Source organism: Mytilus trossulus, chromosome 6 (assembly GCF_036588685.1).
Source record: "Mytilus trossulus isolate FHL-02 chromosome 6, PNRI_Mtr1.1.1.hap1, whole genome shotgun sequence".
NCBI lineage: Eukaryota > Metazoa > Mollusca > Bivalvia > Mytilida > Mytilidae > Mytilus > Mytilus trossulus.
In genome coordinates, this window is record NC_086378.1 from 22,335,490 (window position 1) to 22,407,578 (window position 72,089).

General features: G+C 31.1%; 1 protein-coding gene across 2 annotated transcripts; it reads right to left on the reverse strand.

Annotated features, from left to right (window-relative positions):
• Positions 1 to 4,224: 4,224 nt before the first annotated feature.
• LOC134720930 (centrosomal protein of 164 kDa-like) lies at positions 4,225 to 56,752 on the reverse strand. 2 transcript variants are annotated; one of them, XM_063583510.1, is made up of 35 exons: positions 56,682 to 56,752; positions 47,574 to 47,699; positions 44,513 to 44,624; positions 39,365 to 39,498; positions 37,484 to 37,531; positions 36,487 to 36,551; positions 35,938 to 36,066; positions 34,081 to 34,188; positions 33,607 to 33,669; positions 32,773 to 32,847; positions 31,540 to 31,626; positions 30,838 to 30,974; positions 30,045 to 30,083; positions 29,015 to 29,123; positions 28,028 to 28,125; positions 26,920 to 27,042; positions 25,815 to 25,932; positions 25,010 to 25,186; positions 22,739 to 22,858; positions 21,618 to 21,740; positions 20,869 to 21,012; positions 20,236 to 20,388; positions 19,620 to 19,813; positions 17,602 to 17,777; positions 17,041 to 17,087; positions 16,386 to 16,474; positions 15,584 to 15,737; positions 15,109 to 15,264; positions 14,445 to 14,583; positions 13,721 to 13,888; positions 12,923 to 13,028; positions 12,032 to 12,120; positions 10,595 to 10,676; positions 9,810 to 9,974; positions 4,225 to 7,191 (listed from the first exon to the last, which is right to left on the reverse strand). In XM_063583510.1, the coding sequence occupies exons 2-35, from the start codon at positions 47,638 to 47,640 to the stop codon at positions 7,041 to 7,043; spliced, it is 3,945 nt and encodes a 1,314-aa protein (XP_063439580.1). In that variant the 5' UTR covers positions 47,641 to 47,699; positions 56,682 to 56,752; the 3' UTR covers positions 4,225 to 7,040. The 2 variants fall into 2 exon arrangements, with proteins under 2 accessions (XP_063439580.1, XP_063439581.1); XM_063583511.1 differs by lacking the exon at positions 26,920 to 27,042.
• Positions 56,753 to 72,089: the final 15,337 nt, after the last annotated feature.

Below are 72,089 nucleotides of genomic sequence, written 5' to 3' on the forward strand. Positions count from 1 at the left end.
GTCCAAAAAATTCATTGTACTAGAACAAAATTCAAGCTTGATCTGTAACTTGTTATAGTAAATGCATGCACCAATATAACTAGAGGCTCTCAAGAGCCTGTGTCGCTCACCTGTTACTGTATTTACTGATGTCGGTCATCTTGGTTGGTAGGTGGGGTCATTAGACACTTTTTTTTAAATAGATACCATAGTGATGATTGTGGTCACGTTTAGTTTAATATGGCCCATAGTTTTAGAAAAGAAGATTGTTGTACAAGTTACAAAAATGACGAAAATTTGTTCAAAATTGACTATAAAGGGCAATAACTCCTTAAGGGGTACTCTTACAATTTTTATCATGTTGACTTATTTGTAGATCCTACTTAGCTGAACAAAATTGCTGTTTACAGTTTATCTCTATCTATAATAGTATTCAAGATAATAACCAAAAACTGCAAAATTTCCTTAAAATTACCAATTTTAGGGCAGCAACCCAATCACCAGTTGTCAGATTCATTTGAAAATTTGCGAGGGGATAGATCTTATTCTGATGGACATTTAAATCTTGAAAGATTTGCCCTAAATGTCTTACTTTTAAAGATATAAATCAAAAACTGCATTTTACCACTATGTTCTAATTTTAGCCATGTCGGCCATTTTGTTTGATAGGTGGTGTCATCGGACACATTTTTCAAACTATATACCACAAAGATAATTATCACCAAGTTTGGTTTAATTTGGCCATGTAGTTTCAGAGAAGAAGATTTTTGTACATGTTACAAAAACTGACAAAAAATTTGTTAAAAATTGACTATAAAGGGCAATAACTCCTAAAGGGGTTGACTGACAAATTTGAGCATGTTGACTTATTTGTAGGTTTTACTTTGCTGAACATTATTGCTGTTTACAGTTTATCTCTATCTATAATAGTATTCAAGATAATAACCAAAAACTGCAAAATTTCCTTAAAATAACCAATTCAGGGGCAGCAACCTAACAACGGATTGTCCGATTCATCTGAAAATTCTAGGGCAGATAGATCTTGACCTGATTAACAATTTTACCCCATGTCAGATTTGCTCTAAATGTTTTGGTTTCAAAGATATAAGCCAAAATATACATTTTACCCCTGTGTTCTATTTTTAGCCATGGCGGCCATCTTGGTTGGATGGCCAGGTCACCGGACACATTTTTTAAACTAGATACCCCAAGGATGATTGTGGCCAAGTTTGGTAAAATTTGGCCCAGTAGTTTCAGAGGAGAACATTTTTGTAAAAGTTTACGGACGACGGACGCCAAGTGATGAGAAAAGCTCACTTGACCTTTCAGGTCAGGTGAGCTAAAAACAACATCTGCAATATGGCAAGCATGACAAATTGTCCAAAACATGCATGAATTATTTGCCATTGAATGATAAGCAATCAATCAAGCAAGTACTCAGACAGACAGACAGACAGAACTCTCCATCCAAGTCACAAATTTTAGGTCAAAGGTCTTCAACTAAGAGCCTTGACTCACATGGAACAGCAAGCTATAAAGGGCCCAAAAAATAACTTATATATATATATATATAAAACCATTGAAACAGGTAAATGAACAGTCTAATCTATATGAAAAAACGAGAAACACTAATGAACCTCATCTGTAGACGACAACCACTGATCATCAGATTCCTGACTAAGGACAGGTGCAAACAAAAGCAGCGGGTTTAAGAGTGTTTTTTTTAGATAATTATGTCAAAAAGTTTATGTGTTACCCATCTCTATTTCATGGATTTAATTGAAGTTCACTTGAATACGGACTTAGTGGGGTCAAATTATTCACTTACCAAGTGTGTATGTTTAGAGTCTGATAATTTAAAAAAAAGTTCTAGATCTTTAAAAAATCAAACTGACATAGAATATAGCTTTCGTTGAGACAATATTAGGAAACCAGTTCCTTATACTGAAACCCCATGGACTGTTCCGTGAAAGCATTGTTTTTTTCCTAATTTTTTTTTTCTTATCCTCAATTAAATGGAGGAAAACAAATTATGTGGTCAATCAGATGACAAAAAAACATATTCTGAATCAATATTGTGTGTTCAAATTTGAGAAAAAAATATTGCAACAATTTTCACACTCAGAAAAAAAAACCCTCCCCCCCTCCCCCCACTTGAACAATGTTGAACCTAAATGGTTTCTCCCTAACTTATCATTCAAATTCAATATTAAGCATTAAACCAATTGATTTCAAGGCACTTACTTGTGAAAAGTTTATATAGACTTTCAATGAATATGTGTACTCTTGATATTTGTTACATGCTAATGTGTTACACTTTTTTTAACATAAGAAGGTTGAAGACCTGTACTTAACCTTTGTACAGTCTGGTTAGAATGTTTAATTATGTTGACTTAATGTTTCGCTGTTAAACACAAATTCATTGCCAAACCTTTGCTTTAATTTGTAAAAAAAATCTTCTATGTTTCATCAAAAATTTTAATTGAATAGTCAGTGTAATCAGAGATAGCTGCAAATCTGTAGCCCTTACGGTCCTTTTGATGATTTTGATATTTGCGGACCAAAAAATTCAAAGGACAATAAAGCTACAATTTCGCAGCTAAATGAAAGATTGCTTCCTCTCTTCTGGAAAAATATATCAGACTTTTGTGCGATTCAAACAATGTAGCCACACACTGTATGCATCGAGTATTAGAAATTTCATTTAACTTTCAATATATTTGAACCATTATATATATCTTGGTATGTGAAGTAATAACAATCAATAACAATTCAACACAAAGGGTTGTTTTTTAAAATGTTTAATTTTTAATATTAATTGAAAAATACATGTAAACTGTCATTCAAGTTGGAGACAAAAAGAGACAGATAATTAGTACTATGTACTTGTTTGCATTGTCACCTATGAGTACAATAGAGAGGAAACAAGTGCAACTAGTTTAAAAGGTCTTCCAAATCAATTTCTTTTATGAGATCCTTCAAATACTAATATAAATCACGACTTAATTTGGTAGTGTTTTTTTTGTAATCACAGGGGCTTTAATGTTACAATTTTGATAATTTCATAAAACTTTATGACAACATTGAAATTATGTTTTACATGATGTTGGGTTCATGTTGCTGAATCAGCATTAATCAGCATTGTGTTGAAGTTTCATAATATTTAGTTAGAGTGCTGAAACAGCAATTCATCAATTTGTAAAGGGAGATAACAGGCACCTTATTTTTGATGCTAATAAGAATTGTGAAAAAGATTTGTAATACATTTGGTTGAGGCAAATTTAAGTCAACATATCCAATTTATGCACATACAGACTAACAAGGGTAAAACTTAATGCACTTGGCAACTTGCAGCATGGGCATAACTTTTGCTAACCATTTTGTTGTTCACAGTTTTAAGGCAAAAACTCAAATGAGTATTTTAAGTCATCCAATGTTTTCTGGTATTTTAGTTGATCTTGAAATTGCTGATAATTGTACTTTAAAAAAAAACACATTATTGTGCAGAAGGTCTTGCATTAGTTTTGTTTATACTGTTTATTTCTGTTCTGTTGTGTTAAGAGGAATTGCACATTAGCGATGCTATGCCACTCTAAAAACTCCTTGTAAACCATGGGAAACCTCAGAATTTAAAATAGCTAGGATACATACACACATGTTCTTATACATATAGTTCTCTTCTTTTAGTGGAGAAAGAGATGCTGAACATTTGCAGGTAAGAAATTTATGAACCCTCTGAACAACACCAAATATAAAGTGCCAAATATGTCAAGAATTAGGCAGTGGTAAAAACATGACAAACAAAAACCTGCTCAGGTTTTCTTTAATTCAAGTTCAAATGTGTAATGACTGTAATGGTGCACAAATATGACATTAATATCTTTTTTCTGTTCTGGTATTTCAAGGCATAGTTGGGATGAAATGCACTAGAAATTGAACTAACTCTGTAATCTGCTATTGTTCAAAGATATACAGATTTATAGAATTACCAGACTTGCAGAAACTCTGCAGAAACTCAAGACCTATCACTTCCATTTCTGGATGAGGGGTACTTCAAAATAGGATGGTTAAGGTGCAGTTTATTCCTGTCTGATGTTTTGAAGTTTTTCTAAATTGCCTGATTCTTACAATGACTAGCACTTACATGGAAGTGTGGACTCACAAAAGTGTGATGAAAACATACAGTACATTATGATCTTTTTGTATCTACTTGCTACCCTGGTGAGACAATAATAACACATGAAGAAAACTTTAACTTTTATTTATGTACAAATATAAATTGGACGGGATTTTATTTCTATAAATCTCATAATTAATGCTTATAAATACAGATGAGTAGGACAACAACATAATGATAACAATGTCTAACAATCTATAAATAATCTGTAAAATAAAATTAGTCAGAATAAAAGATCTTAGTCATAAAAGTGAGTCAAAGGAGATCTCACATACAGGTCAGAGTTTAAAAATAAACTCATAGGTTGTGACGAATTTAGAAGAAAATATTTAGAAATTTTGTGCTGTATATTTTGTGAAAATTGTAACAGAGAAGATTCTTCCAAAAAATAAAAACTACTATTTTGAAATTTTGACAGAATTACTTGCAGAATATCCTAAAATTCTCAATAATTAATATCATAATTTTGTTTGCTGGCCACAATTGCAACAATAAATGCACACGCAAATTTCTGAATTTACAGTACAATAGATCAATAGCAGGGGGGGATCCAGTCATTTTAAAAAGGGGGTTCACAACCCAGGATAAAAGGGGGGTACAGCTATGTCCCCTTTCAAATGCATTGATTGCCCCCAGAACCCCCTGGATCTGTCAATGAATAGATGTTGCAAAATGCAGGCCATATTGCAATAAGTAAATGGGAAGCATAAATAATATGTGATACATAAGATAAGAAATTTATTTCATGTTTTCCATAAAAGTGGGGGGGAAATGTTCAACAATGTCCATCACCTAGCAAATGCATTTGTTCATAAATTCTAATCATACATTTATTACATTTATAAATATGACCACTATAAAAGATTACCTTTTCAGGTAAAACTTTAAATGAGCAAATATCTCATTACATACAGAGGAAATAAAGAAATAGGGTCATCAGACATTGATGCAAAATTGTGAGTAACTATGTCTCATTTTCTTTATGAATCAAGGTGATGTACATGTATACCAAAAAAAGTCTTTCATCCTTTTAAAATCTAACATTTCTGAGCATACCCATAGCCAGGGGTGTGAGGTGTTCTCCCCCCTCTGAAAACAAATATACTTTTAAGTCATGATCCCAATTGAGATTTGACTATCATGACACTCAATTCCACCTCAAAGAAATCCCAGCTATGGGCCTACGGAGGTGCAAAATTGTTTTACAAAAACAAATTAATTTTGATTCCATGATGGTGTACAACTGTACATACATATATTTTTTTTTCAATAAAAAAACCCATATTCAATGTTTTCATTAAAAGAATGTTATAAATGAATAACGAGTAACTCAAATACATTGCAGATCATTGCAAAATTCAAACTAACAAAAATGTCACATTTAATATCAGAACAACATAAAATTAGAAGACAAAGCTGCATAGATTATTGTCAACAACCATATTTAACAAACAACTAAGATTCATTGTATCATGATATAAACTGACCACTAAGAGGAGATACTGACTTGACCAATACAGAAACTAATGTTATAAATGTAACACAAAAACATTTAATTAACACTTTATAAATTTGTTGCGTCCGAAACAACTATAAGCATTTCACAGAATATTACTCTTAATTTTTTAGGACTGTATTTTTTTTTGTCTTGGATTTTATTGCTGCGATACATAGGGCTGTTGCGGCGTAAAGCAATCACCAAGCATTGAATCAATCTTGAATGTAATTTTTTTTTATCCTGTTTCGTCATTTATATCTGAAGAAGCTGTGTAAAAGCAAGTGATGTAAAATGACATCTATAATCTGTGCCTATTGAAAAGGTTGTGTGTGGTGTATATTACAAGTGTTTATTAAATTATCAGTTTTATTTGTTTGTAACAGATTTGACCAAATGTAAGGAAAATTTTCTGACATTGAAAATGAACAAAATGAGCTTATACATAAAAGGTGTGTGAAAGAAAGGTAAAAAAAATAACACCTAAGAAACTCAATATTTTTATATATATACATGGATTGGATGATTTTACACTATTAATTTTTGGTGCCCTTTATAGCTTACTGTGTGGTGTGAGTCAAGGCTCTGTGTTGAAGACAGCACCTTGACCTATAATGGTTTTCTTTTACAAATTGTGACTAGGATGGAGAGTTGTCTCATTGGCCCTCATACCACATCTTCTTATATCTATGTATGATGCTTTTTTATAAAAAGTGGATTTTTTTCTTGTAGGCTTCACACATTACGGTTTTCTCTCATCATTCATCACAGTTTTCTTACATCTATTGTAAAAGCTTTTAAAGTATATGAAGTAAAATGCCTATTTTCATGGTCCAACTGATCTTCATATGCATTCAAGACAAGACAGAATTCTTCATACTCTGCATCCTATGTCTTCAATATCAATTGAGCAATAAAACAACCTCTATGATAACTAAATTAACTACAAATAGTATTCTACCATATTGGCATTTAAAATACTGTGTTTGTATTCTAATTACACTAATTAAATATATATACTTTTACTTTCATAATATAAGTATAAATTGAATGTACAAATAGGTTGCATAGAAAAATATGTTCATTCAATAAACGAAATAATAATGTCTTTTTTACAATAACTCTTGTCTTAAGTAGCACTCCTTAGACTAAGTATTCAGTCTTGTAAAAATATATTCGAGGCAGGATTATCTTGTTTATACACTAAATTATCAATTCATTTGTTGAGAATGAGCAAAATTCATAATCAAGAGTACAAATGTACAATAGTAGCAAAATTTTATGATCTGGTCGTCATCTTTCCGATTTTGATAGACATAAGTTTTTTTGTATCAATTCAAACAATGTAATACAAGTTCTCAAAAATGGCAAGGCTGACAATAGTTGTGATTAGAAATGTCTCAGTCTGATTTCATTGTTTTGATCCAGTTCAAGGCGGACATTTTCCTGCACAGAAGGTCGTCGTTGTGGTGTTGATGTTGACAACAAGGCCTCTGTTAACCTTCCTCCATCATTTCTATAACCTTCACCAAAACTTTGTCTAGATCAAGGTCAAGGTCAAAACAAAAGAAAAATGTGTTTGCTACAGACTATCATAATGTAGGTCTATTTTTTTTCTTTTTACATTCACCAGAAAGAAGTCTTTAGTAATACATTTTTTGAATATGTAGTTTTTAATGTTCTTTCCTTTCAAATCTATATGATAATCTGTAGCAGCATAACAAAAACAATGAAAAAGCAGGAATATGTGAAACTTACCCTTTTCATTTTTTTAATGAAATAATATTAAACCGGGTAGTATAGTTGGTTATCAAATGAATAAAGAGGCTAATCAGAAAATCTAGCAACAATTCCCATATGCAATATCAAATTCAAATCAGAAACCTGAAAATTTGCAAATGCAGACCCATAAGAGTGTTGTGATAAAGTTGTGAACAAATGAATATGTACTACCACTTACCAACATTTCAAAATGGACATGGGGGTTTTAAGCGCAAAAGGGCTCTCATAGTCCTACAAAACCTTTAAAGGGGCCTTCAAATTTGTTTTTATGTTGTCAATTTCATTCTTTATACTTTAACAAGCCATTGTAATTTGCCATTGCAATGAAGTGTACTTATGATAGGCAAAGTCCTCATGAGTGTTAATTAGTCCTCAGAGTATAACAGGTAACGTGTTATTATCTAGTTAATCTGAATGGGATATGAAAAGTTATTGAGATTCATTCTCTGTAATATGGTCCTATTTCTAGAAAAAAAGAAAGAAAAAAAGATGCAAGATTACAGGCAAAGCTATAATGCTATCAATGTAGGGACACATTTTTATTTAAATGAAAACTTTGAATAAAACTTTAAATTTATGCAGTTTAAACTTATCGTGAATCAAATTTCAGGATTATTAAGTATTCCTCATTTTGCAATATATGTTATACATTGATAGCATTAGTGTTAGTACAAGCAAAATAACATTACTGGTTAACTGTCTACCGGTAAAGGCATACATTAGTAAACTAACTGTAACAGTCAATTGACATGCCCAAAAGCTCTAATCTAGCTGTCTGAAAGTCCACAAGTAATGTCATAGTATGATTCCATTTCAATGAAAGTTCTTGAAAGATTTACTGGAAAAAATCTATTATCACGAGTTACACTTCTTTTTTATAATAAAAGTGTAGTTTTTAATTGTCTTAAAATTTATTTATTTTTAGATTAGAGTGCTGTTAGATGAGGTACTATGAGCTTGTCACTAAGTCAAGGCTATAATGACATTACCAGTAAATGCCACACACACCAAGATCTGTACAAAACAATGAAATCAGCTTCCACAACTACATATATATACTTGCTGCCACAACAATCACAAACTAAGCATGTTGACAATGCCACTCAAATCACAAAACAAGCATGTTCATACCAACTCCAATAAGAAATGGTAGAGTTATAATAATAATAGTATGAATTTACATTTTTAAAATAAATAAATATCTGAATGATCCATTTGAATTCATTTTGAATACCTACTCTCTTTTTTTTACCTATATGTCAAAAGGTCATCTTCAATGTAATTTTAAAACACAATAGTAAGACCTCTGTGGTACTATTCCTTATAAAAATCTTGAAATTAATCATTCAGGCTAACCTTTCCTCAAAATATATTAGTTTCTTACAAGTAATTGTAAGGTAATTAACGTTGAATTTGATTTTCTTGAAATATCACAGTTAATTTAAAGTAATACTAGTAGTAAGATTGTCATCTCTGTATATGATGCCATGTTTTTTCTTCAGACTTTTCATTTTTTTTCAAAAAAAATAAAGAATAGTACCACAATGTATTCAGTACAAGTTATATCTAAGCACCATTCACCACTTGATTGTTTAGTAGCTCAACACCAAGCAACAAAGATGTAGCACTAATACATATAATTAGTCTCTAAAATATCTACATTTAGTAATCTATGTTAAAACAGTTACTGTCTGTAAAAATGAATTGTCTTCGCAGGTATGCTGTATTTGTTTTTGACTAATTTCCCTTTTCAGAATCTAAAGGACAATGGGTAATCTCATTGTTAGTACATCAAAATGAGAATAACATTACGTCATTGGTTGAATTTCTATTGTTTAGAAAGTTTCAAACCAATCACAACGTTTTGGTGTATACTTTTGAAAATATTACCCAGAATGCACAAGATTCTGACACAGTGATTTTTTTTGTAAAAATTGCTTAACACAACAATACCATTTTTACAGACAGCAGTACAATACTAAAGCACCATAAATACTTCACAAATGTAAAACAAAATGTGGATGGATTTATAATCTATAATGATAAACAAATATATAAATAGGTAAAACATTCTTTAAATGATAACACACAGGGAATAATAAATTAAAAATGATGTCAACTGTTTAAATGATACAGAAGGAATTGATCTCATTAAAAAGTTTTTCGGAATACATGCTGAAGAATAACTTCAAATCTTAACCTGAAAGACCAATCTTTAAAATAGATAAAAAGACAAAATTCTTCTTGGACGGAGTAGCTTTGATAACAAAACAACTTTGTTCTATACCAGAATTTGGACCTTAAGAAATAGTTCTCATCTGTGAGACAAATAAGAATGGACGGATAAACAATAAATTGGACTGCTATGAAGGATACACAGAGCCAGTTTCTGACCCAGGTCCTCTAATTGAACCACCAAAACTAATATCTTGTCCAAATTTTTTCAACCACTGTCGTTGTTCAGTCAGTCTATCTTGTGTTGAGCTTGCATTGGATGGGAAATGATCGTGTAAACTTAGTCTAAATTGTCGTAACTGTTCCCTGTAAAATTCAAAGTATTTTAAGTAAGTTATGCTGAGAAATTGACATCAGATATTATTACATAAGATATGACAAACTTTAGATAACTTGAATCATATAATTTTTAACTATGTCAAATTAATTGTTTGGTTACTTTGTCTCAACAAAACATAAATCAAAATTTATATACATTAACTTTGTGTGTACATTATAATTTGTGCAGACTATTTGAACAAGTCATCATTATTTTGACACCAGCCTTCTCTCAGTAGGTGACACAAGCTTGTCTTTAGTACTTTTACAACTTCTTGTTTTATCACAAATGTTAACACTTTTATAACTATTTGAAAGTTTTTAAATCACAAATAAGAAAAAAATGTCTTTATAAGATGGAGATTTGTTATGAATTCCAGTGAGACAACTATCAAGCAGAGACAAAATGCCTTAGATATTTACATTTATAGGTCACTATACAGCCTTCAACAATGCAATGAACAATAGCCATGTCCCATTACAGGCTATTTTGAAAGACCCTAACATGACAAAGAATAAAACAATTGAAACAAGAAAACCAACGGCCTGATTTATGAACAAATTTTAAATGAAATAAATTCCTATGGTTATTTATAAAATGTACATACCTGACTGTTACATGTCCTGTAGTCATACTAGTGTTATGCGTGGGTAAAGTGGTGGGAATACTGGTAATAGGTGGGCGTCGATCTACAAACATACATCATTTAAATATAGCTCATGTTATACTAAATAATACTGACTACAATGTTAAAGGTCAATATTTCAACAAATATTGCATCAGAAACTGAATGCAGTAGTATACTAAGGATCAGGGTTTCCGCTGGCGGTCACCATTTTCGCAATTTGCGCGAAAAAATAATAATTGTGGCGATTAAAATTCGTCATTGGCGAAAGAAATATATATAACGATTTATTTTCAGCCATCTTGTATATTTACTTTTTTCGGGTTTCTCTGACTTTACCGATCAAACAATACTCGGAATAACCTTGAACTCGTTTAGATTTTGACAGAAAATCAATAATCAGCTGATTGCATTCATAGCTATCGACATCAAAGGACTAATTAATAAAGGTGTTGATTGTATGATATGACAAAATGATATGGTTAAATGGCTTCTGTCACATGTCACAAAATGGATTTATTAACCACTTTGCTACGCATGTGTTTGAAGCAAATTTTGTACGCTTCCTCTCCTTCTTTTAATGATAGTCCAGAAAAGAAAATTGTTCTTATGACGAAAAAAATTCAAAAGCAAGAAAGGTCTCTGATTTAAAACTTTATCATTTAACTTTCATATAGATCCTTGATTTGAGTGGGTACTTCAAAGTCGTTTCAGTTACACACATGTTTCAAAGGGCTGAAAAAAAAATTTAAGAGAAAATTATATTTGTGTTACTTGGCGAAAAAAATGGTATACTCAGGCACGGATCCAGAGGGGGGGGGGGGGGGTTCCAGGGGTTGGAACCCCCCTTTTTTTGGATGATCAATGTATTTGAATGGGAACATGTGATTGGAACCCCACCCCCTTTTGGCCTCGGTTAAGGAACCCGCCCTCCTTTTCAAAATGGCTGGATCCACCCCTGTATACTATTACTCAAAAGAAGTCTTGTTGGCAAACTGATATTGGATTTGTTTCCTCAAAACATATATGAAATACTTTATCCATTTAAAAAATTAAAGCTTTCTAGCTCACCTAGAAAAAACAAGCTAAGCTGACATGGTTTACCTTTTACAAATATGGAAGATCATATAGTGACTTAATCTAAGGTATAATAGATGTCAGATAATCAATTTAGAACTTTCATTGTCATACAACTACTAATGTTGCAGTGTATTTACTCATTCATGGCTTTCACATGTTTAAGTTTGAACATTCCTGATGAATCAACCATAAAGCCTTTCAAAGGCACACACATTTACTGAACATTTCTTTGATTTAAATTACTTGACATTCCATCTAAAAGACATTTATTACAAAATTTTTATTAATGTAGAAAACGAATAGAATTATGGTAAAAAATAACATAAAATTTGTTCTCACCTCCGAAATATTTTCTCCATTTTCTCTCTAAAGACTGTTCAGCAGATAACACAAGACTTGAATAGTCTATTTTATGATTAGGGTCCCTTCTAAAATAAAAGTAAACATAAGATTATTAATTAACAGTACTAGTACATTATTGTGGATTCATTGATTCAAAATTCTACCTTACCTTTCAATGGCTTATTATAATAAATAATTAAAGAAATTATACACTTCATAATTAGTAACCATGAAGTAGAATTCAAATCTTAAAGGATCATAATTTGCTTAATTTTACACTTTGCAAATTGATGACTTGGCCGGTTCTTCTACAGCAGTTTGTTAACGTTTCTAGCTACAGTACCTGGCCAAAAGTATTCGTCACCTGCATTTTTTGCTATTATTTCATATAAAAACACATTTTTTCAAAAGTATATTTTGGGGTCATTTTTGGTTTGATTCTAAGAAACTTGGTACCAATAGAAGCAGAATTGTTACAGGTTTATTTGCTTATTTGGTTACATTTTTTTTTAGTGGATCATTTTTATTTTTTCACAAAATAAACACAAGTATTCAACCAAATTAAATTATAAAAATGTATTGTATGTGTTCACATCAAGAGAAAACAAAAACACCTGAAGACAAAACTAAAACCAAATAAACAAACAAACTTTAGACAATTCTATGTCTTTTAAGGCCTTGTTGATAAAAATCCAACCATAAATGCCCTCAAAATATTTTTTTTGATAAAAATGTGTTTTTGTATGAAATATTAGCAAAAAAATGCATGTGACAAATACTTTTGGCCAGGTACTGTAGTTGAAAGATTTCTAATTAATTTTAAAACATAATTGAAAATGAGAGTTACATACAAACTAATTGTATACTGGTAGCGTTCTAGATACTTACAAATAAGGGTTTAGTTCCGTTGAAGGAGGTGGCTCTGACCATGCCACAGAAGGAGGCTTTGGCATGTAAATAGGTATATATGAACTGCCTCCTTTGTTTTCTACACCTGAAAATTCAAATGACAAAACATGAATAATAGTAAAAAAACATTGTTGCATCCATTATATTTTTCATGGAAAGTTCAAATTTGTTAAAATGTTAATTAACCCTCAATCAACCAATCATAGTAATTTCAGATTATGACTTGACATGACACAGATTAGACAATCCAGTTTTTGAATTTTAGGAAAGAGCCATAGTGTGAAAATACATGATGTTATTAAAACATAAGTACAATAATTAACCACATGATTGAAAAAGGCTGACAAGGATGAAAGATAAAAGAATGTCATGACTTTCTTCTGTTTAATGTGGCAAACTTGCAAATATAATTCTTGATAATTAACATGTGGTTCTGTTGATGTAAGTTCTTTGTGGTATAAAAAAAATCAATAATGACATCAACTTTTCTTTCCTGTCCTCTGATTTCACTATTGAGAAAAGGAGGAACAACATCATTGTAAATGCCATACGGAGACCTATAGTTGTTAATGTCTGTGTCATTTTGGTCTCTTGTGGACAGTTGTCTCATTGGCAATCATACCACATCTTCTTTTTGTATATGAACACAAGTATTTAGCAGATCACTCACAAAGAAATTAAATATTTAGTTATTTTAACAATGGTAATGTTTGTTTTTTTCAACTTATTGATTTTGAATGACCCTCTCCCCTTTGTTTCAAACACAAATATTCTTACCTTGTGTAACAGCAGGGGTGTTTGGCACATTATTATAACCCACTACAGATATAATTCTGGCAAGTTCTGAGTTGACTTTCTGTAGAGACTGAGCTATGGGGTTTGTACCACTAGCTGCTGGTAAAGTTGACATGGTCTCTGTTAGTTGGTTATTTTGTCTGCTTAAAGCTGTAAACAATAAGATTAATTTGGATTAATACATAAATATAAAATTAGATGTAGTATGATTTTCAATGAGACAATCGTCCACCAAAGACCAAATGACGTAGATGTTAGCAAATATAGGTTGACATACAGCCTGTGTATCAGCTTATAAAATTATTATACATGTATGTACTTTATAAAAAATACAGGCTGTTTTTATCTATCTGTAAGCTGTTGGTGTTAAGCATGGCTGAGTACAGGATAAACGTTTAAAAATTTCATTCATAAACACCTATTTACAGTGTTTTTCTAATAAAAGTACACAAATAAACAAGAAATTTAACAAAGCTTTATTCAATTTTTAATTCATTCATATCTCTGTATTTTGTTTTTAACTTATTGCAAATGACATATACTCTTTATAAAATTATCAAAATTATTTTTTTAAACATTAATTTAGGTCACCGCATATAATAGTTTTTCTGACCTTGTCAAATACAAATGAGCATTATCATGTTTATCATATCTGTTATTCATAATTATAGTGATTATCTTTGACCCTGACATAGTGGAAACTTACCTTTTATAACATTATCAAGGTCGTTGTCATTACTACTGATTCCACTACTTTCTTCATCACTGAGGTCAGCAGACGGCATCATAGGAGACTGGTATTTATATTCAAAGGGAGAATACTCTATTTCACTATCACTGGCAGACTAAAATATATAATAGAATCATTTGAAAATAACAATTCTTCTTTTGGCACTGGTGGCTCCAACAGCAAGAGAAAAAAAATTATATTGCAAGTTCTAAATTTGCTCCCTGTCTATACAAAATTTGAATGAATGTAGCAAATATCATTACAAGATCTCAAGTAAAAAAAAATAGACATAAAGAAAAAAAACACACCTATTCAATAACAATGGCAACCACTGATGAAAATCCTCACTTGAGAAAAACTTTCCCATTACAATGGAAGGAAGTACCCAAAAATACATTTGTAAAATTAAGATCTAGTCAATTTAATGGTAGACACTTAGCATCAACCTGCAAGCAAGCATGTTATCACAAAAAGGCAGCTTTGGGAAATAATGAAATTTCATGAGTGATAAAAAAGCACAGAAAAAATTGTTGATCATTAAAGCTTCAAATTTATATGTAAGCAATAGAGATAGCACTTGGATTAGTTGCTGTAAAAAAAAAGCATTTCTTATCAAGAATGTTAAATAAAATTTACTTACATCAGTACCAAACCTATTCCGTAAGTGTCTGAGTTTTCTTTCCTTTTCTCTAACAAGTTTAGATCCTGTCTTCATGTGATTGGCTAAATCATCTAATTCTGCTGTTTCTTTGTCCAATGAATGCTGGACCGTCTGTAATACACTTGCTGACATGCCCTGTAAAACAAATAGGTTTTTAACGTTTAAAATATTTCTTTATTTAGAGGATAAATAAAGCCTGCATGCAACTTTTTTTAGATACAGGTAAACAAATGGAGACATTTAATGTTTTCAACAAATCGTAGAAGTTTTAAATCAGCTTTTGAAATTTTCAATAAAACTTTATTTTATTGACTGCATTTAAAATTTCGTTGTTCAAAATGTCATATTTTTGTGTTTTCATTCTAATTTACAGGGAAGACTATAAAATAAAAGTATTCACTTTATCTCAAATTTACGTATCAGTTTTCAAAATAAAAATAAAAAAAATTATTACCCCTTGTCCTTGTTTAATCATGTCCTTCATTAATTCTTGTCTAGCTGCAGTAAGTCCAGACTGGCGTCGTTTTAAGGAATGTCGTTGTTTACGTAAGAATTCTTTTGCCATGGATATTGAATTGATTTCTTTGGCAAACTGTTGTCGTACCCCACTGAAAATCATAAATTTCAACATGATCAGTTCTTCTTGAATTTCAGTGCATTAGAGTTTTGATAAGTTCTTAAGGCATAGGTCTTTTAATATGTAAAAATCTCAAAGGTGTCACAGAATAGAAGTTCCTTCATAATACAAGTTCCAAATGGAAAGAATATTCTGGAATATTACTTCCACAGGAATAACTATTACAGTAAATGTTCCTAACCGAATAAATAGTATAGAATATTTGTTCAATCAGGTACAGGTATTATGACATTGTTTATAATAAAGTTTCCACTGGAACTTCTGTTAGGTGGAACAAATATACGTTGACAAGAGGAAGAGAAAGGTTTGTACTTTATGTGTGTAAATTTCAAGAATCATGCTTAAATGAACACAAAACTTTCAATAAAATAGTAAGCTTTGAAACAAAATACATTTGTGAAGTTAGTTCAAAGTAAAACATATAAAATCTTGTAAAACTCGACAACAAAATTGTTGGCGTCTATTTTACAAATTACAATATCACTCAATCTTTCTAATAACATATTTAGACATTTTAAAGAAATGAAGATGCATTATATCTTTGATCTTCTTTCACTTGTTTGCCAATTTTATTTTTATATAATACAAACTTTATTTTTATACTTATTATAGACCTTACCTAGATTTAAAGGCCGGAACATCATCAAACTGACTTTCATCACTAAGTAAATCTTGCCAGGCATAGTTATTATAACCCACTGATGGGTCCTACAAAATAAAATCTTACTTTAAATCATACTATGTCAGTGTGTATAATTTCATATTGCATAATTATCAAAATCACAGTGCTATACTTAAAACGCTAGCATTGAGACTTCAGTTCTTGTAATGTTTCTTTTGCTAGACAATAAATGTATAAGTATTATATGGTTATTGGTTAAAACTATCTCTCTGTACTTGCATGCTTAAAGATACAAATATCACATATATTCCTGTAACAATCTTATATGATAGAACTCTGGTAGACTCTACTGTTATCTTTTGTAACTTTTCTGAAACTTGGACCAATAAAGAAATGAGTAAAATGAGATGTGGTGTATATATTAATTAGACAGCAAACCAACAAAAAAATTAACCAGTTTGGCATTTGAAAAGGTCCCTTGTTTATCCATTAAGATATGAGGAGGTCTATTTTTTTTTTATGATATTTTTTTTTTTTATTGGGTCATCTTCTTGAATCTTTATCAACAAAAAACTGGTTCATTTATATTCTAACGGAATATTGTTTTCCTTGTCAGCTTTTTCTGTTACAACATTAAAAACATAGAACTTACATCAAATTCTTCACTTCTATCTTGACCTCTTCGCCTCCTTCCAATATCTAACAACATATATAAATTACCTTTAATTCATGACGGAAATCATTATACAAACAGCTAAAACAGTTCATATAAAAGATTATCAGGTAGTTATTGTTGCAAGTTACAAAACAAATGATCACAAAATACTAATATTCAATAAAACATATATTTTCCAAAAATTCAATTTGAGAAAAGTCTGAAATTGTAAATTGTAAATTTGGAAACAAACCCAAGAGATGTCACAAATCATGGTTTCTAAAAATAAAATTACTAAGTGAATAGCATTTTAATTTTTTTTTCTAAACCTTAATTCTAAAACTATAAAATTTAACTTAACCTGAAGATATCCAATACAAGATAACAATCAGTTAAACAGAATACTTTTAAAGACAAAACTTATCATGGAAATAAAACCAGGACATATGCTCTGTGGAATATAAGAATGAAATAAGGTCTATCTGTTTGTGTAATGCTTGAGCCTAAACATGAAATCAGTAAATTATGGTCTTTTAAAAATAAATAAACAACCCTCACCTTCTTCATCACTGAAGTCAGTGTCATCGAATCGTTGTTTTCTCCGTCTCTTGTCTGATTTGCTGGCACGTAATCGTTCATCCATGAATGATTTTTCTTCCTCTGCAGCATCGATGATTTTTTGATTGAGTGATGTAAAATCTTTACTTTTTCTGTCTATCTTGTTCTGCATTTCACTGAAAATGAACACAAATAATTAACATTAAAACATAGACAATGAGACTGTCTTTATATTTACATTTTTCAAAAGACTGATTTTATCTGAATGATTGATGAAAGAATGAGAAGTTTCTAATATACATGAACTGATGATTATAAAATGTTATGTCTGACAAAATGGAACTTTTAGGATCTTAATATATGATCTTAATTGCCATCTACATAGCACAAAACACTAACATGCATATGTAACTATAAACTAACATATCTAATAAGTCATGCATGTTAAACAGTGTTCAACTGAGTCATGCATGTTAACTCAACAATGTTCTAATGAATCAGTTCTACAGACACTCTAGTATTTTGAAGGCATCGAATGTAGTCTTTCATCTTCTTTCATTATGTGTATAAAAGTCACTTGTAACTCTCCCCTTCGTCTAAAATCTGAACACCATTTTAAATATCTATTTTTGCACATATAACTGTACGAACCATTTCAATTTAGTTTAGTTGAAAGTTGAGATATTATAAGAAAATTATAGAGATTAAGCACTGGTATAGAATATTAACAGGCAAGCATTTTGGTTGCATAGGTGTATATATAAGCGATCCATCATCCATTGCAAGAAATGCTTTTGAGAAGGTCAGATAATTTCTGTTTGTAAACTTTGATACAAGCTTCTGAAGAAAACTCTTCAAAATAAAACCGATAAACTGTTGACCCCATTACCAATCATGCAAGAACTGTGAAAACAATCATGCATTTATCAAATTGGTTTTTTTTTCTTCATTTTTTTTTATAAGGAAGTCAAATATTTTCACCTTTATGACAAGTAAAGACAAATGTTAAATATTTAAATGAGTAATACGTTTTATGGATGGGACAATGTTACTTATTTTTCTATAATATCTACTGTAAGTGCATTATCTATTAAATATACATATATGGCTGTAGAATTTTATAAATGCTTATTCTTTTTTTTAGTTTTAATGAAAAAAATACTCTATAACATGAACCAAACATATTTTTCCAAGTTTTGCTAAGCTCTATATACAAGCCTATAGAAAATTGATACTTTATCCTCTAAATCCATGAAAATTGGTTTACCACTTATAGTAGCAAATCCAAAGTATCTGAATGAATATCTTAAACTTTTTCCGAGACATACCCTAAAGTAAGCTAAGCAGTTGCAAGGAAACTGAATAACCTGTGTGATTTATCCTCTAACGTTTCTACAGCCATATTTATGAAATATAGTATGCAAGCTGTAATTCTTAAGGTGATAGGAAAGTATGTTAATGGAAACATGATACATGATGTATTTAGACATATAGACAACAGATAGTCCCTGTATACCAAGGGCTTGCTATATACTTACTATCTATCTATACTGTAAAAGGTAAACAATATACTCAAGTTAGAACGATTACAAAAAGGTATGGAAATACAGTAAAACCTATCATGTCTTCAGCTCTGCAACACCAGGTTTTACTATATGTAAGGTTCTACAACTCATACTTATGATAAGTAAGAGAAATGCTGCTAAATTAACCTCTAAAAGCTGAGAAATATCAACAAACTATTTAATGATTTTCTTCTCAATATAAGATAATCACTACATAAAAGATATTTCTAGATATAAGAATTTTGCTATTTAAAAAAGATCTTTCTACAATAAGAGAATTTTCTACTTGAAGAGTCTTTCTATGATATAAGAAATTCACTACTTGAAGATATAACTACATTAAAAAAGCTATAGCAACTATATTATTGTAGGTTTTCATAGTTATCATTTTTATTGGAGGAGTTAATTATTTCTATAAATAAAGTGGATAAAATTAAATCAACAACAGCTTACTTAATTTTCCTGCTCATTTGTTCTTTGTTAAATTTCAGCTTTGTTATATCTCCTTCCAATTGTCGTTTTTCTGTCTTTAAGGCATCCACAGCATCTTGTAAAGATCTTAATTCTTCCCTTAATTGTCTTCTTTCTTCTCTCATTCTTTCTAATTCTTTCTCTCCAAGGTTTGATGCTTTTCCTGAAAAGGCCGCCTGTAAAAAATATCACATCACAAATATGAGAAAATTATATAACCATATACATATGTAAATACACTTCAGCTCTGGTATTTGCAGAGTCAAAATGTATACACTGATAAACAATTGTATAAATGATGCATTGATAATGTGTGGTCCTAGAACAAAACTTTGCAAACCCATTTTTTTTCCAAGTACAATGTATAAAATCTAGATGTTTGGAGGCTTTTCATAACATCTAATAAAATACATGACACCTCTGAAACACAACCGTTTATAGAAGCAAAATTTTGTACGATATAGTGCTTACTGGTGGTAAGCTTGGAAATTATCAGTCTTCATTTACGTTTGAATGGAAAATAAATCTCACGAAATATTTAAAGCTGGCATTTAGAAAGTATCTTTTAGTAATTTAGAAAGTATCCTTTTTTAGTTACCTCTTGATCTTTATCAAATCCATCACTTTCATCTCGGAACTTTTTCTTTCTTTCTGCCAGTTTCTGTTCTTGACTCTCTAAGTTTTTCATTAATTTATTTAAATCTGTCTTCTTTCTTTCATATTCAGTTAATTTTTCCTGGTAATCTTCATCCTGGAACAGAGAAACATATGTTAATGAGAAAGTGAAATGTACTACTGATACAGTTGATGTTAGTTTTGTTTGTAAGGTATAAGCTTATTCAAGGAAAATTAAGAACAGCAATTCCATTCAAGAAACTTAAAACATTTTATCAAATACACTAAAATTGTATAATTATAAACATATGAATAAGAATTTTGTTTGAAAGTTACTTCTAGAATAAGATAATAATGTAGTAAGCCTAATTCAACTATAAAATGCTTTTTTAGATTTTGAAGTGTTTATAACCCACAAATATTATGCAGCAACTTTATTTGTAATAAAATTGAGAATGAAAATGGGGAATGTGTCAAAGAGACAACAACCCGACCAAAAAGAAAAAACCAGCTGAAGGCCACCAATGGGTTTTTACTACAGGGAGAAAATCCAGCACAAATCTCTTTGTTCTATAAAATTCCTTCAGATGCCCTTTAACCTTTGCTGACTAATTACCTCATCCTCTAACTGTTCTTTCACTGCATCTTTCTTTCTCTCATATTCTCTCTGTACTTCTTCTGTGTCTTTCTCATACTGTTTCTGAAGCCTTCTTGTTTCTACTTTTAGCTTGTCCTCTAACAAAGTTTGTTCTTTCTTTTCCTGTTATTTAAAATTCAAACTGAATTTTTATACTTGCATATTAAACCATTATTTTATAAACAAATATTTACAAAAGAATTTATAAGCAGAATGTATGATTATGAGTCTCATTATCCTATAGTTTCTTAAGTTAGCAAAATTGCATGTAAATTGATTGTATTAAAGTTGCATTTCATTATTAGCAGCACAAATTTATTCAAACAAACCTTTCTGAGAAATAGTTATATAACATGTTAACATATAATAAATGTTTCTATGTTTCATAATTATATATCTTCAATTTTATATTCCTCTCAAAAATTTTAAATCTTTAGATGATCTTATTTTTTACAAATATCAATGTTTACCAAGCAATTGGAAAGAACAACGAAATGCAGCTGATTGAGTTATTGATATTGGCTGTTACAAATCACTTTTGTAGTGTCATTGTGAAATACTCAATACATCTTAGCTAGCGCAAATCAAATTATAATCCATTTGTTTTGTCCACAACCAGAATATTTTATTATTGTACGATATGCAGACAAAATCCAATTTGCTTTCTGCCATAAATAATAAGCTCTAAAATTTTTGCAATAAAATCCATACTAATATCAATAACAAACCTTCCTATTATTATCATCTTTCATTTTCTTTACTTCATTTTCATGATCTTCTTTTAACCTTTGAATCTCCTTTTCTTGTCTATCTTTTATTTCCTTTCTTCTTTCATCCAAAACCTCACTTAACTGTAAATCAACAAGAAATTCTTTAAATCAAAGCATGACCAATAGATTCATTAATTGATTGAAGGTTGCTTAATATTAAGAAGCAAGTACTACATGCATACTCAGTACCATAACATGTTAGCGAAATAAATATAAACCCTTTCTTTGAGCTTACTGGTAGTAACCAACAGGTTAAGTTAGATTTTGAACATGTCAGCTAACAAGACCTAAGGAATACACCTCCCTCTTCTGAGTCTTCTCATATATATTACTCTGACTGGACTGACCAGTCTTTACTCATTGGGCAGATCCAGGGGTGTGGGGGTTGTTCAAGGGGTTGGAACCCCCCCTTTTTTTAGCCGATCAATGCATTTGACTGGGGACATTTAGCTGGAACCCCCCCCCCCCCCCTTTGTCCTGGGTTGAGAACCCCCCTTTTTAAAATGGCTGGATCCACCCCTGTTGCTCTTACTCCTATATGCAACATGACTTGTTATAAAGCAGCAAATACAAATTTTAAAGTCTAGCGGTTTGACACAGCTGGGGATAGTTCCAAAGACCTCCATTTTAAAGGTTTTACATCCTACCATGAGATCATCAAACTATACTTGAGAAGTAATGATGTTTAAAATTAACTGTTGTGTAAAATAACATCTCCAGTTATGAAATAGTACAGTAATAAAAATTTAGCAGGTATTTTCATATAACGAAAAGAATTGGATATATTAGCATCAACTTTTAATCTGAACTTTGTTAACATCATCAAACTGTATATATAATGTCTATTCAATATCTTGGTATGTGGATCTGTTGACAGTGATCTAGAATGTTATCCGTCATAAGGGTTCAATTAATATGCAGTTTCAAATCTTTTGACTGAAGTTGAAAAAACTTGTAACATGATAGCATGTTTTCAATTCAATCACTGTTTTATTTCTGTTAGTAATTTTGGCCTAAATTGCCATTTTTTCTCCCTTTTTCGCTAAGAATTTAATATATTAAGATCTATTAATAGTTACCCCTCTATCTAAATCATCAATAGCTCTTTGTCTCTGTTTTGCCATGTCCAATTGTTGTTCTTTTTGTTCCTTCTCCTGCTCTTCTAATCTCTTTATCTGATTGGTTATTTTCTTCAAATTCTAAAATTCATGAAACTCATTTTCACTTTATCTACAAAACATCTGATTTTACATATGCTATGGAAAATAATCAAAACCAACCTGTGCCTTATGACAGGTATTCAGTTGAAGATTGCCGATGGGCTATAGCATTGTCCTGTTGACAGATAGTATTATTGCACAGAGGTCAAAACCTCATCATGGTATTGTTGTTTTATTTTAATAAAAGCTGATTTCAATAGTGTTGTTGAGTATCATTATTCTAAAGGGTGCTTACATACATAAAACAGAAAAAGAAAACAGATCTTTCCTAGCCTGTGTTATATGATAAATTACATTGTTAAAATGTCAAAAATTTCTCTTGAATGTATCTTACTGTTAACCTCTTTTTATGTATGTTTTTTTTTAAATGACCAGTTCAATTTTTATTTTGTATTATTTGCTCAGTGGGAAAATACATTTGAAAAAAACCCTGATGTACTGTTCAACAGAAGGTCTGAGACCACAATTGTTGTCCCTTGATTTTCGTTGTTCAGGAATGTAGTTCCTATTGTGGACAGTGTGTTACTTGCCAATTTTTTGTATACCCGTTTCAAATGTATTTTTCCATGTTTAATGCTTCAAATAGCAAGTCAAGGAATGAAATGACACTGTCAAATAATTTGGGTCATGAACTTTTAAGTAAAGTAGTGATTTGGTCCAGCTGAAAAAGGGTAAAAATTAGCACTTCCGAAGCTGTCAAAAGATTTCAAGACCCCCTTTGCGTAAATTTGTCCATATTTTGAGTTATGGCCGATGAAGTTTTCTATAATTTTGATATAATTTGTCCCAAAAGTAGTACAACACACTGTAAAAAATTTATTGAGAAAGCGCAGGTGGGATTTTTTTATTTGCATTTGTTGTCTTAAAGAAATTAACTACGAAATAATTGAGGTCTCGGACCAGAAACTTCATTAATGATACTGGTAAAGAATCAATGATAAATAAATACAAGAACTACAAACTCAATTGCAAGGATAAAAAACTACGATTGACCATGATAACGATTATCTAAATTTCATAACCATCTTGAAGTGATAAAGGTTAAATGTTGTAAAAAACAACAACAATAAATGCCAGACTTATAATTTTGTAAGCATGACGCACGTTTCGTCTCGTCAGTAAAGCACAAACAAACAAATTTCAACTTTGTTCATTATTTGGATTTTGAAGTTTTTTTGTTTGTGATTTACTGACAAAACTAAACTTGCGTCATCCATACAAAATCCTTGTTTTTCTACATTTAACACTTCTCAACTTTGTACTTAATTTGACCTTTTGTATTTTTTTAATCCAGCGTCATTGACTAGACGAAAAGAGTGACTGACGTAAATTATAAACCTGTTAATTTATGCATTTTTTTTTAAACAGTTAACCTTTACCAATACAGGAAGTAAAAACTTGATAATTGTTTTAAGGTCAAATCAAAGCTGTGGGTGATATCCTTATTGTTCTACACTTAACACTTTTACATAAAGGTCAATGTCAAAGCTTTAAGTTCAATGATTACGTACATTTCTTTATAATGCAACTATTCTTGGACATGTTTTCCTATACTAAAGTACGTCAATATCTAATTAATAGATGTCGGCTTCTCATATCTGAGAGGAATTCGCCTAGAAGATATGAGAATCCTACATCTGAATGACATAGAAGCAATAAATAATCATTTAAAATTTTCTCTTATTCAAAAAAGAGCAATAATTTTTTTTTTAAATTTCAAGATGCAGTAACACTTTCAGAAGATGTTTCATAGTTATAGAATTGAGATGGCATCTTTATTAAATTAATACTTTATCACTGCATTTGCTTGGCAATGTAAATCAATATCCCATCTGAAATTTTTGCTGATAAAGGAAAACACTTCTATCTAAATTGTCAATGACGGTTTGGTCCCTCAAAATTATGAAAAGTAGGAGGTTTATTTTAAAATTACAAAGATCTTTCTTAGGGAAGCATGAACACAGGGTTTGTATTTCATTTAGTTAGCTGAATCAAGCTATTACATCTGAACTGTTTACACATGCATGGATTTTCCTGTAGACTGTAATTCCATAACCCACTAGACTTGTTTAAAAAATGGGTTGAAAAGAGACATATAATTTATAGTTTTGAAAGGAATGCCTATATTACCTCTTCATGTTGGTCACCCATTTCCATTTTCAATTGTTCTATTTTATTTCGATGTTTTCTCTCCATTTCATCCTTGACCTTCTCTACCTCAAGGTCATACTTTCTCTGTAATGATTCTACTTTTGTATTCTTCTCATCCTCTAATCTCTTTTGTTCATTTTCTGATGCTGATTCAACCTAGATACAGAAGTATATCAAAGAAATTTAAACACTATTTTTCTATCTCTTGTAATGCTATATAAAGTTTTTTCCTAAAAAAATTTTTTAATAATTATAATTTCTGGTTTTACATTTCTATACTGCATGCAGTTCCAATTAAATAATGATACTGAAAACAGCTAAATAATTATAATGATTTTTTTGCCACATCCCTACGTATATTGCATCACCAATCTTGAAAGGCTTTAACAAAACCTTAAAACATTTTTCTAATGATTCCTAGATAGTAAAGTTATGACTCTAAAGACAACATATACTTTCCCCTTTATCTGATAGTAAACCAGAAGATAAGGAATAAAACATTTTTATTCTGCAATCATGACATTACATTTAACTACAAAAACTATTTTATGATACGCATATATGGTAATTTGATGCAAACAGCATCTGATTAAATAAGAAATGAACTTTCAAGCTCTTTTATCTTTCTCTAAAAAAACAAATTTTATAAAAATATTTCATGCCTTCCATCATAGCCAGCTTAGCAACCTTATGTCTTGCTTCAACGTTATTTAGTGACAAAAAAAAGATGATGACTGTTTTCATTCACTGCCTTAATATTAAGGATTTTTTAACAAATATTTACCTGATTATTAATTCTACTCAATATTTCTCTCTTTTGAGATTCTAATTTTGTCTGTTCATCTCTCTGTAGTACATTGACTTCTGCTCTTAAATTTTCTAATGCTCTGTCCATTTGTTTTCTAAGTGAAAAATATGAATATAATTATAATAAATATGAGAAAAAAAAAATCACTGTTTATAAATTTCAACAAGACAAAATAATTTCCTCATTTAGTAGATTTCTTTGGAAAAATAAAAAAATGTATAGATTTTTTCAAGCGATTGATGACATCTTTTCTGTTATATTTTTGAGTTTAATGGTTTGGATAATTATTATGCATTCTAATTTTTTAGAATGCATTTCATACATGAAAAAAGACAAAAAAACATATTGCTGTTAGTAAAATGCTAATTCAACCATTTAAAAAAAAAGAACTGCTCATATTACTATGTTAGTTCTTTTGTATTTAATTTTTTTTTTTTATATATTGAACAGTTTAACTTATGAAATTTTAATCGTGTACCCAAACTATATTTAAGATTGATCAAATGGGAAGGGAAGGGTATTAAAAGGAAAAATTTGTTAGTTATAAATTAGAATATATTTTTAGTGTTAAAAGGATTAATTGATAATTTTTTGCTAAATTTCCAGTGACATATTTTTCGTGCATATTCAAGACATGTGTTAAAAAAATGAATGAATAAAAGGAACTGTTCGTTCTTATTGTTGAAGCATAACAAATCTTTATTTATATCATGGTCATTTAAATGAATTTGAAGAGAATTCCACAAATTCAGTAATATCTTGATAACATAAGCATACCAGTGATTAAGCCAGATACACTTTGATTTGTAACACCAAGCTTGTAATCAGCCAAACATTTAACATATAAAGTAACATGCATGCATTTGATTCTTAAACAAAAATTATGCAAAAATATGTACATATTGTAAATTGTACTTGGAACAATTTATGTTCAGTATAAAATTTTCTCCACATTCTGCACGGACTGTGAAACATAATTATAAACATGCAACAACAGTAATCCCTCCACCATATCCATGCTAACAATTTAATTATAATAACATTCATGCAAATTTGGAGTTCTGTGAACATTGAATTATACCGAATGTTGACTTCCTCCTCGGACAGCTGTTTGTCAATTACTTCTTGTATTTTACTTTCATTCTCTTGTTTTAGAACTGATGATTTTTCTTCCATTTCTGTTTTGTATTGACTTTCTAAGTTGCTGATAGGAATACCAAATAAATGATAATTTGTTGATACAGTTGGAGACATATTTAATGTAAGTCATCATTGTTTACCTTGTTATGAAGCCATTAAAGATTTCATAAATATAATTTAGCAATTAATAGCTACTGCAGTGAAAAGTACTTTTATTCATGGGTGTTGATAGCCAAAGTTTCAAATAATAACTAGATCATGGGTTGAATGATTTTAACAAACATATCAACAGAAATTTTGCTTCAGTAACATGTTCCAGTATTTGAATAAACAAGAATGTGTCCATAGTACACGGATGCCCCACTCGCACTATCATTTTTTATGTTCAGTGGACCGTGAAAATAGGTTCAAAACTTTAATTTGGCATTAAAATTAGAAAGATCATATCATAGGGAACATGTGCATTAAGTTTCAAGTTGATGTAACTTTAAATTCATGAAAAACTACCTTGACCAAAAACTTTAACCTGAACTTTGCACTACCATTTTCTTTGTTCAGTGGACCATGAAATTGGGGTCAAAACTATAATTTGGCATGAAAATTAGAAATATCATATCATGGGGAACATGTGTACTAAGTTTCAAGTTGATTGGACTTCAACTTCTTCAAAAACTACCTTGACCAAAAACTTTAACCTGAAGTCAACGGACGCACAGACGGACAAACGAACGGAGGCACAGACTGGAAAACATAATGCCCCTCTACTATCGTAGGTGGGGCATAAAAACCTAGGAAACAGCACCCAATGAACAAAAGTGATTTCAGAGTAGAAGAAAACTATAAAATTTAACTAACACAATATAAATACTAAAGTATCTTAGAAGAGAAGAAAAATCTATCTACAAGTCTATACTATTGCATAAATCTATATAAGAACATAATAAAAGTTTTGAAGTAAAGAAGTTCTACAAAGCTAGTTAATGAAAGTGTCTATAATAACTTCACCAAAAGCTTAATAAAATATAATGCTACAATAATTAACACTATACCTAATGTACTCTTCATTTTCCATCTTCAATTTTCTTTCCTCTTCTTCCTGTTCTCTTTTGATTTCATCTCTCATTCTCTTTATTCTTCTGTCTTTGTCCTGAAAAGTGTAAATATTTTTAATAAGTAATTATGTAAGCATGATTTTGAAGCCAAAATATCAATAGTTTATTTGTCTTTTTATATGTTGGTTTAAATGATAATGAACACTTTCATATTTAAATAAAGTTAATAAGGACAAAATATATAAACTGACCTACAGTCCCATAAGATTTCAGTATACCTTATATCATTGAACTTGAGTCGTTCAGTGGGCTTTTTAAGGACGGCTTTCCTAGTGGAAATTTGTGAACTTGAGTAAACAAAATATTGTCTAAAATACTGACATGTACAGAAGACTTCACATTTTGTCAGTAAATAATGTGTTAAGAACTGAACACTCACATTATTTATCAAATTACATCTACAGGTGTGAAGAATAAACTCATCATAGATACCTTTGATATTTATTCAACCAAGTATTTGACATTAAGGAGCAAGAACAGAGACTAGCATGTTCAATCAAAATGATAATAATGTTTCACCTTAATAGACAAAACATTAAAATCCTGACTATGGAAAAGAGTCTAGCACAAAACAAGAGTATCAAAATATCAAGTTATTTACTTGCATTTGTAATGAATGCCACAAAATGAATTACTTTTTATTTAAATTATATATTTATTAAAGAGTCAATTTCACAAAAAAACTTAAGACTAAGATTGATCGTAAGTCATGAACAATTCAGTATACTTACGACAAATCTTAGTCGTAAGTTGTTTTGTGAAATTGACTCGTGCCTTCCATCTATAAAAGACTCATCAGAGATATTTGCATTCAAAAAGTTACAAAAGCCAAAAAAGTACAAAGTTGAAGAGCATTGAGGATCCAAAATATCTGTTAACAGGGAGAGATAAATAATATATCAGGTACAGGTCATATAGCATTACCTCCAGCATTTCCAATCTTTTATCTTCAAACTCTCTGTCAAGTGTATCTCTAAGATCATCATATCTCATCTCACTTGACGCTCTCAGATTGTGTTCTTCATCGTATGTCCTGAAAAGATAGATCGATAGATATATAGTTTATTTATATAAAACCATGCTAATACATAGGTTATAGAGAAGTTTAAAATTCATATTTTCTTATACTTGCATATCTTTTAGGTTTACTTTTATGTGGTTTACATAAATGGTTTGAAAGGAATAATTGGTCGATGGTTGATTAATGTTTTCTGGCATTCATAACAAATGCAGGTAAATAACTTGATATTTTGATAGTCTTGTTTTTGGGCTAGACTCTTTTCCATAGTCAGGATTTTAATGTGTTGTCTATTAAGGTGAAACAATATTATCATTTTGATTGAACCTGCTAGTCTCTGTTCTTACTTCTTAATGTCAAATACTTGATTGAATAGCAGCAAATATCAATTTTGAGGTCTTTAGTTTGCCCAGGCCATGGAAATTATAAACCCCATATATCTTATATCAAAGACTTATCCACAAAGACTATAAACTAGAGGCCTGTGTCGCTCACCTTGGTCTTTGTACATATTAAACATAGGACACAGATGGATTCATTACAAAATTGTGTTACGGTGATGGTGATGTGTTTGTTGATCTTACTTTACTGAACGTTCTTGCTACTTACAATTTTCTCTATCTGTAATTAACTTGGTCCTTTAGTTACAGAAGAATTTTTTTTTAAAAGTTTACAAAAATTAACAAAATTATTGAAAATTGTTAAAAATTGACCATAAAGGGCAATAACTCCTTAACAGGTCAACTTACCATTTAAGTTATGTTGTCTAATTTGTAGATCTATTTTTAGCTATGATGATTGCGGTCAAGTTTGGTTAAATTTAAATTTGGTCAAGTAGTTTCAGGGGAGAAGATTTTTGTAAAAGTTAATGGTGACGTCGGACGCCTTTGGGCCAGGTGAGCTAAAAAGTCTCAGTAAACACTATAAAATACTTACATTTTATCATCATAACTTTCTTGCCTTGTTGTCAATCGTCTGAAATATATACAAAAGCCATTAAAAACATTTTTTCATAATGATTTCAATAAACTCACTGAATGTCCTTAAATGCTAGGCAGCTGACACAGCTATGTGTTCTTATGTAATAAAATATCACAGAAGAACAATAGGCCTTTTCATGGATATTGCAGCCATATTGAAGAAGGTTGAAGTAGTAAGAAGGATGTTTTCACATTGTTTTCAAAGCTTTTTTACCTCTCTTATGAAAATCTTCCTGCAGTTCAATATTGCTGCAATAACCATCAAAAGGCTTATTTAATAATTTTAGGAAGAACTGAATGACAGTCTGTTGTTATCTTTTGAACTTTTTTAAATGGGTCATCAATATCTATGATGCAAACATAAAATGTTGTCTCTTGTTATTATTTTGCATATGCTCCTGCATTAATATATTTCTTAAGATAGTCACCTTTCGTTTTTTTTTCTTTTTCTTACATTTACATCTTGTATGCCACATTTGATATAGTTTATTTCATAACCATTTGCAGTTTGTAAACTATTTTTAAATAGTTGTGCATGGCATAAAGTAACTAAGAAACTGATGACAAAGTGTCATGGTGAATTCAACAACTATAAACAATACTTTAGATCTGATTTACTGGTAAACTTGAAAAAATTATTAGCCACAACCAAACTGGATAATTTCAAATGAAAAATAATGATGTAAATGTCCTATACACCTTGGCAGTTTATCAAATAAGCATGTAGTATTTCACTTTGAAAGACCTACTTTTCAGCAGCACTGGCAGCTATTTCAGCTCTTCTTTTCCTCTCTTCCTCAAATCTGTCTATAGGACTCATCTTACCACCAGGGGAATCTCCTCGAGCAGTCGACATGGCTGACATAGTTCCCTCAAAATCATGTAACTAAAAAACACATTCAAATAATTAAGAACAAAATCTAATATCACCTCCTTTCAATAAGTTAAAATTGTCTCCCATCTTTTATAATGGTTTGATCATGTTCTTATTGTGTATATCTCAAGTTCTTTCTACTGTTTCTTTTTTTTTTCTCTTTTGCCTTTTTATTTTATTTCACTAATACTGAACATAGAGCATTAGTCCAAGACAACAAATTAATTACTGTATATTCAGAAATAATTGCATGCATTTATTATTGCCATTGTTAAAAAATAGACAAAAGAATGAGATTTTATAATGGCAATTTCTGGAAAATCTGCATAAAGATATGTATCAGATATCAGAATGAGAGTTCTTAATAATGCAATACTCAATCAGTCACATTATTAGTTTTAATACAAAATCTTCCAATAATTTCTGAATTTACAGTACAAATAATTTCTGCCAAATTTAACAAAGTTAATATACTCCTTCTGGCCATTTAACATGAAACAAACATATAAGTTGCAAATACAGGACTGTCAATTTGACTAGCTGGTTAAATAACTATACAACCTGACTCATACATTACCTTTTCTAGAGAACCTCTAACTGGTTCTAAACCACCTATATCCATATCCATAATTCTTTCTGATAAATTCTTATCTATACCAAAGTCCTGAAATATTTATGTCATACTTAGAATCTATCATTGTAAAATAAAATAATTTCAGAGACATATGATTACACTATAATTTATAAGTAGTTCAAACCATAATTTGCAACATAAGTTTCCATATGTTTTTAAAGTACTATTTTAGAAACACGTCCGTCTCCAAATATAAAATTAAATGTAGATAAACACCATTTTTATATAATTAGTAAAACTTATGACATACAATACCCCCATAGAGTGGGGTGCTCATTTTCGCCACATCTTTCCATGTTTTCTACAGTTTATGGTCAGGTCTAAATGTTTTTGAAGTATACTGATATTTCTATATGAAGATAACTTCAAATGCAAAATATTCTTAAGGTTGAAAAAGGGTTTGTTTGAAAAAATTATCTGAAAAGTTAGATTTAAAGGTGTTTGAAATTTCTGGATGTTTTGTCAATGGGGGACACATATTCGCCGTTTTTACACATCTATTTAAAACCAAATAACCGCAGCTTTTAACAATTTTTATCAAATCGATTGCATTATAGATGAATAGCAGACATATCAAAGGTGTAAAGAATTTTGTCTCAGTTTAAAAAAATATCATATTTATTATAAAAATATAATTTACTGGTACATTTATTCCATTTCAGCCATCCTTTGAAGTTTTTACACCTCAAAATCCTAAAACGGCGAAATGGTGTCCCTGGCGAAAATGAGCACCCCACTCTACAGGTGTCTGTTTTGATATGTGAAATGTATAATCATATAGTCATGTTCTGCTGTAATGGGGCATTTGCTCTGACGGGTAGTGCAACAGTTTCTGAAGAAAACTTTCAAAAGATGTCAAACAATTGGAAAGGATTGCCTTCATCAGTAAAAAACTTCTTAAAACATAAAAAAAAATCAATAAAAAGATAAGCAAAATCTTGTTAGTCATGCCACTTCAATATACATTTAGTATAGTTTTAGTTGAAATGAAGAGACTTCTCACCAACACACTGTATTTGAACATGTCATGAGAACACTGTATTTGAACATGTCATGAGAACACTGTATTTGAACATGTCATGAGAACACTGTATTTGAACATGTCATGAGAAAGTGTTAATTTGTAAAGCTCAATTCTTATTTTATCTACAAAGGTCTTCGCATTTTACGACTTACAATTTCTTTCCCAAAATCTTCACTGTCTGTTTCTGACTCTCCTTTAGGTTGGTTTTGGTCACTTTCTCCAGATTCCTACATACATATATTCATTTAAGAAGTTCATTCATATGGCATTTCTCCAAACACTAAGTATGTAATTAATATATATAAAATTTACAAAATGAATATTTAACTCTCAACTTAAATTAAATTATATTACATTTGAAATAATAAAATTTTGATTGGTGAAGCATTTTATAAAATTTTCAAACAATATTGAATGGGTTGTTGTATTGAAACTTAATCTATTTACATCCACTAAATTTACAGTAGATGTCCCATTTAATTATTTAATTATAAGTTGTCCAATTCAAATACTAGATATTCATGCTGATAAAACTATACTTATAGTTTATTGTCATAACATAAATACACACAATTTGCTTTTTTTAGTATAAGCTCCTTCACTTTATATGGTAAAACATTTAGGAATTTAGGTCTTTAATGCTCTTCAACTTCGAATTTTATTTGGCCTTTTTTTAAATTTTTTAAACTTATTTGGATTCGAGCGTCACTGCGAGTCTGGCATACATACAAAATTTAGTCCTGGTATCTATGATGAGTTTAATTACTCCTAAGATCATACCCGGTTGTTGGAGAGGTTCATGTTGCTCATTTTTAAACTTTCTATGTTGTGTTATGTGTACTATTGTTTATTATTTTGCAATTTTTGTTTTTTCTGCCATGGCATTATAAGTTTTTTAATGAGTTAGATTGTCCCTTTTGTATCTTTCACCACTTTTTTGGCATACTTCAAACAATTTAGATTTTAATTTTGCTTATTCTAATAACCTGATATTCCATTTCTTGTGGTGTAAGGTTTACACTGTGATGTGGCCTTTCCTCTTCTGGACCCTATAACGATACAGTTTGAAATGTTATGTGATATGAATAAACATGGATAAATATTCATCAGAAATAATTTTAATTTGAATATCCGTGACTATTGTTTAGAAATCACATAAAATATACACCTTGATAGATACTTCTAATACAAAGTGATTTTTGTATTGAAACTTCTTCAGCTGTGTTTAATTCCAACAAAAATACCCAAATCAGTATTAAACTCATCTGCACAACACTTTAAAGAAACCAGGAATTATATCATGTTACTAATTTGAAATAAATAAAGTAATTATTCAGGTTGTCCGACCTTTTTTGTAATACTGCATCAAAGTGTCATTTCAATTTAAGTTTCTTTGTATCAAATTTAAATTTACAGATAAATAATTTATAAAAAAAATTTTTTTTTTTAATAATACTCACATCATCTTCAAACTCATTTGAGTAAAAAGGAATTGACATGCTGCTTGTTAGGTTTCCACTTTTACTCAGCTTCATGGAACCTGTCGTTGTGTTGAAACTTGACTTAACCTAAAAATTTACAAAAGTAGTAACAAATGTATAAACCAAAAATAGCTATTCTGCAGACTTTAAATTAACGCATCCAAATTTGTTTGTCCACAGCCACATATTCAGTGAATGTATAACCTTTTTTCCTTGTTTTATTATGTGTTAAAGGAAACATATTTTTCATGCTGTACTTTGTTTTTATCCATCATTTTCATGGCCATCACATCTTTGTAGAAAGGAGTGAAAATGATTATATCACTGAAAAAAACATACAGAAACATTTAAAATATTTCTTGTATTTGTTTGTCTTCCTGAACATGCATGAAATATTTGCTACTGGACATTAAGCAACCATCAAATTTCACAATCAATCAGTGTAGTTGTGTTCCATTGTTATGATACATTTGTTTGTTGTGTTATGAACAGATACCTCCCACCTTGAAACCCATAAATGTTTCAACCATGTCAACATTTTCTTTCAACAGGTCAGTTTAATTTAAACTATCATAAACTATTTAAAAAATTAACTGCCTAGGAGCAAGTTATTCTAATGTATACAATTCAATGTACTAGTAACTACAACTTTTCCAGTAGTTCGGTTTTGAAAGAGGTTTGAAAAAAAATATAAATGTGAACTACTTTCACGCTTTTTTTTCTGCCAGCAAAGCACTTTCCTGAGGAATGCTGCATCACAACTAAGGAATATCTAGGTACTCTTAATTAAAGAGACCCTAACTAGCATGAGTAAAACACAAAACCAATCAAGTTTCGATATCAGATTTCATGCACCCAACACAATTCTGACCTTGACATTTTCATGCAGTCAAGCTATGATTCAAGAAAACATGAATGAAAATACATGAATGAAAATAAATGTAGTGTTATCTTATTAATTCATGATGTTGATGTCACATCTACTTTCCATGATCATTCTAGCATGCAATAAACTTACTGTTGGTGACATCTACAGAAATATGGATTGGAAAAACAAAGATGTAATTCCAAATTATTTCAAAATATTAGACAACTCCATTACAAAGTTATGAGAGTATAAAATCTGATGCCATCATCTTGGATCATTAATCATCATTAATTAAAACAATAGATTTATACTGAATTGAGCCATTTTTGATAATAGGGTGATAGAGATAGTTGTTTTAACTAGACAATTGAACATTTGAAGTTGAGATAAAAACAGGAATATAAGAATCCATGATGACACATAAAACTGTTTCTAACAAGAGCCAAGTCTATGTGTTTTATGATAAAGATTTATGTTGATTTTCATTTTGTTTGGGCATGCAAAAATATAGTGTGCATAAATAAACCAACTAAATAATGTACTATTGTGTTTGTCAATATGGTCAATCCTTATAGTTTAATCTGGTTCTTTGGTGCATGAATAAAATATCACACTCACAAAAACATGCATTTTTGTAATTTTTTGAAGTAAATTGTATGCAGGCAAGCATAAGTACTTCAAATCAGATTCAAGAATCACAACATATGAAAGACTTTATAATATTTTGATTCTATAAATTCAAATTATAAATGGTGAACCAACACCTAAGGTAATGATCTTGTGGAAAGGAAACAAATGAATAGTGAGAAATGACTTGTACAAGTGTTGTTGTCCTTTAAATCAATCATTTAAATTCAAATGTTAAAATATTGTGTCAGATGCAAAATAGTATTTTTTAACTGTATGTGCTTATATATTATGAAATAAAAGTATTGGGATTGAAGCTTTGGGATTATGTTGATACATACCGGCTGACTAGTTCCTGTTGACCCTCTTAGTGGCGCTAGTGATCCACCCAATGATCTCATTGGTTCTAGTCCACCATGCATGGTGGGTGTACCCATACTCTGTTCTGCTTTCAATGGGCCAAGTTGTAACTGTAATGGTCAAAAGATAATAACTAGATGTGTCTGTTTAACATAAAGTCCCAATTTCCAGCAAGGAGGATGAGGAAACACTTTGACATAATAATAGTAGATCAAATGGACAAAAATAAAAAACTTTGAATATCATTATAATGCATAAAAAATTCCTTAGTAGTAGACAAAAAAGTGTTGAAAAAATGAGTGGCATATAGTTGTTAACTTCTATGTCATGTGGTCTCTAATGGAGTTTTCTCTTTGGCAATCATACCAAATCTCTTTACCTTAATATTGACTACTTGTGGATCGTCTTTTTTTTCAAATCTGGCATTTCAAATCGGGTTGAACTCTTCTCATCACAAGTTTATCGTGAAGATTGCATACCACATGAGACAGGAACATTTTATAACTTAAAAGAAAAAGTGCATGACTTACTTTTGGTTTTCCTGGTTTCTCTTTCTTTTTCTTTCCATCATCTTTTCCAGCTTTTCCTTTCTTTCCTTTTTTAAAAAGATAATCTAATCAAAATGAGACAGATAAAAACTGATTAAACTAAATAAATATTTATTTCCTGTGAATATCATTGATATATTACTTTAATAACTGTAAAAACCCTTTCAAATATATATGTACCTTTTCATAAGCATTAGTTGTCAAATTAATGAACTCCTAAACTCCTATACAAGACATAGGGAAATTGAGACACCACTCTAACAAGTGAAACTGCGGGCTACTTCTCACTGATGATACCCCCCCCCCCCACGCAAGTGGATAATATTAATAGTGTAAAAATATGCAAGTGTTCGGTAAACAGGAAGTTGTCGAGTGATGAATCTGAAAACGCATCACACGGTATAGCTGACTTATATAAATCTTGAAACCAAATTTCAGAAATCCTTGTATTGTAGTTCCTGAGAAAAATGGCTATCATGTGTTTAATCATAAAAGTGTTCGGTAAACAGGAAGTTGTCAAGTGATCAATCTGAAAACGCATCACACGGTATAGCTGACTTAGATAAACCCTGAAACCAAATTTCAGAAATCCTTGTATTGTAGTTCCTGAGAAAAATGCGACGAAAAATATTCATGGGACAGACGGACTGACGGATGGACAGACAGAGGTAAAACAGTATACCCCCCCTTTTTTTCAAAGCAAAGTGGGGGTATAATTACAGATTTACATTTTATATGGTGCCTTTTATAATATCTCTCAAGATGCTATAAAGATATTATCTGCCTTGGATCTTCAGTGTCAAAAGACGACATTGACAAAATATCTAGCAGATATGACCTATAAGTAGAATGGTAATACACTGTCCTAAAAATTTACATACATTCTGCAGTTAAATTTTACAAGACAGATGTGTTTTTTCCATAAAAAAATTGCATGCCCAAAATATTTTGAATGGACTAATGTAGGACCTTTACTTACCAGGAGAAGCTGGTGGGCCTGCACTTGGTCCTCCACTTCTAGGTGGTCCTAAAACAAATAATCAAATACTGCACAATTTCTTTGGATAACAATATGACAATAAGTGAATTATTTTGCAAAGTATGATAAAACCAGTTGCTTCGCAGGGCGCAGCATTATACGACCGCAGATGTAGAACCCTGAACAGATGGGACAAGTATGGACACAACTTTTAAGTTTGATACAGCTTTAAATGTGGATTGTGATTAAATAGTTGACACAACATAGGTTTATGTCACATAATGATTTGGACCCTTTGGACCTTAATGTGGAACAATTTGAAAACTGGACCAAAAATTAAGAATCTACATACACAGTTAGATTTGGAATATCAAAGAACTCCATTTATTCAATTTTTGATGAAATCAAACAAAGTTTAATTTTGGACCCCGATTTGGACCAACTTGAAAACTGGGCCAATAATTAAAAATCTAAGTACATTTTTAGATTCAGCATATTAAAGAACCACAAGGATTCAATTTTTGTCAAAATCAAACAAAGTTTAAGATTTGGCATATCAAAGAACCCCAATTATTCATTTTTTGATGAATCAAACAAAGTTTAATTTTGGACCCTTTGGGCCCCAAATTCCTAAACTGTTGGGACCAAAACTCCCAAAATCAATACCAACCTTCCTTTTATGGTCATAAACCTATTGTTTAAATTTCATAGCTTTCTATAGCTATTCACTTACACTAAAGTTATAATGTGAAGACCAAGAAAAATGTTTATTTGGGCCCCTTTTTGGCCCCAAATTCCTAAACTGTTGGGATCTCAACTCCCCAAATCAATACCAACCTTCCTTTTGTGGTCATAAACCTTGTGTTTAAATTTCATAGATTTCTTTTAACTTAAACTAAAGTTATTGTGCAAAAACCAAGAATAATGCTTATTTTGGCCCTTTTTTGGCCCCCAATTCCTAAACTGTCAGAACCAAAACTCCCAAAATCAATCCCAACCTTCCTTTTGTGGTCATAAACCTTGTATCAAAATTTCATAGATTTCTATTTACTCAAACTAAAGTTACTGTGCGAAAACCAAGAAAATGCTTATTTGGGCCCTTTTTGGCCCCTAATTCCTAAAATGTTGGGATCAAAACTCCCAAAATCAATCCCAACCTTCCTTTTGTGGTCATAAACCTTGTGTTAAAATTTCATAGATTTCTATTCACTTTTACTAAAGTTAGAGTGCCAAAACTAAAAGTATTCGGACGATGAAGACGACGACGACGACGCAGCCAACATGATAGCAATATACGACGAAATTTTTTTCAAATTTTGCGGTCGTATAATAAAAATTGATCTTAACTTAACAATGTTTCTTTTAAAAACATTTATAATTAAATGCAAAAGGCTTTGAATGAATAAAGCAATTGTATTTCTATCTATCTTTGTGTGTGTGTGTATGTAGAGATATAACAACATATTCATGTTGAGGGTATCTTATCATCTGTTTAAAAGAGAGCAGTAGCCACTTGACAATTCAACTCATACTCATTCTTTTACTATTCATAAGTGTTGGGCTTCAATAAATATGGTTAAGCTGCCACATTATATATCTGTTAGTCCCTGCTATTCAGTGGTTGTGCTTTCTTGCTGACTATCATAGTTCTCTTTTATTGTTTCAAAAATAAATCAGACTGGAAGTGTTTTAGTTTTGTTTAACATTTTTCATAACTTCAGGGCCTTTTAAGTTTGCTATGTTGTTTGGGTTTTTCTAAATGTTGAAGGTCATATAGTGACCTGTAGTTGCTGATTTCTACTTCTTGACATCTATGGATGATAGTTGACTCATAAGCAATCACACCACATCTCCATATTTGAATTTAAAACTATTTGTTACCTGATCCTTTATTCATATTAAATTTCATTCTTTCTTCAATGACCATTTGTCTGTAGAATTCATCACAAGGGTGATCCCATATACTGGTACCCAAGGCAAAGTTAAAGTAATAAAGATCTCCATTTGTGTCTTGACTGCAAAGATATATATATATATATATATTAATGCATGCTTCAACAAAGACAACAAGGGCTATATTTTTTAAGTATAAAGTTGGGTCTTACACAACTATATCAATTAAGGAAAAATATTTATATCAAAATGGTTTTCATATTGCCAGGATCTGATACAATAATATACTTTGTATTCTTCATGGATATTTGATTTTGAGGTTATGCCAAGGTCTGCAAAAAATTTAATAGAAAATTAGTTCTTTGATGACCATTTACATTCCTGGCCACCGTTTCACAAAGCCTTCGTAAGTTTACGTGTCATCGTAAGCCCATCGTAAATAAATCGTAGGATTTACAGCCGTTTCACAAAGCCATCGTAAGTTAAGATGATCGTAAATAATGCGTTAATCCTATGCGTAACTTACTACAGCTATACCCAGTCGTAACTCCATCGTAGCTTTTCTACGAAAATGAATTAATCCATTTAACATGGCTGCAGCGTTCTTTATTCTTGGTCAAGATGCCTCAAATGTTAGAAGACGAACAAGAATCGTCAATATTATAGAACTACACTTAATTAAAGTCTATTTTCGTTTGATTATTTGTATATGCAAGCAACTTTCATAATGCAATTTCCAAATCCTAGGCATTTATAATCACTTTTACTCATCTTATTTCCTACCGGCGTCCGTCTTGACAATTTGATAAATAGGCTTTCTATCACGTCCGCGTTCTGAAATCTATTTATAATTATATCACTACAGACACAGTGGTAATCAATAAACGTTTATAGAAGGATGTTTTATTCCCATTTTAAAGCTATGTGTACAATATAAATCTGAAATTAGTGTTTCACAGTCAAACCAGATAATAATTATTCTTTGTAATTTCGGCCAAAAAAGAAATGTATTTTTTAAAATAAGAATATCGCAATAAATACTTATGATCTGACTGTAATTAGTTTTGTGGTTATAGATGGAACTTATTGCAACTATTAAGATATATATTATATATGCCTTTCGAGTGACTATTTTTGGATCGAATTTAATGTAGATCATATATACCAAAACTAATAGAGGGTAAGCTGCAGATCAAAGATTAAAGATTGAAAAGTGAAGCATTTTTTTCTGTTTACTTTATTATTTAATAGATCGAAACAAGTGCCTGTGCACATCTCTCCTCGGTCCGTCTTCTTTTAAGCATATGTGTTATTTAGGGAAAGAAAGACAATTATTCTATACACAATAGCCGTTTTAGCTATACAAAACAGTTGGAAATGTAGGTTATACGTTAATAAAACAGCAATCAAATGACAAAGACGAACTAAGGACATCCAGAAGGCAACATAGTATAGTATAGTTTTCAACAATATAGATAGATGTCTATGTTCCAGACCATATGAGTATTTGTACCGTACGCGTACTTTTTCAAAATAGGCGGCATACGTTGGACTGTTCGCGTACGGTCTGTCAGATTTTAAGGTCAAGTTTTAATACAAATAAATATATTACAGATCAACACGACATAAATCTCGAATTGATAAAAAGTTCAATTGTAATTGGAATAAAAACTTATTGTTTTGACTATTTTAATAGGTCGCGTTAATTTAATATGGTAAGCATCTGTATTTAGCGTGAAATTCAATATTGCTCACTGAATTGAAGCCGACAAAATGTGGATGAAAAGTTTTTAGAATAATTAGGATTTTTATCTAGAAAAAAAGTCAAAACAGCTAGTGAGACAACAGGTCAATTTCTAGTTTTAATATAAAAATAAAATTTGATAGAAACGATACAAAAAAATAACATTAAATAGCAACTCTCCAAATAATGTAACAATCTAGGAAAAAAAGGAAGAAGTCTAAATGTAAAAAAAAGTTAATAATTTAAAATTACCAATTTTTAAATACATAAACGCGTATTTCCCGCTTGACGTAACACTACAAGAAACTTTCCTATGAGCCGTGGATTGCGAAATATCGTCTGTATATTTCTAAAATATTTACGTAAATTGATGGCGTCGTGTGTTAAAACATTTATCGGCCAATCAAATCGGTATATATTATTTAAAATTCACGGTTGGGAACCCCTCTAATCCGAACTCCTGCGTCGTAAAAATTACATGCTTTGCATATTCTTTAGCTTTTATATACTTAGTAGGCAACCCTTTTTGTTGGTTGGTTGTATCATAATATTCTAATGCACCGACTTTTAAAAGAGACCACCAAAACTCTACTTGTGGATACTCTTATAGTATTAAGCATCCTATCCCATTAATAGGCGCTTGAATACTAGTATCAGATATTTATTTGAAATAACCCAAGATATCCGAGTTTGTGAATGAGGTTTGCAGCATAGACGATAATGTCCCCCCCCCCAAAAAAAAAAGAGAGAAAAAAGAGAGAGAATATAAAGAAAAGTTGACAAAATAACTATACTCTGCGTTTTCTGCATACCAAATTAAATATTGATGTACATATATCATTTGGAATGAAATGTTGGACTAGTCCTTATCAGAACTGGTTCACTGATTTTAGCCATGCAAATTATGTTCATTAATAAGCATCAGTATTTTCGTCCACTATTCGAGACTTACATGTAGTTAACCTTACATCCTTCTCCTACATTGTGTCAATAATATTTACAACAATGAAATTTCGTGAAAGAGTTCCGACAAAAATAACCATTGACAACAAAAAGCTCTGTACAGCTGAAAAAAAACCCATACAACAACTAGTCATACAATCAAAGAGCTATAATTCTCGATTTTTGGAACGAAGCATGCAAACAAAGAACAGAAACAGTTAAAAAGCTATCAGACCAAATAGAACCTAATAAATAGCCAAATCGTGCAGACGAAGATCAACTGTGTCTAATGGAGTTGAAACCTTATTAAAAAGAATGTTTGGTATGATTGCCAATGAGACAACTACCCACAAAATGACTCAAACATTAACAACTATAGGTCACCGTACGGCTTTCAACAATGAGCAAAGTCCATACAGCATAGTCGGCCATAAAAGGCCCCGATAAGACTGTAAAACAATTCAAACGAGAAAACCAACGGCCTTATTTATGTAAAAAAAAAAATGAACGAAAAACAAATATGTAACACATAAACAAACGACAACTGCTGATTTACAGGCTCCTGACTAGGGACATGCACATTAAATAATGTGGTGGGGTTTAACATGTTAGCGGAATCCCAACCCTCTCCCTAACCTGGCCTGGACAGTGGTGTTACAGTACAACATAAGAACGAACTATAAAAATCAGTTGAAAATGGCTTAACTCATCAGATGGACAAAAATACATGTGGACAAGGCCGGGTACTTATACATCCAGACACAAAAAGTCACAATGAATAGATCTGAGAGTACTTCGATTCTTTATAATTTGAAAATTTATATTCTTTCGCCGGAATGATTCCTACGTCCTAAGTTTCATATTTGAGAGATCCATTATTCATTCCAATTTTTAAAAAAAACAACAACAAAAAATATATTTTATATATAGATCTGGAAGACGAATGCTTTTTTGGGGGTTGGGGAAAACCTATTTTTCTTTCACTACAAATGAAAGTTAAAAAAATTAAAATAAAAATCATCCAAAACGATTTTTTTTATAAGCATTTTTTTTACTATATTGGGCTATCAATAATAAATCTGATCTGTTCTGATGATAAAAATTTTACTTTGTCAGATTCCAGATAACTCTTTATGTCGGATAACTAATAATGCTGTACATGTTATAATACTTAATGCTCAGCGCTAGCTTCTCATTACTTTTCCCTCATATATTACAAACTAGATAAGATCAGATATATTTAATTTCATCTAATCTACTGCTTAAATTGTTACAAGTAAGCTAAGTTAAAATATTTATATTTTTCTGTGTTTCGTTTCAATCAAACATTTAACTAAATTGATAAATGGTTTAATTTGTGTAGTGCAAATTCTAAAGGGACACATAATTTAAAGTATAAGCATATTTTTAATGTTGAAAAGATAAAAATGGATAAAAGAATTACAGACCATATTATCTAAAACCCTCACTGTGTAGGATAGTTTCGTTGAATATATTTGACTGTTTTTGTCTCCAAAAAGAATATTGGTACAAAGTGTTGTTAATATATGTATTTTAAATTACTGACAAGGTGAACACAAAGAAAAATATTGCTTGACTCACGGCAAAGTTTGCTATGTATTCTAAACAAATTAAAATCGTAAAAATAATAATTTGTGTTTAACCCATTCAATAATGAAAAAGAACCTCACTAAAAATATGGCCAAATAAACAATTAAACTTCAGACATTTCTGCATCTTATGGTATCTATTTTATAAAAATCACTCATAGACTTACTTGGTAATATTTTTTTGAAAAATACCGATTTTAGTTCAAATGATCGGACATTTTTTGAGTGGGAATTCACTTTTGTCCTATGACTGTAAGCGTCATTTATCTTGAATTAATATTGAAAACGGACTAAAATTCTTTAGTTGTATTAATGTTGATATACAAATATCGCCATAATTCGCCATCCATAATAATTATTTTTAAAAATGTTTATTTGGCACGCCATATGCATACTCGATAAAAGTGCGGACGTGAAAGAAAGCACTCTTCTCGGTTTACGATACACTTACGATGATAAACACGACGTAACTTGCGATCAACTTAGTAGTTCTTTACGATGCCTTTGTGAAACACACGTAACGGGAACGTAGAACCACACGTAAGCCGATCGTAAACTGACACGATCATCGTAAGTTAAGAAGGCTTTGTGAAATGACGGCCTGGTTTATCTGCACCTAAGTAATCCAAAAATTAGTATCACACAATTAGTAATCAATCCATGGTAACAAAGTTACATAGATGCAAAAAAACATCTTTTCCCTTTTGAAAAATAAATTTCTTTCAATTGAAAATGGATACCAAATGTTTTCATAGAAATGCAAATATTTGCTTTCTTCTCAAATAAACATCTGATCTTCTTCAACTGTACTTTATCCTTAACATAGATGATGCCACTAACCATGGTCTCCAGTGTTCAGGTAAAGGTGCAATGATCCCTTCTTTAGCTATCCACATCAGGTGGCCTTCCTTGTAAGGATCTATACCAATGATCTGAGCATACTCAAATATCTCTGGAAAATAGAACAAAATAAAGCTCAAAACATAATGGATTTTTAATATCATTAGTAGTTTTCTACAGTGCATATTGAGAACTCAATGATATAATAAACCAGATGCTCCGCAGGGCGTAGCTTTATACGACCGCAGAGGTTGAACCCGGAACGGTTGGGGCAAGTATGGACACAACATTCAAGCTGGATTCCGCTCTAAATTTGGATTGTCATTAAATAGTTGACACAGCATAGGTTTCTGACACAGAATGAATGTATTCAAATGAACTTAAAATTTTTGTTTTCTCTTAGAGCAATTCACTATGCTGTTGAATATTAATCCTCTCAAAAAAATGTTTGAAGAAATTTTCTTTTTATTTATGAAATTTCAAATGAGAAAAATTGAACCCAATTTTTTAATCACATCCCCCTTTCCCTTATTCCAAAACTAATTTCAATTAAAATATTCTAATGGAGTTTGCAACAATTACTACTCATTTAAATACATCATTAAATATTAAGATGTAAAAAAACTGCTTGTTATCACTGAATGGTAAAGATTATTTAAATTTATCAGTTGGTAGTAAAAAGTGAATATACATTGTATATTGTATATAACAAAGATTTAAGTTGATTCTGGACAAAGAAAGATAACTCCAATTAAAAAAAATTCTTGCAGACATTTCTTGCTTACTATACTGGACAAAGAAAGATAACTCTTAATTAAAAAAAAATTGCTATTTCACAATATTGTGAAATTAGATATTTCTTGCCATTGCACAATACTGTGCAATTGAAAAGACTTGCTATTGCACAATACTTAATATAATAATTTCAGATCCTGATTTGGACCAACTTGAAAACTGGGCCCATAATCAAAATCTAAGTACATGGTTAGATTCAGCATATCAAAGAGGCCCAAGATATTTAATTTTTGTTAAAATCAAACTTAGTTTAATTTTGGACCCTTTGCACTTTAATTTAGACCAATTTTAAAACTGGACCAAAAATTAAGAATCTACATACACAGTTAGATTTGGCATATCAAAGAATCCCCAATTATTCAATTTTTGATGAAATCAAACAATGTTTAATTTTGGACCTCGATTTGGGCCAACTTGAAAACTGGGCCAATAATCAAAAATCTAAGTACATTTTTAGATTCAGCATATCAAAGAACCCCAAGGTTTCAATTTTTGTTAAAATCAAACTAAGTTTAATTTTGGACCCTTTGGACCTTAATGAAGACCAATTTGAAAACAGGACCAAAAATTAAGAATCTACATACACAGTTAGATTCCGCATATTAAAGAACCCCAATTATTCAATTTTGATGAAATCAAACAAAGTTTAATTTTGGACCCTTTGGGCCCCTTTTTCCTTAACTGTTGGGACCAAAACTCCCAAAATCAATACCAACCTTCCTTTTATAGTCATAAACCTTGTGTTTAAATTTCATTGATTTCTATTTACTTTAACTAAAGTTATTGTGCAAAAACCAAGAATAATGCTTATTTGGGCCCTTTTTTGGCCCCTAATTCCTAAACTGTTGAAACCAAAACTCCCAAAATCAATCCCAACCTTTCTTTTGTGGTCATAAACCTTGTGTCAAAATTTCATAGATTTCTATTAACTTAAACTAAATTTATAGTGCGAAAACCAAGAAAATGCTTATTTGGGCCCTTTTTGGCCCCTAATTCCTAAAATGTTGGGACCAAAACTCCCAAAATCAATACCAGCCTTCCTTTTATGGTCATAAACATTGTGTTAAAATTTCATAGATTTCTATTCACTTTTACTAAAGTTAGAGTGCGAAAACTAAAAGTATTCGGACGACGACGACGACGCCAACGTGATAGCAATATACGACGAAATTTTTTTCAAAATTTGCGGTCGTATAAAAAGCACTTGCAAGATAAGGACCCAAAGCACTAGCTATCTTATGGACTTCTGAGCTGAAAGACCCTTAAACTCTCAAATCTGAATACAAAATTATACTACATACCAAAAATGTATTCATTGAGGACTTATCCTCAACAGTAAAAGATGAGAATTGTACTTAACTTGTAAAAAAGGTATTTATTGCTCCTCTTAATTTAAGAGTGCTTTTTAAAAGTCTTAAAAAGAATTTGCTGTTTATTGTATTTTCTGTTTTTCTGGTATTTCTGGTCATAATATTTTTTCTAGTCTGTGCTTCCCTCAGTCTGTTCGTTCGTCTGTCTGCCCCTTTTCAGGTTTAAGTTTTTGGTCAAGGTAGTTTTTGATTAAGTTGAAGTCAGATCAACCATAAAACTTAGTACACATGTTCCCTGAGATATTATCTTTCTAATTTTAATGCCAAATTAGAGATTTTTTTCCATTTTCATGGTCCACTGAACATAGAAAATGATAGTGAGGATGATGCATCTGTGTACTTCAGACACATTCCTTTTTAATAATTGCATTAATATTGTATTGTCATGTTCTTGTTACAAGTCATGTACATGTAGATGCTTTGAACCGAGATATATATGTCGCTCCATATTTCTGGGCAAAACAAAATTCATACACTATTTCTCTCTAATTTTTTTTAAATCCTTTTCAACTTTTAATGGTCACAAAAAGAATCAAACTCCTGCAAAAATGCAAGCCATGGAAATCTGAGATAACATCTGATACAATTTTATAATCCTTGAGCAGGATAATCATCAGAGACAGGAAATCCTCCACAATAGTGTCTGTGGTAGAGTTTTTAGGGGCCAGCTGAAGGACACCTGTGGTGCGAGAATTCTGGCTACATTGAAGACCCATTGGTGGCCTTCGACTGTTGTCTGCTCTATAATCGGGTTGTTGTCGCTTTGACACATTCCCCAATATTTCCTTTCTCAATTTGATTGCAATCATTCCAGTGTAAGATTCTGAATTTTAGATTTTCCTAATGATTGTATATTTATTTAACTTATATAATTGTGTATTGAAGAGATAACAAACCTTCATCTGTTGGTTTGTAGTTTTCATCATAGTCCTCCTCCAGGACCAGCTGCTCTCCCATCATCATCTTGGAGGATTTTAGTGTGGCCAGCTTTCAAACGGATGTAGTAAGAGTCTCTGTGTGACCTATAAAATAAAGAACCTTATGTTAGAGAAGTGTAAATTATTGAAAAAAAAGGCAGCTAAAATATACACAAACTAATAAAATTGTCCAAAACATAGACAAAAATATACACAACACAATCTATCAAATTGGCTAAAACATAGACAAAAATATACACAACACAATCTGTCAAATTGGCCAAAACATAGACAACCAGATGCTCCGCAGGGCTCAGTTTTATACGACCGCAGAGGTTGAACCCTGAATGGATGGGGCAAGTATGGACACAACATTCAAGCTGAATCCAGCTCTAAATTTGGATTGTGATTAAATAGTTGACACAGCATAGGTTTCTGACACAGAATGAATGTGTTCTAATGAACTTAAAATTTTTGTTTTCTCTGAGAGCAATTCACTATGCTGTTGAGTATTAATCCTTTCAAAAAAATGTTTGAAGAAATTTTCTTTTTATTTATGAAATTATAAATGAGAAAAATTGAACCCAATTTTTTTTCACATCCCCCTTTCCGTTATTCCAAAACTGATCTCAATTCAAATTTCTAAAGGAGTTTGCAACAATAACTACTCATTTGAATACATCATAAAATATTAAGATGTAAAAAAACTGCTTGTTATCACTGAATGGAAAAGATTGTTTTAATTTATCAGTTGGTAGTAAAAAGTGAATTTAAATTGTATAATGTATATAACAAAGATTTAAGTTGATTCTGGACAAAGAAAGATAACTCCAATTTAAAAAATTCTTGCTATTGCACAATATTGTGCAATTAGATATTTCTTGCTTACTATTATGGACAAAGAAAGATAACTCTAATTAAAAAAAAATCCTATTGCACAATATTGTGCAATTAGATATTTCTTGCTATTATGCAATACTGTGCAATTGAAAAGACTTGCTATTGCACAATACTGTGCAATGGAAAATGTCTTGCTATTGCACAATACTTAATATAATAATTTCAGATCCTGATTTGGACCAACTTGAAAACTGGGCCCATATTAAATCAAAAATCTAAGTACATGTTTGGATTCAGCATATCAAAGAACCCCAAGAATTCAATTTTTGTTAAAATAAAACTAAGTTTCATTTTGGACCCTTTGGAATTTAATGTAGACCAATTTGAAAACAGGACCAAAAATTAAGAATCTACATACACAGTTAGATTTGGCATATCAAAGAACCCCATTTATTCAATTTTTGATGAAATCAAACATAGTTAAATTTTGGACCCCGATTTGGACCAACTTGAAAACTGGGCCAATAATCAAAAATCTAAGTACATTATTAGATTCAGCATATCAAAGAACCCCAAGGATTCAATTTTTGTCAAAATCAAACTAAGTTTAATTTTGGACCCTTTGGACCTTAATGTAGACCAATTTGAAAACTAGATAAAAAATTAAGAATCTACATACATAGTTAGATTTGGCATATCAAAGAATACCAATTATTCAATTTTTGATGAAATCAAACATAGTTTAATTTTGGACCCTTAGGGCCCCTTATTCCTAAACTATTAGGATCAAAAATCCCAAAATCAATACCAACCTTCCTTTTATGGTCATAAACCTTGTGTTTTAATTTCATAGATTTATATTTACTTATACTAAAGTTATGGTGTGAAAACCAAGAAAAATGTTTATTTGGCCCCCTTTTTGGCCCCTAATTTCTAAACTGTTAGAACCAAAACTCCCAAAATCAATCCCAACCTTCCTTTTTTGGTCATAAACCTTGTGTCTAAATTTCATAGATTTCTATTTACTTTTACTAAAGTGACTGTGCGAAAAACAAGAAAATGCTTATTTGGGCCCTTTCTGGCCCCTTATTCCTAAAATTTTGGGATCAAAACTTCCAAAATCAATCCCAATCTTCCTTTTGTGGTCATAAACCTTGTGTTAAAATTTCATAGTTTTCTATTTACTTTTACTTAAATTAGAGTGCGAAAACAAAAAGTATTCGGACGACAACAACGCCAACGTGATAGCAATATACGACGAAATTTTTTCAAATTTTGTGATCGTATAAAAATATACACAACACAATCTATCAAATTGGCCAAAACATAGAAAAAAATATACACAACACAATCTATCAAATAGACCACTTTCGAGTTCATCCGTCACCGGCAAAAACTCGTCAATTATGCACGCCTTTATGACGTCATTTACCAGATAGAGGGGCTCGCCTGTATCCCTGCACTATTTACGTTCATCAAGCGTCTTAGTGATCGTTTTTGTGCAGGATAAACTAGAAATAATGGTTGCTCTGTAGGTACTTACTGACAATTCCCTAATGACAGCAGTGTTGATTGTCTATTTTTAGAATTCAATTTGCCGAATAATTCGTACAATATAGAATTATAATTTTCCAACCACTCGCTCAACCTTGTAAGGAAGTGACGACGCCCCTAAACGCACAGATGACTGCGATAAAGGCGCTTATAATTGACGAGTTTTTTCCGGTGACGGATGAACTCGAAAGTTGTCTATTGGCCAAAACATAGAAAAAAATATACACAACACAATCTATCAAATTGGCCAAAACATAGAAAAAAATATACACAACACAATCTATCAAATTGGCCAAAACATAGACAAAAATATACACAACACAATCTATCAAATTGGCCAAAAACATAGACAAAAATATACACAACACAATCTATCAAATTGACCAAAACATAGACAAACTGTTCAGTAAAATAAGGCATTGGCATTAACGGCAGATCCTAGCAGATTCTTTCTAACATTTGTAACAAACATTGTACATTATTGAGTTTTTATTGCATTTTTTTCACATGGTTATAATGATATGATTTTATTTGCATTTATTTAAAACAAGTGACCTATATACATGTACGAGTATGAGAAGGTAAACAAGTCAGGTGTTCTAAGCTTGCTATCAATTATGGCAATCATACTTTAATATAATTTTAAATACTATTGTTTATATTTAGCATAAACAAATATGTTTAAGGAACACTAACTTCCAGTTATTTTAAAACTCTAGACATAACTTTAATTAGAATTCAACAAAGATTTTGTGTTTTGATATCCTCATGGGTTCTGTATTATTAGTGAAAAGCCATTCAATCTGAAGGAATCATATGCTCAACTCTGTTAAAATGACAGTCTGACAAACACATCTTACTTTTTAAAGGCTGCCAAAATTATAAGAAAAGACTTTTAAGAATTATATATTGTTATTCAACAACTGGATTATCTATTTATCAGCTTTTCTGCCCATTATCCAATAGTTTCCTGTAAAATTTCTATATCCTTCTATTTATCAAATGTTTATAACACAAATTATCTAATAATCCCTAATTATGAAACCAGTATTAATTGAAAAAAAATTAGTATATATATATTGAATTTATGTAAACACACATGAACCATATTACAAATTTGATTACACGAGGAAGTTATAAAAAAAAAACAGGTTTTTTTTAAATTTTGTTGGTATGAATATTTTGGAACCCCAATTGCATGAATTTTATATTTTATATTTTATATTTTATAAGATAACATTAAACCTTTGTTAAAAATAGAAATTGAACCTTTTTAATTGTGATATCTGTAAGAGTGTATAAGCTGTTTTTCTAAGAAAAAAAGACTTCATATATTTTTTAGGATCTGAGAAAATCAGAGACTATGCATGTTACTGTGTATTATATCATGTAAATGTAAAGTTTTTTTGTCAGTCAGATATGTTTTTAGTTTTTTACTTAGTTTTACACAATACTTCATTATACTTGTTAAGAGTTTTCTGTACATGTATTAACTATTAAGCTACATGTACATGTAGCTGTTGAATCAAAACAACAGTTTTTCTCAGAGTGTAAAGAATGTTATATTTGGTGTTATTAGACCACAGTCCCAGGTTAAAAATGATTGGGTTCCATAAAACATGTTTATCCCCACAACAATGCCTGTAATTCAGTAGATGTCGTTTCCTCCACATTATTATAACAGTATATCATATTTTGTTTTTGTTTATAGTTATCATTTAAAATGTTTTACTATTGTCATATCAGACCCTTCTGTAGCTTGTTATTCAGTAAGGGTTTTGCTCATTGTAAAAGGCTGTAGGATCACATCTAGTTAATTACATACAAATCAATTGCTTGCTCTCTGTTGGATAGTTGTCTCATTGGCAATCATATCACATTATCTACATTTCATTTAAATATCATACATATAATGGTAATGTATAGGAAAAGAATATTATTTAGGAAGAAAGAAAAGATGTCGTCCTTTAACTTTACCTTTACGCTATATATATACATTTGTACATGTAGACAATGTTCTCTCAATAATTAATTCAAAATTTGGTAACTATGTCACTTGTATGTCGAATGCATCAAACTTGAGATAAAGGACAACAGACACAGTTAAGTCTGACTCATATCTTGATTTATATGATTTACATCTAGAAATTGACAATGAGGTCAATTGAAAACAAATTTTTATGACAAATGAGACAATTTCAGCTTTTCAATTGTGAACTTTCCATTTCTAAGTCAGTGATTTTGCTAGCGCTCGCCACTTTCCTATTTTACGAAAAGGTTTTCGAAATGACGAAAATATTTCATATCAATTTCGTCACTTAAATTTGTAAAGTATAAAAATATTTACACATCAAATTACTTGAATTCTACCTGTCTTTATGTTTCTGACAAGTTTATGACCCTCAGATAATTAAGTGCCAGTCTACCTAAGAATCAGGCAGTGGTGAAAACATTACCAAAAAACCCCACCCAATTTGACATTGATTTCAGTTCATAAAATGTAGTTATGCACAAAAATAACATTTATTTCCCTTTTCTGTTCTGGTAAAAGAAGATACAATTTGGTTGAAATGCACTAGAAATTAACGAATAAGGGGAGATAACTCTGTAATTTGCTATAATTTGCTATCATTCTAACCAATTTTATAACCAAGTTATTTGATATTACCAGACACACACAAACGAAAGACCTATTATTTTTAACTCAGGACAATGGTTAGTATTAAATAGCATGATTAGCTCAGTGGGTTTTTTCTGATCATGTTTTGATTTTTACCTAAATTGCCTGATTCTTACAAAGACTGGCACTTTAAAACGTTTACCAAAGGCAAGGTGTTAAAAGTTGTGATGACAAGTAATCTGCCTATCGCCAGATGGGTCACTAATCCCTTAATTATTATTATAAAACCTCATAAATGACCATCCTAATAATCTATTTAAGATTTATATATTTATATATTCAGTCAGTCAGCATTTCATTTTAATCATTTCTCACAATTCTGTCGTATTTTCGTCATTTGAACAAAATTAATAATCTTCTGGACATTTCAACTTTATTTTAATTTCAATTTTTCCCTCATGATCATAATTTGCAGTTTGCTTGTCGTAGTTTCCTTATTTTAACATATTTTCGTCATACTTTATATAAATATTCATCAAAAACTTTCAACAACTTCGATTAAAAAGAATGAACTTTATTCAAAACGTAAATATTTCACTTGCAAACAGGTACTTCCTGTTCTATGTATTGCGCATGCAAAGTAAATATCGCTAAAAGTTGATATAAGATATTGCAGGGCTTGTATATCTCATCATAGTGTTTCCTTCAGCTTTTGAATAGGGCAGGGTAATTTTCTCTTAAGAGGAGCACAATTTGTTTCATTTGAAGGACACCTTTTACACGTAGGACTAAAATTTTAGAGCGCCCTTAACATAGAAACAAAGACACTGCTTTGGAAAGGGTTTTAATTGAATGAACCATGAAAAAAGGGGCATGACATCAATTTTTTTCCTAAAAAGGGCTGGGTGTCATACCACGCCAAAACCTCCTGCAGGAAACACTATATGATATCATGAATTCCATGATAGAGGTTAGCTGCTAACAAGGAAGCTTTCAAATCAAGAGTTCCAAGTGGTGAAACTGATCATTCCTTGTAAATTTTATGAAAGCCATCACAAGTTGGTTTACTGAAGAATTAACCGCTTTTTAAAGGAATTTATTGGTGTATAAACAGAGGCGGATTTAGGCGGGGGCGTGCATCCCACTAAAATTTGCAAAGCATGGGTGGTCCTCAGCTCAATGAGGTATCTGAACAGACGACGCATTGCATCTGTTTTAAGATTCATAGAAGTATATAAAACAGTAAGTTTAAGAGAAGCAACGTGATTACTAATAAACTGACCTATGGTTTATTCATAAGTTCTAAAAATATGTTATACTACAAAGGAAGATGTCAAACACGGTACTGTGTTTGGTGACAAATATCATAGGCTTTAAGCAGTTCAAGTCAAATGATTGTGACAGAGTAGCTGCAGATTGAATAAACAATTTCTTTGATATTCAAAGTTCAAAAACATCCCTTCATTTTTTGTACCTCACTTTCCCACTAAGTAGGCGAAATTGACCAACCTGCAGTTTGGTTGGTTATTTCATCACAGCACGGCCAAGAAAACAGTCCAGGTTAGATTCTTTCTTTTTGAAAGATAGAAATACTGGTTCAAGCGAAAGGTTAGTTTATTAATTTCATAATTTTTCATTATACTCAAGAACCCATACTATCGTATTACAAAGGATCACATAAAAATAAAACATATATATCTCCATAAGTATCTCATTCTGAGTTTACTGGTTTGTGGTAAAAAAATGTATAAAAAGAGTTTGACACAACCTCTGAAAACAACAAACAAGAAAGAAAAGAAACATTATGAAAAGACAATCAACAAGAATGTGTCCAAAGTACATGGATGCCCCACTCCCACTATCCTTTTCCATGTTCCATGGACCGTGAAATTGGGTAATAATCTAATTTGGCATTAAAATAAGAAAGATTATACTATAGGGAACATATGCACTAAGTTTCAAGTTGATTGGACTTCAATTTTACCAAAAACAACCTTGACCAAAAACTTTAACCTGAAATTCCCACTTTCATTTTCTATGTTCAGTGGACCTTGGAATTGGGGTCAAAAGTCTAATTTGGCTTAAAAATTATAAAGATCATATTATAAGCGACAAGTGTATTAAGTTTCAAGTTGATTGGACTTCAGCTTCATCAAAAACTACCTTGACCAAAAACTTTAACCTGAAACTCTGACTTTCATTTTCTATGTTCAGTGGACCGTGAAATTGGGGTCAAAAGACTAATTTGGCTTTAAAATTATAACTTTAGATCATATCATAAGCAACAAGTGCATTAAGTTTCAAGTTGATTGGACTTCAGCTTCATCAAAAACTACCTTGACTAAATACTTTAACCTGAAACTCTGACTTTCATTTTCTATGTTCAGTGGACCGTGAAATTGGGGTCAAAAGTCTAATTTGGCTTAAAAGTAGAAAGATCATATCACAAGCAACAAGTGTACTAAGTTTCAAGTTGATTGGACTTCAGCTTCATCAAAAACTACCTTGACCAAAAACTTTTACCTGAACAAACGGAAGCACAGACGGAATAACAGACGAACGAACGGAGCCACAGACCAGAAAACATAATGCCCCTCTACTATCGTAGGTGGGGCATAAAAATCACTTGCAAAAGTAGAAATTGATTGTCAGGGCGTATTTATGCGGTTTTACATGTAGCTTGAAACTTTGATTTCTCACTAATTTTACCACAGAAATATTTTTTTCTTGCTAATTTAACCAAAAATATATTTTTACTCACCATGCTCTACTTAGATAAATATCTTCATTGCAACCTTTTTAGAAGAATATTTTAAAAATTTCGATAAACGTACCTCCAATTTTTTTTCACTGCGGACCAAGAGCAAATTGAAGTTTGCATCCCCCCTAAACTAAAATCCTGGATCCACCCCTGATAAACTAGACCTGGCGGCTTTGACATGTTCACAAATTAAATGAGACCTATCAAATTAGACTAATTACAAGGTGTGTACAAACATGAGGAACATGATGGGTGCCACATGTTGAGCAGGATCTGCTTACCCTTCCAGAGCACCTACGATAAGTTAATTCCTGTTTTATTTTTTAGATGGGGTTCATGTTGTTCAGTCTTTTATTTTCTATGTTTGGTTTTGTGTATTATTGTTTGTCTATTGGTTGGTTTCTTTTTAAGTCATGTCGTTATCAGATATAGGAAGATGTGGTGGGAGTGCCAATGAGACAACTCTCCATCCAAATAACAATTTAAAAAGTAAACCATTATAGGTTAAAGTACGGCCTTCAACATGGAGCCTTGGCTCACACCGAACAACAAGCTATAAAGGGCCCCAAAATTACTAGTGTAAAACCATACACCTTATCGCTAATCCGGGTGACCCTGCCGCTTGAACTTTTGATGTCAACAACAATCACTTTTCCATTGTGGCGTCAGATATTTTGTTTTATGACGTCAACATTTTACGAGAACCTGTGTGAAATCCAGCAATGGCGGATAAATAGCGATAAGGTGTATTCAAACGGGAAAACCAACGGTCTAATAGTTGATTTACTACTAGTTAGTGTGAATGACCCTAGAAAAGACAGGACAACCGAAGTGTAGACAATAATGACATTAAATATCAAGGTCTGCTACATGTAGGTAAGTACAAAACATGCTCATTACAATAACTTTACTATTAGGATAAAATATAATATTTCTGTCGGTTCAGAAATATGAAAAAATCAAACCTTCTTTTGCTCTACCCTTTGTAATTTATTTAGTCCGATTTACTTGTTCATATAATGCGTAAGACTTATGTATGACTTTGTTACCATTTTTGTAACATGCTGTTCTAAAATAACATTTGTTTTGAATGAAAATATGTATCATTTGACATTTAAAGGGTCCGAGTTTGACAGTTTGCTTTGTTCAGACATGTTTTGATAGTTTCAAATATGTAACAACTAGACTTTACCATATCTTTTTCCACATAGCAAGTCATTAAATGTATTTAATTTCATGTACTTTCATAATATTGCTTTTGCATTAAGACTTTACATTTATGGTGTATGAAAAAGTTTGGAAAAATGTTTACCTTTCCAACGACAGTACATTCTTTTTCACCTGCTGAATTGTGGGTAATCAGGTAAACAAATTTATAAAACATAGGCAAATTCGGAATTGGTTACGACCATTTATCCGTAATAAGTTTGCCAACTTTCCAACTTTTTAGTTTTCAGTAAGGATCTTTATTTTGTTCATTATATAAATGCTTTTTTCCCAGTTAAATCTGATTTCATTTATCAAAAAAAACTTTTCAAAATTCCTAGGGCAACTATGGTAATTTTAAAAAAAAAATTGTTTTACTTGATCTAAGAATGGTTCAATGGTAACATAATTTTTTTTTTAAATTGGAAAAAATCCTATTAATTCCTTTTTAGAAACAAAAAACAAAAATCTTGTACAGATTTTATAACTGCGAAGTGCAATACTCCTGGAAACAAAATAGCCTGGAAACCAAAATTGTAAACATTTTTTAGACTTATGGTGAACGTTTCTTCCGAGGTGTCTTATGACTTAATGACTTGCAACTTTCAACAGTTTGACGAGAAAAGATCTTTTGCAGAACATCTTTTGAGAGTCCTTTCAATCAGATTGACAGGTATGACTGTATATGTGAGCCAAAATTTGTTCCTGTGAAAAAAGTTCCACTGGAACTAATATCACAGGAAATATATTCTGGGAGAACTTTTTTCACAGACAATTTCTATATAATTTGTTCCATCTCTATGAAATAAGTTCCACACCTTACCTGGTGAAAAAAGTTCTGGGTTGGTGAAATTTGTTCCATACCAAGTAAAATAAGTTCCGAGTTTATGAGATTTGTTCCTTGCATCGTGAAATAAGTTCTGGATTTGTGAGATTTGTTCTCACCTGGTGGAATAAGTTCCTTGTCTATGAAATATGTTCCACTGGTCAAGCAAGTTATTTTATATACTTCAAGCACTTGTCATCAATGAGTTTAAATTCATTATGAAAAACATGTATTAATTATATTGATAATGTAGAAAATGAAAAGTGTAAACATCCAATTTAGATCCCGTGGAGTAAAGCAAAAGTTTAATAAAATACTCAATTAATAATACTAAAATTTACACTTACGAACCATGAAAGAGTAGAATAAGAACGATTGATAAAAGTAATCTGAATAAAAAGTATTAAAGTTAAAGATGAACATTTGCACTAAATTGAAAAGGACAAAGTAACTGATCAAAAATGAATTATATTAAAAGACGGACACACTCTTATGAAACTGTGCCATGACCTTAGCTTAGTACATTGATGATTAGAATACTCATGACAGATCAACAGAAAACAAGGAGCCTAAGGAGGTCGAATATCACATAATAAAAAGATACGAATTATGATACATTATCATCGCTTTTATTTCTTATCTTCATTCTAAAGTCATGTCTTCAATTACAAATGTACCCTATGCATGCAAGCACAGTACAGCACCCAGCTTGCATTATAATTTTGTGTAATAAGAAAATATTTCGCTGTGCAAAATGTTGAAGGTACTTATTTTCTGTGAAATAGGTTAGAGCAGAACATATTCATTGATTTCTATAAAATACCTTCGTTCAAAACTAATCTCTCAGGATTTCACTTTTTTTCAAATTTCAATATTGGAACAAAACTCATGGAGCTGTGATTTTTAATCTGGAACTTATTTCACATTTGGTTAAAAAAATAGTTCTGGAACAAATTGCATAGTGCTGGAACATATTTTCTGTAATATAAGTTCTGCCGGAACATATTTTCTATGAAATTTGTTCCGGTTGAACAAATGTCACGCCGGAACAAATTTTTTGTTACATATACATTACACTCCCAAACATTCTAATCAAACTCAAGTTTATATCTAATTAAAACTAACGTACTTTAAAAAAAAACCCGATGACTACATATATATTTGTTGCAACACATGTACAGGAATAGTTTGTGATGAAAAAGAATAATATGCTAGACATCCCCAAAGACACAGTGATGAGATCGTTTAAGTATAAATTTTCGTAAGTTGACCATGCCTATATACACGTACGTTTCAGCAAAACCTTTTTAGATATGCAGTAGGTATTTCTATGAGTACCGATTGCACTTCTATAATTGATAGCAGACTCCCAAAACTTTTCAATTTTATCATCGTACAACTACGTTATTCGTAAATATAAATAAACGTGCAGACATCTTATTATACTTTATATTTTTATGGTAACATTCTATACAAAGCAATAAATTGTCATCTTTCATCTCGAAAGCTAAACAAACCTTTAAAGAGACTTATTCGGAAGGGATATATACATGTACACTAGTTACGATACTGCAGCCAAATAGTCAAAGATTGGATTTTTTTAAAAGGAGTAGGTTCGGTAAGACTCCTTTTTGGCCCCAAAATATAGCAGTTTTACAAAATTGTGAAATGTTATCTTTAAGCTATTAACTGGAAAATAGAATGATTCTGCTACATATATAAATATGGGCTGTTTTTTGACAATACAATGCACATATATTGGGTACTAGCATCATTAAATCATTATAAATTACTGAAATCTTCACAATTTGAGCACTTGTGTTAAATTTTAGACGATTTCTGTCTTTAATGAAAGTGGCCGCATTCGTGTTCATTCATAATAGTGAAACGTGAGTTGTATTTGATGATAACACATAACATATATAAAGGTTGAGGATGGACACGGATGCGGCCACTTTCATTTTTGACAAAATCCATATGAAAAGTAACTTTTTTGACATATTTGTTAGATTTTTGTTATGTTTGTGGCATAACATCGTGGCCACAAGTTAAATTTTTTTTCTGTTTAGTATTAAATTTATATAAAGATCCATTTTGTTACATCTTGTGATCAATTTTATTTGTCAATCGCCAATGGCAGTCAACAGAAATTTGTTTGACATGCACACGTATAAAAATTGCGGTTTTTATCCAACGCAGTCATAGGTTTGTACGTAGTTTTCAATTTAGACTCGTTTATATTTTTTGTTTGGGCATGTATCATATTTTCCCTCCGGTTTACATGATCCGTTCATCCTATATATTGACTCTTAAAATTCAAGAGTTAATCTAAAAATGAGGGTGCTTTCTCTAAAAATGAGGGTACTTTTTATATGGCCTTCCAAATACCGTTTCGATCCCTAACATCACTGAAGAGACATTTATTGTCGAAATCCGGATATGGTGTACTAAAAAAATATTGACACCGAATGTTTGTGGCACAACATCCTGTCCACAAATTAACAATTTTTTTTTCTTTCTGTGACGTATTAAATTTATATGAGAATCCATTTTGTTACATCTTGTGATCAATTTTATTTGGCAATCGCCAATGGCAGTCAGCAGGGTTAAAGAACATCAGTTGTTCGACCTGTTAGTCAAATGCGTTTTGTTTAAATATACTTTTTCACTCTTTTGGTCTTTTGGAAAATGTTGTTTGTGCTGTTTTTAGACCCTTCTACAACGAAATTTGTTTGACATGCTCACGTATAAAAATTGCGGTTTTTATCCAACGCAGTCATAGGTTTGAACGTAGTTTTCAATTTAGACTCGTATATATATATTAAAAATTAAATACACAAAAAGAGTTTTAAAAGCAGCATTGTCTAGCGCTTTCATCCATCTTGGGACTTTTCAAGACTATGAACGTCGTTATGGACGTCGTTATGAAAAGAAACTTTTTTTGTAAAATGACTGAATAAATAGTCAACGATCAATCTTACAGGGCGATGGATCATGTAATATGATTCTGTACACTACAAAATATAATATATAACAAGTCAAAAAGGGTACAACATCACCATTAAATATCTATAAAAAATACAAATATTAGATATTTCGGATAACACATATCCTTCTTCGGTAATTGCACGATGACAAATGAATCATGTCAATTCAAATTGAGACTCTATCAAAATCTTGATTTATACAATTTTAGCGAACGCGGGAACAATTTTAAAATTTCCAAACACACCGCAAAGACTACAGAAATATGCCAAACATAAAAATAGTTATTTACGATGTGAAATGGCACAACTTTAGATTTATGAGGGCAGTCCTGAAACAAAAAAATCAAAAATGTCCTAACCGATCCAGGATGGTATAAACTAGACAACGGTAGGGCAATTACAACAGAAACTACATATTTAAGCCTCCCAAACGAATAGCAGTCTAATAATGATTGAAAAAATAAGTTTTGTATAATGAGGTAAAATAATTGAACGTTGCAACGTACTTTGATTCGGGATGATGTAAGTACGTTGCCACGTTCAATTATTTTACCTCATTATACAAAACTTATTTTTATCCAATTGACTGGGACAGATTAGATGAACGTTTGTCGGTAACAATTACTGCTCACTATGTACTTGTTAAAGACACCGAATCTGTGGGGTCACCAAAGGTTCTCAACAATTCGAAAAACGAATCCGGAATAATACGATGTGTTGATTTATATCAATAATATAAATCAAAACATAAAGGTTATTCCTGAATAATTTTCGAATAATTTTATTATTAAAGGCGTTAAGAACTTTTGGTGACCCCACAGTTTAAATTCTATAATTAGTAAGAAGTGAGCAATGGTTGTTACAGAAAAATGTTCACCTAATTTGTCCCAGTCAATGGGATAATTTAGGTCGTCAATCAATGGCCAGGACCACACTGTTTTGAATATGATTCTATAAGGCATGAAGATGTTATTGTTACAGATCAGGTAAATCATCTATAGCAAAAGGATCCTACAAATTAATGTGAGTCAGTGACAACTCCACAACAGATGTATCCATCAATGATGGTGATACATGGCTGTATACATAATGTATATACAACTCGTCTAAACATCAACCCAACAATGTTAGATCTATAAATTTGCTTTCGCAAATTTTTGGTTCTTCCCTCGCCGAGATTCGAACCCATGCTACTGTAATATCGTGACACCAATTCGCTTGCACTGCAGCCGTCCCGCTAGACCACACGACCACCTGGGCTCTATAAATATATACAATTCGTCTAAACATCCACCCAACAATTTTAGATCTGTAAATTTGCTATCGCAAATTTTTTGTTCTTCCCTCGCCGGGATTCGAACCCATGCTACTGTGATATCGTGACAACAAACCGCCTGCACTGCAGCCGTCCCGCTAGACCACACGACCACCTTGGCTCTACAAATAATAAAGCTTTCGGTGGCCGTGTGTTACCTTTTCTCGACGTTTTAATCTAGCGTCGTTCTACAGTTCATGATATATAATGCATGGAGATGTTATATATAGGTTCATTGCATCGGAAATAAACACATATATTCTAAATCCAGTTGGTGTGAAATGAGTTATCTTCTTCTAGTATAACCTATGATGACACTAAACCACAACCGTACTGTGATCGATTTTCGAATCACTGCTATTTTTCAAAATATCGTCTGTTCACAATTCTATTATCAGATTCGGACTTCTTTAAAATTAAGTTTTACTGTGTGTATTGATATGTGTTTGTGTATTCCACGCAGGTTATATGTATAAGGGAGAGTTTCGAGCTCACAAAACATGTCTAACCCCGTTTCAATTTATCTTTGGTCGGGTTTTGTCTTTTCGTCGGCCCGGATTTCCGTTCAATTCTCATTTCTATTGTTCTCATTGTCATGTAACATAGTTCCTATCCAAACTTTAAATTGAAGACCTTTCTAAATTCCATCAATTTGAAATTGATCAATGTTATAAGTCTTACCGTTAACCGAATGAAAAATTAACTCACGAGTGGCTTGCTGCAAGGCAAAATTTCTGTCCGTATCCAACACACTTATTTTCCAATGGATTTATGAATTCCCCGTCCGTTAATTAATCCCAGTCAAACCTACCTATGGTATTGTTGTTAGTTTGATATGTACAAACATGCAATATTTGTCACTGGATGTAAATAAGAAAACAACAGTCAACCAATCTTTTTTAGTTTTAGGTATTACTTAGTTTCATACTGGAAATTCTGTAGAAAAAAAGTGTGTTCCCTATTGCAAATTTCCTTAAATGGATAACGATATTACTATGGCCCCTTTTACGGTTTGCATATACATTTAATCGATCATACTTTGTGTCATGTCTTTATTTTAGTTGTCTTAGTCCTTTGTGCTAATCTGATGAGTCAATGCACTTCTAACTGCAATTTACATTTTGGCATTATGTTATGCTGTAACAACTATGTCCAAAATTAGGATTGGCTCGAGAGCTCATATACATATTTGCCCCTACACATTATGTGCCTGCTTTATATCAGGTGTCTGTTACTCGCTGTTTGTTGTTTGCTGGTGTCTGTCGTATTTATTTTCGTTTGTTCGTTTTGCCTTACACCAGACCTCTGGTTTTTTTCTTTTGTTATGTTTGCACTTTTATTTCTGACTCTAGCATATGGGTTTTGCTCATTGCTGAAGGTTGTACAGTGACCTATAATTGCTTACATCCACGTCAATTGGAAACTGGTGGATAGTTGTAACCTTATAGGAAAAGGAAATATTTTTGTCATGGGTTATGAACATTGTTTTATTCAGGAAATCATATTCCCTTTTGCTGCACTTTCTTTCCAGTAGTAATCTCTAAGTTTGATGATAAAGAAGCAAGAGTGAAAGGTTTGCCAAATTTTTCAACAAAAACAGTTTCCTGGTCACAAATCACCATATACAAGTCATTCTGTTTCATTCAAACTGAGAATGAGCGATCACCATCCCTAACTGTATACTGGTTATACTTCTCACGTCAAGTATTTAATTCGTCCGGAAGAACATAGTTAGAATCGAAAATTAATATAGTGTGACTGTTGATGTTCAGGAGCTTGGTCTTATTCTCATTAATATTCAGGCCTATGCTTTGAGCTGTTTCGTTTGGTCTAGTAGTTTTGTTCTGCAAGATCTAAATCCTCTAGAACGGAATTCATGGTCCATTTGATGCCTGTGACTTCATTTCCCAATGTTGTTCATAGTTGTTGTACAGTGTTTGTGTTGAGGTGATTATGTTTAAATCAATGGTACACAATATGCTCTAAGGATGGCTCAAAAGCAACTTCTTTTAATGCTGTAAAAGGCTTTTGACGAATTAAGGAACTAATTTGTCTTGCCACTCTATACTTTGCTCTATTATATTTCTGAAGGTAAAATATGATCAAAGCATCCTCTACCCGATCTAAACCTTGCTCATGTGTGCCTGCTCTTTTCTCAGAAATTCATCTTAATAGCCCGATTATCTGTCTTCTTTAAAAGTACAATCAGTTGTATCTTGCTTGGTACCACACCACCACACCAAGTATAAAAAGTTATACCCCGGCAGTTGTTGCAGTAACTTCGATCTCCTTTCTTGATTAGTTTTAATATAATACCATTTGCCTAATCATTAGGGATAGTGTCATGCCTCCAGATATGTCTTAATTATAACCATTGTCTACATGTAAAACGCTTTAAAATAAATAAATAGAAAGATATGCATGTGTCTTATTTCATTATTTTGCGTTTATAGTTTCTGTCTATGGAAGAAGCGAATCGATAAAAACGTATTTTTTTTAAACGAAAAGACGAAACTGAAGATATCCATGAAATATCAAAAGAAAAAGACAAACTGATCAAACACTTTATAGATCAAGGAAATTCCTTAGATATTTTTCCAGTTCTACTGCGCAAATTGGAAGCTAAAGGTGAAGAAAACTAAAGTTATGGTATTTAGCAAGAGGAAAACTAAACAAAATCTGAATTTTACACTGCAGAATGATTTACTTGAAATTGTTGATACATTTTCGTATTTGGTTTCATTTTCAAATATAATGGTACACTTTTTGATACAAAAAACAACCTTGTAGACCAAACCCCAAAAGGCACTGTTTTCTATTTACAGAATTGAACGGAATGAATCTTCACCTATTGATCTGCAATTTAAACTCTTTGATTCTATGATAGAACCTATCTTACTGTATAGTTCTGAAGTTTGGGGCTTTGCAAACCTGAAAATTATCGAAAAAAACTCACTAGAAATTCTGCAAAAGGGTGGTAGAAGTTAGGAACACTACTCCTAATTTGATGGTTTACGGAGAATTGGGTAGATTTCCTCTAGAAATAAAGGTCAAAATTGGAATGATTACTAGTATATATTGGTGTAAAATTGTAAATAATGAATCAAAGTTATGCAGTTTTTTTTGTTTAAAGCCTAAATCTAAATACACCTTTAAATGGTAAAATTGTATATAAGCAATATTAAACGGTACTGGCATTGGATATATTTTTGCCAATCAAACAGGCTACTGTGATAAAATGTACTAAAACAAATACTGAGTGACCAATTTGTACAACAGTGGTTTAGTGATATTGAAAAATCACCACAAGGACAATTTTACTCAATATTTAAAAAAAGTTTTAATTTAGAAAACATACCTTCTAAAACTTCCTGAATATTGCAGGCTTTGAATCACACACTAAGGTTCAAATTTGCGTCTGCCTATCGAAACAGGCAGATGGCAAAATATCCCGAAGCATGATAGAATATGTACTTTGTGTAAGAGAAATATTGGTGATGAATTTCATTTGTTATTTTTAAAAATGTACCTATCAACATATTGTTGTATTAAGGGAAAAGTTTATACCAAACTACTATACAGTGAATAAACTCATCATAGATATCAGGACTAAATTTAGTATATACGCCAGACGCGTTTCGTCTACAAAAGACTCATCAGTGACGCTCGAATCCAAAAAAAATTAAAAAGGCCAAAAAAAGTACGAAGTTGAGGAGCATTAGACCAAAATTCCTTAAAGTGTTGCCAAATACAGCTAATGTAAATATATGCCTGAGGTAGAAAAGCCTTAGTATTTCAAAAAAATCAAAAATTTGTAGACAGTAAATTTATAAATATAACCATATCAATGACAATTCATGTCAGCACAAAAAAGTGCTGACTACTGGGCTTGTGAATTATCCTAATTATAAAAAAAATGGGAGGTCTTCTTTCAAACTGCAATGTACAACTGTATAAACGACTTTCTGTATTTATCAAAAACGTTGCCAATATGTTCTGAAAATGTTGAAAAACATAGTTGTATGTTACTGTTATATCTTTATGCTATATCTATGTCATTGATACCACATAATTACTTCGTCATGTTTATATAAATATTATGTATGACATTATGTTACACATGTGTCTGAGTGTTCAAATAAAATCTGGAAATCTATGAATTAGGAATTAGGGGCCCAAAGTGGTACAAAACAAGGATTTATCTAGTTTCAGGACAATAAGTGAAAGGCAAAAAAAAACAAAAAGGTACACAAATAAAAAGCATTTTTGTACTTTTCAGTCAATGACTTGTGTTTAAGTGTATAAATTTCTCTGAAATTATACCACAAGTTTCCATACTACAAAGGGATGGTTCAGGAAGGTATGGCTCAAATCATTAAGCAATTATGGGCAAAAAAGGTGGAAACGAGGGTTTTTCTTATTTAAAGACAATTTAGACAATTTGAAAGCAGTGTAAAGGAGGTAATCGAATTTAAATTTAAAGAACGCTGTGTATATATTTTGTTACAATTATTTGATGCAATGGTGGCACCTATTTTGTTATATGGTGCAGAAGTATGGGGTTATGAAAATAATGACATTATTGAGTCTTTGCATTTAGAATTTTGCAAGTTTATATTAAAGATTAAAAATGTACGCCAAACTATATTGTATATGGCGGACTTGGTAGAACACCCATGTCTATATGTATTAAAGCTAGGATGGTTGTTTTTTTTGGCAGCGAATTTTAAATGGCAAAAAAGAGAAAATATGTCGAACATCGTATGATATGTTGCATAAACTGAATGAAGGTGATGTGTACCATTCTAAATGGTTATCATATATAAAAGATTTTTAATTGAATGTGGTTATGGAAATTTTGGTATGACCAATCTGTATTAAGAAATATAAGCCTGTCTAAAAATGTAAAGCAAGTTCTTCATGAAAAATTTGTAGAAGGTTGGAAATTACAAGTATATGACTCACCGAAGTGTATGAATTACCGTATTTATAAATCTGATTTTAACTTTGAGAATTACCTCACTGTACTTCCATGCACCTGACTTGATGTATACTCTTATCAAATTTAGATGCGGTAGCCATAAATTACCAATTGAAGCTGGTAGATTTTTTAGTAATAAGCAAGAACTGGGTGATGAATTTCATTATATATACATTGTATAATTATAACTTTTTTACTCAAGAAAGACTCATGTTTATACCTGATCATATGTATAAAAACAAAAATACTGTAAGCCTGTCAAATTTAATGAATAGTCAAGATAAGTATGTACTTGTTGGGTTGACAAAATTTTGCAAAATTGTTTTAGTCTGTATTTAAATGATAATATATGGATATTACTCTTTCATCTGCATACACCTACTTCATATGTATATATGTTAGTTCATGCATTACTATTGTTTGTTAAATTTATTGTACTATTATGCCTCATGTGAGGCCTTTAGTGAAATAAAAAGTTGCAAAGTTTCAAGTTTCAAAGTTTCAAAGTTTGATTACTTGATAACATTACACTGCTTGAAAATTATGCATTAAGCAATCTAGATTGTCTTGAGATGTGTAGCTGTAAATTTATCTTTATATGTTACTGTTAAATAATATTGATTTTAACTATGACTTTATGTCATTTTATATTCAAAAAATTTATGATGTATTTAAATGAGTAGTTTTTATTGCCAAATACATTACAAATTTGACTTGAGATTATTTTTGGAATAAGGAAAAGTGGGAGATTAAAAAAATGTGAAGGGGAAAAAGAGGGGGGGGTTTCTCATTTCAGATTTCAGAAATTAAAAAGAATTTGTCTTCAATGTTTGTTTTTGAGGGGATTAACATTCAACAGCATAGTGTGTTGCTCAAAAGCAAAAATAAGTAATTTTTAAGTTCATTAGACCATATTCATTCTGTGTCAGAAACCTTTGGTGTGTCAACTTTTTAATCACAATCCAGATTCAGAGCTGTATCAAGCTTGGATGGTGTGTCAATACTTGCCCATACTGCTCAGGATTCGACCTCTGCGGTCGTATAAAGCTGCACCCGTCATCCATAGACTGGAATTTGATTATTCAATCATTTATATATAGCAATTATATTTTTTTTATAACCAAGATTAAGGCAACTATTAGATGTTATACAACCAAAATGAATTCATCGAACGCGAATGATCAATTTTGCTTAATTTTGAATGCATAACTATGTAAAATTAATAAGTTTAAATAGCTGTTCATATAGCCGTGACGTCATTGTGCTGTTGTTTGTAAAGAAAATAGCTTTGATAGACATTATTGAAGTTCAAACCTTATACCCGGAAGGATATTCTTTTGTCGTAATATTTGTCTCTATCAAAATATTGTTTTGATCTTCGAGGTATTTCATATTCCATTTGGATGTATATATAGTGAGTATTTTTGATTTAGTTTTTTGACTTACAAAGAAGAAGTTTAAAAAAAATGGTCATGGCTTTTATTACACACTTTAAAAAAAGATTCTTTCAATGTCGACGTGTATGGCACGCCATTATTATATTTATTCAATTTCGAGATATCTTATTTAGTTAAATAAGATATCTTATAAACTAATTGAGATATCTTAATAACAAAATGAGATATCTTATATATTAATTGAGATATCTGATTTATTAAATAAGATATCTTATTAAAATGTTTATAAAGATATCTTATTAAATATATGAGATATCTTATTAAATATATAAGATATCTTATTTAAAATATAAGATATCTCTATTAATTTCTAAGATATCTTATTAACTATATAAGATATCTTTTATATAGTTAATAATAGAGATATCTTATTTACTTAATAAGATATCTCCATAAGTTAATAAGATATCTCTATTAGTTTATAAGATGTCTCTATTAATTAATAAGATATCTTATAAACTAATAGAGATATCTTATAAACTAATAGAGATATCTTATTTACTTTCAAATTAAATAACATATCTTATAAAGGTTAAAGATATCTTAATACTTAATAAGATATCTTGTTTAATAAATAAGATATCTTCAAATTTGAATAAATATAAAAACGGCGTGCCATAGACGTGTAGTTTTTTGGAACATTCATAAACAACAACGAAACTTATTTGAAAGCACAATACTAGTTTTATGATCCTAAAACAATTAGTAAATGAAGTAAGCATTTTTGCTATGACGAAAACGAAAAATGAAAATCAGCCTTGTACGCTGAAAATGACAAGTGCAAGTGACGTGCATATAGATATTTATTGTGTAGTGTCTAAAACTATTGTGTTATAGCTACAATTGTATAATAAAATTGTAGAATAAAGATTCATTTTTTACAACGATTGTTGAGAAGAAACACGAATTTGAGTGTGACGCAGTTAGGCGGACATTTATAGGAACTTCTACTGTACCGTTTTGTATTGCAAAGATCTTGCGGAGATATTACTGGTGTCAAAGGGTTGATCGTAACCATAAGATCGTAACTACAATTACGAACATCCCAATATGGCGGGCACAAATTCAGGGAAATTTTTCTAATTTCAAGGGTGGGGGGGGGGACATTTCTCCACTTGTACAGCTTATTTTTAGATTTGTTTTATGTCATGCAAAGTCTTTATAAACATTGCCATTGAATTTGTATTTCCTAAATGATCGAAACAATCAACGATATCGATATACAAAACAATGATAATTTTTTATCGCTATTTTACCTATGACGACGTTGTCAATTTCGTGTCAATTTCATATCAATTTCGTTAGCAACACCACGTGCATGCTTAATTTCTAGCGATAATTTTCCATCTCAAGCGAGAAGAATGATATGAAAATTATCACAAAAAATGATCAAAGGAAAATGCATAAAAATAGCGACAATAATGGATCACAATTAATGCTGAAGATTTATAAAATGTAAGACATCAAAAGACATGTTTTTTTCAGAAACGATATCAAAATGAAAACTAAAAAAAACCTTAAAATTCATAGTTAGATATTACTATTACAAAATAAAAATAGTTACACATAAAAAAAATCAGAAAATAAAGCAGTACTATACATGTACAGTATAGGTAAAACAATGGTATAAAAGCAGGAGTTGGGTTTAATTTTAAAACTAAGCATTAAAACACTGATTAGCATAGTCATTAAAAGAGATTCAGTTCTAAAACAAAGAAATAATAGATCTATATCAACATCTGCATATAAAACAATTACTATTGTTAAAAAGAAATAAAAGTAAGGCCACACCAATTTAATTTCTTGTTCTACGGATGTTTGGACTCCAAAAATTGGGGCGAGCGAGGGATTTGAAAATTTTAATAAAAAAATATTTAATTTGCAAATTTTTGAGGCGAAGCTTAAAAAGTAAAGGCGAGCGATTATAATTTTTTTTTGTAAACATAAAATAGTAGGTTTTGACTATATTAAAACTTGATTTATCACTTGTACCTTGACATTTCTTTAATTTATGAAGTATTTTTTCCCTGTTCAACAAAAATAATTGAATAATTAAACCTGGTCTGTGTATGTGTGACTGACAATGAGACAATTCTCCATCCAAGTCATAATCAGGTTCAGAACAACCCCTTAATGTTATGAATATCCCTTTTATGAGGGGTCAAAATATTAAAGTTATAATATATTTTTTTGTAAAAACACTTTAAGTACAAAAGGGCTTATATTTTCCCAAAGAACTATAAAATTTGGTATTAAATGGTCAAATCATGTCCAAGAATTTTGTAATATTCCTGGACTTTAACCATGTTAACACATTTACTTTAACAGTTTAATATTATTCAAAATAAGTGGACCCATCCCTCTTTTAGAAAAGTTGTTTAAAATATAATGTATTTCTCCTCTTTTTGAGTAAAAAATTCTAAGTTGTCGAAGGTTTTGTATAGTAGCACTGTACAAATCCGTAGTATTTCTATTTTCTTTTCTACAACAGACTGAACAGTAAACTTGGTAAAATTACCCCTTCAAGGCCCTTGTCTGAGGGAGGGTTGGTCCCATCCTGATAACAAACATAGGTCAAAGTACGGCCTTTTACACAGTGCTTTGATCAAGACCAACCAGCAAGCTATAAGGGACCACAACTTAGTATTGTACACAATCCGAACAGGAAAACCAACGATCTAAATTATATTTCTAAACGGGAAAATACCAATGAACCACATCAACAAACGATAACTGCTGAACGACAGGTCTCTGAATCAACCAGGACAGGTGCACAAACCTGCAGCGTGTATGACCGTCACCATACATTATAATTGCAGTTGAAGGCAAATCCTTCAGAAGTTCTTTGTACTTTATTTAACAACGAACATTTTTTTATAGGGAATATAAGTTAGGGGGAAAGAAACCAACGTTTTGTTCTGTACTGGTATTTCTATTTATATCGGAGCACTCCCGCTTGGAATACATTGGTTTCATGCTAAAACAAATATTCTCGCAGATATTTACAGTGTGGTAGGGTGCTGATAGTTTTTAAATCGTTATATAAAGGCTAGACTGTGATTTTAAAAAAACAAATGTTGAGATCTTTATAAAATATTTACAAAAAACGGTGCGGGAAATGGACATGATTTCATTTCCGGATGCGGGAAGCGGGAATATAATAAAAATAAAAAAAATCGGTTTTGAAAAAAAAAAGGTGCGGGCGGGTCCGTCGAACAAGTAATCAAATTGGTGTGGCCTAAATATTAAAAAACTGATAAGCATAGCCATTAAAACAGTTTCAGTTTAAAAAAAAGATATAATAAATCTTTATTAGCATGTGCATATAAAACATTTACTACTGTTAAAAAGCACTAAAAGTAAAGCACTTTGTGTCTTACCACCTATTCATACAAACTGTCAACTACATTACTGTACATAACAAATATAATACAATGTACATTAAAAGTTATGTTGAAAATTTCAAGGTAGTTGTCTTGTTGCTACGAATGCGCTTCTTTTGGTTTGGATTCCTTGTGGTGGTTGGAGTTTTAAGAATCTTTAATTTTCCGTCAGATGATTCCACAAAAATGTCTCTACGTTTGCTTAGGTTGTTTAACTTTCTGAAAATGGCGTCCTTTTCTTTTGCACATTTCGACGACCATACTACTTCTGTTACTTGAAGTGTTCTAGCCCAAGGAGCCAACGCATAGTTCATCTGGAATGCATGTAATGGTCGGCGTATATTTCGATATTGTAATTGAACAATTTTGTGTAGTTTGCCTATAAGGTCCGGGAGCTTAACGGCTTTCGAATTTGTAGATAGTTTTAAAATAGTGTTCATGGATTCGCATGAATTGTTCTTCCAGTTAATTGGGGCAATGTTTTTTTGTGCCGGTTCCCTGACATACTTCTTCAGAGATGATGTACTACAGCTAAAGTAACGTTGAAACGCGGGAACACTGTACT

Bases quoted from the DNA above. Each gene is read 5' to 3' on its own strand.
- LOC134720930 (XM_063583510.1), bottom strand. From the start codon at position 47,640: ATGATGATGGGAGAGCAGCTGGTCCTGGAGGAGGACTATGATGAAAAC. The intron at 19,814-20,235 runs GTAACTAAAAAA...TATTTTTTACAG, and splicing joins GATTTGATAAAGATCAAGAG to GCGGCCTTTTCAGGAAAAGC. The intron at 12,121-12,922 runs GTAAGTATCTAG...CTTTTATTTTAG, and splicing joins ACGGAACTAAACCCTTATTT to AAGGGACCCTAATCATAAAA.